At 42.9% G+C, this 72,089-nt stretch overlaps 1 protein-coding gene and 1 long non-coding RNA gene across 3 annotated transcripts in view; one reads left to right on the top strand and one right to left on the bottom strand.

The window, feature by feature from the left end:
• Positions 1–15,531, bottom strand: part of CD180 (CD180 molecule) — a 22,039-nt gene extending 6,508 nt beyond the window's left edge. Inside the window, exons 1-2 of the mRNA XM_025892866.2 lie at positions 15,304–15,531; positions 36–202 (exon numbers count right to left, since the gene is read on the bottom strand). Of these exons, the coding sequence (XP_025748651.1) occupies positions 36–202; positions 15,304–15,393 (257 nt within the window). The 5' untranslated portion in view covers positions 15,394–15,531. The remainder of the gene's footprint in view (positions 1–35; positions 203–15,303) is intronic.
• A 6,157-nt stretch (positions 15,532–21,688) lies between these two features.
• Positions 21,689–55,100, top strand: LOC112839790 (uncharacterized). 2 transcript variants are annotated; one of them, XR_012382129.1, is made up of 4 exons: positions 21,689–21,910; positions 26,604–26,656; positions 38,210–38,569; positions 54,925–55,100. It is a non-coding gene; the product is annotated as an uncharacterized lncRNA (long non-coding RNA). The 2 variants fall into 2 exon arrangements; XR_012382128.1 differs by lacking the exons at positions 21,689–21,910; positions 26,604–26,656 and adding an exon at positions 37,337–37,429.
• Positions 55,101–72,089: the final 16,989 nt, after the last annotated feature.

Here is a 72,089-nt window from a genome sequence, read left to right as displayed (position 1 = left end):
AACATCAACTACAGACAAGGAACTCAGATACATACCTGGTTAAGTCCAAGAAGATAAGACTTACGAGTCTGCTGAAAGTTGTATTTTCAAGTGTAGGCAAGAAATTAAAGCCAAATTCCAAAAATTCTGTTGTATTTGGTAACGTATTGGGAACTTCTGTGAGACCTAAATTTTCACAGTTATATGTGTTGTTGGCTTCTTTCTGATGAGAGAAACAATGTAAATTCATGTCAGAGTTGGTAATTTGATCGACTAGCAAAATTACATATATTTTATCCTTTGAGCAGCAATCCCACTTCCAGCAATCTTTACCAAATATATACCTGCAAAGGCACAAAGTGACTCATGCAGAAGATTATTTACTTTAGTAATTTTTGTAATACCAAAAGATAGGCAATAACCAGATTATCCATCCATATAGGACTTGTTGAATGAAATACAGTACATTCGCAAGATGGAACTGTCTGCAAATGAAAACAGAATGAGTAAGATCTCCACATGCTGATATGGAGTGATATCCAGGTATACTGTAAGGTGTAAAAAGCCAGGTACAGGATGTACATGTATGGTATGTAGTGCATGGTATATGGTATGTAGTATGTTGCATATTCTGTGCTACCTTTTCTGTAAAAAAAGGTTTGTGCCTTTCTTATATTTTCAAAAAGAAACCATGGAAAAAAGCCCAAAACTCATTGCCTTGAAGAGGAAGAAAGGAACCAGATGGAGGAGCAGGGAAGGAAAGAAGACTTCTCTGATCATACTTTGTTTCGTAGTTTTGATTTTGGATGCATGGAAATGTTTTATTTCAGTCTGAAAACAAACAACTCTGCATTTGCATCACTAAAACAAGACAGTCCTACATTACACACTTTCTAATGTGAGACAATATTAAGTACACAGTACTGCTTATGAGGTATTCGTCCCTCTCCCCATCCCGCTCTCCCCCCAGAGTTAAATTTGCATCCAAGACTTTACTTGTAGTCTGCAGATGGTATGACGGATTTAAGTGAAACAGCACCACAAGGTAGCAGTGAGCCAAATGCAGAAGGTGGGGCATTCTATAGAATTACCGACTCTGTTTTCTGGACTTGTGAATGGTGTTAGGGAAGTAGAGAGAGAGGGGCGTGGGACAAGAGAAGATTGCTCCTGTCAAAAGTGACCAAGAGATAAAAGTTCTTTAAGAGGTAAAACCAAATAACAATACAGTAGCCCCCTTGTTTTGATTCTAATTCAAATAAAGCATTAGGAAAAGACATTTTAGGGACTATCAAGAAACTTTGAGGACAGGATATTAGAAGATGTTAAGGAATTATGAATTTTGTTAATTATAAGAGCAACGTTCTTACTCTCTTGAGAAGCCTCTTGAAGTATTTCTGGATAAAATGACTTGATGTTGAGGATTTCCTTTAAAATAGGGCAAAAAGGAGGGGAGGAGTGGTTAGGTGAAATCAGTAGGCAAGATATTGATGATTGTTGAATATAGATACATATTCACGGAGGTTCCTTGTAACTAACTACTTCTGTATCTGCTTAGAAATTTTCTTAATATTTAAGGAGGGCATGTGATGTGATGAGCACTGGGTGTTATATGCAACTAATGAATCATTGACCACCACATCAAAAAACTTTTTTTTTCTTAATACAACGTTTAAACAAACTAGCAGTGTGGCACAGACCATAGGTCGTGAGGCCTTGCAACTTTGAAGCATGACTCAGTTTTGGATCTCTGGAACCATAGGCTGCTGATACCAGACCCTAGCACTGGGGCGCAGCCATGCATGTAAGCTCAGAGGACTGCCTCATCCTGTGCCCCACGGGAGTCAAGTATTTAGAAGTCTGCTAATCACTACTTGTTAGATGCCCTGCCTCACAAATCTTGGACAAGCTAGGTAAAAATGGGAAGGGGTTGGCCATAATTTATCTGGATGATGCCTTAGGATGAAGGGGTGTGGGGTAGGATGTAGGTCTGATGGGGTATATATCACACAAGGAGGCTCCTAGGAAAGAAAGAAATGATTTGCGGGAAGGTGCACCTGGGGGCCATCTCCCACATCATGTCAGACTGTATGTGATTTCATCCACCCTTTCAGACCTGCCTTTGCCCTCACCACACAGTGGTCCTACCAGCGGCCCCGCTGAGACTGTCTTGGTCTGGGCAAGACCTGCCCCAGCAGACTCTAGTTCACAGCTATCCTCAAACTGAGTTGCAGACAGTCCCGCTTAGCAGGAAACAGAAGACTGAGCACATTCTCCTTCACTGTGAAGCCTGGTGTTGTAGAGATGTCACCGTTTTAATTGCTTTCTGCTCGATTCTAACTTCTGCATAGTGGTGCTCATTTTTGTAGGGACATGAAGCATGCTCATCTACAGGAAATCACCAGTTTTCTTCTATATTGTGAAAATGTTATGAATGTCACTAATGAAAATGCTGTTATTTTTATTTCCTTGCAATTCATTCTTCGGACCCATTTTAGAGACCCAAACGCCTCTGGGCTCTGCCACAGATCCACCTAATGTCCTTGAAATGCACACTTTGCAATTAAACTTAGATTTAGCCGACTGGTGGGGAAAACACATGTTGCTAGGCCCAGTAGCTGCCCCAGTAGCTGCTAAGGTTTGGAGTAGCTTTGAGAAGGCATTTCTCTTTTCTGGTCTCCATTGGCATAACTGATGTCACATACACTTGGAGAAAGGGACCTTCCCTCGAGTCGTCTTGCTCTTTTCTGTTCCTTAGCAAAAGGCACCATGCTGGTGATTCCCTCCTTCTCCTGAATATATAAGTGCCCGTGACACCTAAATTAGTCCTCTTCTGTGCTTTACTAAGCACTTTACTGCATTAATGTAATTCAGAAAGTTGAGGATCCAGCAGGAGCTCTACTGAGCCAGTGGCCTGAGGGAGCTTCTAGCAAATTCAAAGACAGATAAATGAAAAAGCTCAGTTTCAACCCAGTGAAAAACTGAGAACCAGTGGATAACACTACCACAGAGTATTGAGAAATCCACCATGAGCCTGTGTCATACATTAATCTCTAGTTAGGTATAAACTGCAATGAACTCTCTGCCCTTGATTCCTGGGAGAAAGAGGCAAATGACAAGAATTGCAGTTTATAAGAGAATTTAAAAATCAAGCACATTTAGGAGAATGTCCTAAGCTACACACACACACACACACACACACACACACACACAGCCCCTCCCCTTTGACTTTCATATTTACACTCCTGTACAATCACAGCTACTATTATGGATGGTGACACAAAGCTCCCCGTGCTCTGGAATCACTCAAGCAGTATTAAATTGTTTGCATTCTATTATATTTTTTTTTAAAGACTTTATTTTTAAGTAATCTCTATACCCAGTGTGGGGCTCAAACTCACAACCCCGAGATCAAGAGTCACGTGCTCTACCAACGGAGCCAGCCAGGTGCCCCAGTTATTGTTTTTTTTTTTTAAGGCAGGAGTACGCACACACACACACAGAGGCTATTCTCATTCTCTTTTTTATTGATAGTAAATTGCAGACATCATGTCCCTTTACCCCTAAATTTCCTGAGAACAAGGATGTCTCTTCTGTAACCACAGTGCCGTTACCAAATTCAGAATATTGAACATTGATAGGGTATTATTGTCCAACATACAGTTCATATTCACATTTTGGCAATTGTCCTAATATTGTCCTTTATACTAATTTTGTTTTTCTAATCCAAGTTCACACACTGCATTTAGTTTTCATGGCTCTTTAGGCTTCTTTGGTCTGTGCCAATTCCTTAGCCTTTTGTTGACTCTCATGGCATTGAGATAGATGTATATTTTTTATTTTATTTTATTTATTTATTTTTAAAATTTTATTATGTTAATCACCATACAATACATCATTAGTTTTTGATGTGGTGTTCCACGATCCATTGTTTTCATATAACACCCAGTGCTCCATGCAGTACGTGCCCTCCTTAATACCCATCACCGGGCTAACCCGTCCCCCCACCCCCTTCCCCTCTAAAACCCTGTTTGTTTCCCGGAGTCCATAGTCTTTCATGGTTCCTCTCTCCCTCCGATTCCCCCCCTTCATTCTTCCCTTCCTTCTCCTAATGTCCTCCATGCTGTTCCTTATGTTCCACAAATAAGTGAAACCATATGATAACTGACTTTCTCTGCGTGACTTATTTCACATAGCATAATCTCCTCCAGTCCCATCCAGGTTGATGTAAAAGTTGGGTATTCATCCTTTCTGATGGCTGAGTGATATTCCGTTGTATATATGGACCACATCTTCTTTATCCATTCGTCTGTTGAAGGGCATCTCGGCTCCTTCCACAGTTTGGCTATTGTGGACATCGCTGCTAGGAACATTGGGGTGCATATGGCCCTTGTTTTCACTACATCTGTGTCTTTGGGGTAAATACCTAGGAGTGCAATTGCTGGGTCATAGAGTAGCGCTATTTTTAACTTTTTGAGGAACCTCCACACTGTTTTCTGAAGTGGCTGTACCAACTTGCATTCCCACCAACAGTGTAAGACGGTTCCCCTTTCTCCACAACCTCTCCAACATTTATTGTTTCTTTCCCTGTCCATTTTTGCCATTCTAACTGGCATAAGGTGGTATCTCAGTGTGGTTTTGATTTGAATTTCCCTGATGGCTAATGATGATGAACATTTTTCATGTGTCTGTTAGCCATTTGTATGTCTTCTTCAGAGAAGTGCCTTTTCATATCTTCTGCCCATTTTTTGACTTGACTGTTTGTTTGTTTTTTGGGTGTTGAGTTTGAGAAGTTCTTTTTTTTTTTAAAGATTTTATTTGTTTATTTGAGAGAGAGAGAATGAGAGAGAGAGAGAGCACGAGAGGGAAGAGGGTCAGAGGGAGAAGCAGAGTCCCCGCCGAGCAGGGAGCCCGATGCGGGACTCGATCCCGGGACTCCAGGATCATGACCTGAGCCGAAGGCAGTCGCTTAACCAACTGAGCCACCCAGGCGCCCGAGAAGTTCTTTATAGATCTTGGATACCAGCCCTTTATCTGTAATGTCATTTGCAAATATCTTCTCCCATTCTGTGGGTTACCTCTTTGTTTTGTTGACTGTTTCCTTTGTTGTGCAGAAGCTTTTAATCTTGATGAAGTCCCACAAGTTCATTTTTGCTTTTGTTTCACTAGCTTTTGGAGATGTATCTTGAAAGAAGTTGCTGTGGCCAATGTCAAAGAGGTTACTGCCTATGTTCTCCTCTAGGATTTTGATGGATTCCTGTCTCACATTGAGGTCTTTCATCCATTTTGAGTTTATCTTTGTGTATGGTGTTAGAGAATGGTCGAGTTTCATTCTTCTGCATGTGGCTGTCCAATTTTCCCAGCACCATTTATTGAAGAGACTGTCTTTTTTCCATTGCATGTTTTTTCCTGCTTTGTCAACGATTATTTGAGTTGAGGGTCCATATCTGGGTTCTCTATTCTGTTCCATTGGCCTATATGTCTTATAGGCATATTGTGCCAGTACCATGCTGTCTTGGTGATCACAGCTTTGTAATATTGCTTGAAATCGGGCAACGTGATGCCCCCAGCTTTGTTTTTCTTTTTCAACATTTCCTTGGCAATTCGGGGTCTTTTCTGATTCCATACAAATTTTAGGATTGTTTGTTCCAGCACTTTGAAAAATGTCATTAGAATTTTTATTGGGATGGCATTGAAGGTATAGATTGCTCTGGGTAGCATAGACATTTTAACAATGTTTATTCTTCCAATCCATGAGCATGGAATATTTTTCTTTTCTTTCTTTTTTTTTTAAGATTTTATTTATTTATTTGACAGAGAGAGACACAGTGAGAGAGGGAACATAAGCAGGGGGAGTGGGAGAGGGAGAAGCAGGCTCCCGGCTGAGCAGGAAGCCCAATGAGGGGCTTGATCCCAGGACCCTGGGACCATGACCCAAGCTGAAGGCAGACGCTTAACGACTGAGCCACCCAGGTGCCCCAGCATGGAATATTTTTCCATCTTTTTGTGTCTTCTTCAATTTCTTTCATGAGTGTTCTGTAGTTCCTAGAGTATAGATCCTTTACCTCTTTGGTTAGGTTTATTCCGAGGTATCTTATGGTTTTTGATGCTATTGTAAATGGAATCGTTTCTCTAATTTCTCTTTCTACAGTTGCATTGTTAGTGTATAAGAAAGCAACTGATTTCTGTGCATTGATTTTGTATCCTGCCACATTACTGAATTGCTGTATGAGTTCTATTAATTTGGGGGTGGAATCTTTTGGGTTTTCCACATAAAGTGTCATGTCGTCTGCGAAAAGAGAGAGTTTGACTTCTTCTTAGCCAATCTGAATACCTTTTATTTCTTTTTGTTGTCTGATTGCTGTTGCCAGGACTTCTAGTACTATGTTGAACAATAGTGGCGAGAGTGGGCATCCTTAACGTGTTCCTGATCTTAAGGGAAAGGCTCTCAGCTTTTCCCCATTGAGGATGATATTCGCTATGGGTTTTTCATAGGTGGATTTTATGAACTTGAGGAATGTTCCCTCTATCCCTATACTCTGGAGAGTTTTAATCAGGAAAGGATGTTGTATTTTGTCAAATGCTTTTTCTGCATCAATTGAGAGGACCATATAGTTCTTCTCCCTCCTCTTATAAATGTGTTCTATCACATTGATTGATTTGCGAATGTTGAACCACCCTTGCATCCTGGGGATAAATCCCACTTGGTCGTGGTGGATGATCCTTTTAATGTATTGTTGGATCCTATTAGCTAGGATTTTGTTGAGGATTTTGGAATCCTTATTCAACAGGGATATCGGTCTGAAATTCTCCTTTTTGATGGGGTCTTTGCCTGGTTTGGGGATTAAGGTAATGCTGGCCTCATAGAATGAGTTTGGAAGTTTTCCTTCTGTTTCTATTTTTTGAAACAGCGTCAGGAGAATAGGTATTATTTCTTCATTGAATGTGTGGTAGAATTCCCCAGGGAATCCATCAGGCCCTGGACTCTTGTTTTTTGGGAGGTTTTTGATCACTGCTTCAGTCTCGCTACTGGTTATTGGCCTATTCGGGTTGCCAATTTCTTCCTGTTTCAGTCTTGGCAGCTTATAAGGTTTCCAGGAAGGCATCCATTTCATCCAGATTGCTCAGTTTATTGGCGTATAGTTGTTGATAATTTCTAATAATTGTTTCTATTTCCTTGGTGTTAGTCGTGATCTCTCCCCTTTCACTCATAATTTTATTAATTTGCGTCCTTTCTCTTTTCTTTTGGGTAAGTCTGGCCAGTGGCTTATCGATCTTATTAATTCTTTCAAAGAACCAACTTCTAGTTTTGTTGATCTGATCTACTGTGTTTCTGGTTTCTAATTCATTGATCTCTGCTCTAATTTTTATTATTTCTCTACTAATGCGTGTCTTAGAGGCATCGTGTGTTGCTTTTTCTCTAGTTCTTTAAGGTGTAGAGTTAGTTGGTGAATTCGTGATTTTTCTATTTTTTTGAGTGAGGCTTGGATGGCTATGTATTTCCCCCTTAGGACCGCCTTTGCAGTATCCCATAGGTTTTGGACTGGTGTGTTTTCATTCTCATTGGTTTCCATGAATTGTTTAAGATCTTCTTTGATTTCCTGGTTGACCCAAACATTCTTGAGCAGAGTGGTCTTTAGCTTCCAAGTGTTTGAATTTCTGCCAAATTTTTTCTTGTGATTGAGTTCCAGTTTTAAAGCATTGTGGTCTGAGAATATGCAGGAAAGAATCTGTCTTTTGGTATCGGTTGAGACCTGACTTGTGACCCACTATGTGGTCTATTCTGGAGAAAGTTCCATGTGTGCTCGAGAAGAATGAGTATTCTGTTGTTTTAGGGTGGAATGTTCTGTATATTATCTATGAGGCCCATCTGGTCTAGTGCATCATTCAAAGCTCTTGTTTCCTTGTTGATTTTCTGCTCAGATGATCTGTGAGGTCTCCTACAAGTAACGTATTGTTATCAGTATGACTCTTTATTTTGGTTAACAGTTGGCTTATGTAGATGGCTGCTCCCATGTTGGGGGCATAGATATTTACAATTGTTAGATCTTCTTGTTGGATAGACCCTTTAAGAATGATATAATGTCCTTCTGTGTCTCTAACTACAGTCTTTAGTTTAAAATCTAATTTGTCTGATATAAGAATTGCTACCCCAGCTTTCTTTTGAGGTCCGCTGGCATGGAAGATGGATCTCCATCCCTTCACTTTCAATCTGGATGTGCCTTTAGGTTCAAAATGAGTCTGTTGTAGACAGCATATGGATGGTCCTGTCTTTTTATCCAATCTGCAACCCTGTGCCGTTTTATGGGAGCATTTAGGCCGTTCACGTTGAGAGTAATTATTGAAAGATATGAATTAATTGTCATCATGTTGCCTGTGAAGACGTTGTTTTTATAGACTGTCCCTATAAATTTATTTTCTATATCACTCTTGGGGTCTTTCTCCCTTTATAGAACCCTCCTTAATATTTCTTGCAGGGCTGGCTTAGTGGTCACATATTCTTTCAGTTTCTGCCGGTCTTGGAAGCTCTGCATCTCTCCATCCATTCTAAATGACAGCCTTGCCGGATAAGGTATTCTCGGCTGCATGTTCTTCTCGTTTAGTACCCTGAATATGTCTTGCCAGCCCTTTAAGGCTTGCCGGGTCTCTGCGGATAGGTCTGACGTTTTTCTGATGTTCCTCCCTCTGTACGTAAGGAATCTCTTCCCCCTAACTGCCCTTAGGATGGTTTCCTTGGTTTTAAGATTTGCAAGTTTTACTATTACATGCCAGGGTGTTGGCCTATTTTCCTTGATCTTGGGAGGGATCCTCTCTCTCTCTAGGACGCGAATGTTTGTTTCATTCCCCAGATTAGGAAAGTTCTCAGCTACGACTTGTTCAAATACATCTTCTAGTCCTCTCTCTCTCTCTCTCTCCACTCCCTCCGGGATTCCAATTATTCTGACATTGGAATGCTTCATGGATTCTGAGTTGTTTTTCCCTGGCCTCCTCTTTTCCCTTTTTATTCATTATATTGTCTTCCAGGTCACTTATTCATTCTTCTGCCTCACTTACCCTAGCTGTTAGATTATCTAGATTGGGTTGGATCTCATTGATAGCATTTTTAAGTTCTGCCAATTCAGCTTTCATTTCTGCCCTTAGAGACTCTATGTTGCCATTAATTGAATTCTCCATTCTAGCCATTGTCTTCACAGTTGCTAGCCTGAATTCCATCTCCCACATCTTGGTTATATCTGAATCCATTTGTAAATCTGCAGCCTAAGTCATAATCTCTGAGTCTTTTCTATTTTGGGGGTTCCTCCTCCTAGTCATTCTGTTGACGGGTGGTTGAGGGAATGTAGAGAGTCCAAATTATTGACCAGAACCCAAGCAAGATATACCTGTTTTCTTGGGACCTTAGGGTTGCTGGCCTCTTGTTTTCCCAGCCTGTCTTCTGGGGGAGGGGCCTGCTGCACTGTTACTCAGGCAACCCTGTTTGGGTGGAGTAGCCCTGCCCCCCTGTGGTGGGGGATGGGCTCTGTGGGAATCAGTTTTGGGGGCTTTTGTTCTCTGGTGGCTTTCCGCGTCTCCCGCGATTCAGAGTAGAAGAGACCGTTTCCAATCCTCTGCCTCAGAGCAGAAAGACCGCAGTCTGTTCTTCAGTGAGCTCTCCAGGCCACACTGTCTCCGTTTCTGTCCATGCTGCTATAAACTGCAGCGGCCTGGGTTGTGCGCCCCTCCACAGCGCCCCCAGTCCTGCCTCTAGGTTGGAGCATGTCTCTGCCCTTTGAGGTTCTAAAACCACCAGCTGCTCCCAGTTCTACCGCGTGCAACCCCGCTCCGGGTTTCTGCCCCAGAGGCTGCCCTAAAGCTACCCGTCTGCGAGTCTGTGCTGGGTCCCCAGCACGAGTCTGTCGCTCACCGGCCGTGTAGGATCCCCATGGCCAGGCTCCCTCCCGCTGCCATTTATCCTCCGATATCTGCCTGCGGAATCATTCCTACCTTGAAACCAACCGCCCACAAAATTCTGTTTGTAGAGATCCAGATCTTCTTACATCTCAGGCTGGTTTCATGGGTGCTCAGAGTGGTCTGGTAGATATCCAGCTCAATTCCGGGGACCAGTTGAAATAGGGTCCCCTACTCCTCCGCCATCTTTTCTTCTCCTATTTTATTTCATTTTTTTACTGAACACAGCCTCATATCTTACAGAATGTCCCTCACTTGGGGGTCATATCTTTCCTCATGATTTGATGCAGGTTATACATTTTTGGCAGAAATCCTGCATGAATGAAGTTGTGTCTTGCTTACTGTGAGGATCCATCTCAAAACTTTGTGGGAGTGCGATTAGCAGAGCACAGGATTCCGGGACCACAGAACAGCAATGCAAGAGAGAAGGAAGGGACAGGCTGCAGAAAGGGAACACCGTGTGGCCATTGCCCTTTTGCCCAGGGCAGGGCTGGCTGCCAGGGACACGTGCTCATCGCTTCTCCAGGCAGCCCCTGTGGTTCCTCTGAGTTCCACATGAGCACTTCCTATAAAACCAGCTCTCCTTCTCTAGCCCTCAGTGCCAGGTCACTGTCTGAAATGACCTTCTCTCTCCTAGCCTGGCTGGTTCCATGGCAGACGGGTCCCTTTTTGCTGTGAACTCATGCAGCCATACAGGGCTGAGCAAGGCTGCGGGGCATTCACAGCAGCCGTCCCAGGCCTCCCCCCCACCTTCCCAGTCAGGGAGCATTTACTCACGACCCCGTGTGCACTGGGACCGGCACCAACCACTTTGTCCCTAGCGTCCTGTTGGAGCTGTGCCTTTTCGCCACAGCAGGACTTCCAAGTGCAACCTCTGTGTTTGCAATCCCTTTCCCTCCCAGCTATACATTTGCATTTTTTCAATCAAGATCTTATTTTGCTGCCTTCCACTGTATCTCTAACTTCCTGCTATCCCACTGCATTTTCTTTTCTCGAAAGTGTTGAAATCATTTTCTAATTTTGAACCCTTTGAGTTTCACCGGGTGCCAATTCCCACCTCTCCAATGAATGTCTCGTCTGCATTTGGCACCCACAGCGGCTAGCTCCTCCCCTTGCATGAGGAGTCTGGGATGACAAACATTGACCCTCCTTCCATTTTTCATTCCTCTATCCAGAGACAGCAGTGTGATTACGTCAAATCCCAGAGTAATAATTGCTCCCCAACATAAAATATTCCCAGGAGGACCCAGTCTTAAAACTGACACCTCCAGGCAAAGGGCATCCCAGTTATATGCAGTTCGTTTCCTCTTTGTCTTGAGTCAGACTGCTCGGGGGCAAATCCCAGCTCTCAACCACTAAACTGTGTTCTCTGAGCCTTATTTTTCCTCAACTATAGATGGGGGATAACCTTGTTTGCGGGCCAGCTCTGAGGATCAATGAGATAATGTATGTTGAGCACTCACGAGACGAGAGTCATCTTTCTCCGAATCATCACAATATCATGTCATTGTTGACAACTCTGCAGAAGTCTTTGTATCTGTGAACTTGTGAACTTGGAGTTCTCTTAACAAGAAGTTCCACTAAGCACTGCCCACCCCTCCGCAGGACTAAAGGACTGCCTCCTACCACAGTTTGGAGGGGACAGGACAGCTAAGATGAGCCCATGTGAAATGAGGTGTTGTGTCTACACCCCAAAGTAATTATTCAAGAGTGCATCTAAAGGGCTACTAGAATTCAAATCACAGAACACTTATTCCAGTTAGACTTTGCACATTTGTCAGCCTCCAAATACGTGGTCATGGCTCTAATTTTGTTACTTATGATACACACACACACACACACACACACGCACAGAGAACATGTAGAAAATAACAATGGAGGATTCCACATGGAGTGTTTATGGATGTTCATTACATTTTTAGAACTTGTCTGGGTTTGAAATATTTTTCAAATAAAAAGTTTACTAAAAAATTCATCTTGACTCCCACCTCACATCATATACAAAACAAACAATTCGAGGTGGGTTGTAGATGTAAATATGAAACCTGGCAATAGAAATAAATCCAAAGTATATTTTCAGAAAACATAGGATATATCTTTATGGCCTTGGGGTAGGCAAAAATTTCTTAAACAGGACAGAGATGCACTGAAAATAAAGGAACAATAACAAATTAATCTACATGAAAATTAAGAACTTCTGTTCATCAGAAGGTATCATTAGGAGAGTGGAAAGGCAAGCCATGGAGTGGGAGAGGATATTTGCAATCTGACAGAGGACTTGTGTCCACAATACGTAAAGAACTCTTACAAATCAATTTTTAAAAGACTGATAACCCAAGGGAAAATGGGCAAAAGAAGAAGCACTTCCCTCTCTCTCTCTTTCTCCCTCTCTCCCTCGCACACACACATAAGGATAGGCAAATGGCCAGTGAAGTTGAAAATGTACTCACTTTAATCATCAGGAAAATAAAAATTAAATCCCAGTAAATACCACTACTCATCCAGCAGCATGGTTAACATTCTTAAACAATAGTGAGGCTATTAGTGAGGATACAGAGAAATCAGAACTCATATACATTGCCAATGAGTATAAATGGGTAGCAACCCTTTGGAAAACCATTTGGCAATATCTACTGAAATTAAATACATGTATACCCTATGACCAAATACATCACCACCCAATCAAGGTTTGCACATCTCTTTTCTAGAGACATAGATGTGACTGTCCAAAGCAGCAGCATCTATAATAGCCAAGAGATTGAAAACAAGGGAAATGGCCATTAACAGTAGAATGAATGAATAAATAGTGGTTCACTAATACAAGAGACTACCACAATACACAAAAAATATACAATACGTGATAAACGAATGATTGCTCTATGCAGGCTCTTTGGTAAATGTCATATATTTAATGCTGAACAAAAGAAACCAGACACAGAAGAGTACATACCATGTGGTCTCCTGTATATAAAATTCACAAAGAGACAAAAATCATTCTTTGGTCATGGGAGTTAGAATACTGGATGCCCCCGGGGGCTAGTGACTGCAAAGAGGCCTGAAGGGCCTTCGGAGAATGTGCTGTTTCTGATCTGTGTGCCGGTCACATGCGTGTGTTCCCTTTGGTGAAAACTCACTGAACTGTACACTTAGGGTTGGGGAGCCTTCTGTATGTATGTTTTACTTCAGCAAAAGGTTTATTAAACTCCAGACAAAGCGAAACAAAAGCCTTATTTTCAGGATAGGGCTTGGTGAGCTAACGGGGCCCACAGGAGCCCATAGACAGTGTGTGGTTAAATCTGCTTAACCTGGAGGGCAGAACAAAAGAGGAAAGTAAGGTGAGCAAGAGGGCTGGGCAAATTGGGGTGATCTGCGCTTGAAAAAAGGCCAAACACTTCAACCCAAAGCTTCCTCTCCTATCCTTCTCACTTTTATCGCACTTCCCAGCAGCACTTCTTACCTTGGGACCAAACTCTCACTCATCTTTGTATCCCCGAGCAACGTCCCAGGAGTCACAGAGAGTGATCGCTCAGGAAACAGTCTGCGAATCCTGTTACCAAGAACTCATACACGATAGAGGATGTAAACGAAAGTATAGATCCAATGTTAATTGCATTGGTTCCAAAGCATTGAAAATTGGTCCTTTCGGAGGGAGAGTTGCAAGGAGGTTGTCGTATTGAAAGGTTTCAGCCTCGCCTGACTTTCCCAAAAGAAAGCTCTTGCTGCAGCATAGGGCCAGGCCCAGAGATCCCGGGACCCTCAGCATCACTTCTGCCACCTGAGCGTCAGGGGGGCTGTGGAATAGGTAGCACAAGGCCTAGGATGCTCGCCCTGCTGCTTTCCCCTCTCCCCTGCCAAAGCCTGGGCCACCTGCAAAAAGGAACTGGCAACTCTGGAACCTAGTGTCCTCCATAGGAAGTGAGATGGTCTAGTATTTCCACGGGCTTTCCAGAGCCTCCCAGGACTACCTTGTGGGCCTCTGGAGGGCTGCGTGGGCTTTGTAGCAATGCAGGGGTTTAAGAGTTGGACTGGTAGGCTTAAGAGGGGGGCGTATAAAAGAGCTTGCCTCCCAGTGAGCTGGAATTTAATTGTGGTACTATCCTACCTGAGGATGTTGTCAGATAGTGAATGGCATACCTCCCTGATCACTGAGGAGGTGGTGTCCCCACTCCGAGCCTCTTATCATGTCCCCTGCATGTCTGTGTGTAATTGACCTTCCAGCCTGAATGAGGGGGAGGTAGCCTTCTGGGGGTGATAAAACCTCTTCCTTGAACCCCTTCCTTTGTTTGCTGATTTGTGTTGCCCCCAAATTCATATGTCTTAACCTGAGTACCCCAGAATGTGACTTTATTTGGAAAGAGAGTCTTGAAAGAGGTAATTCAGTTAAAATGAAATCATTAGGAGAGGCCCTAATACAGTAGGAAGACACAGAGAGAACAAACCCATGAGAGCGGTCTCAGAAGAAACTAAGCCTGCCGACGCCTTGATCTTAGACTTCTAGCCTCCAGAATCGTGAAAAGTTTCTCAGTGGGAGGAACACTGGAACATTTTAGAAGTTTGCAAGAGACTGAGGCCCTTCTCCCTTCTCTCACCATCCTCTCCAAGAACTTCCCACAAGTTGGTAAATATTGTTATGGGCCAAAACAGAAGATGCAATCTGGCCCTATTCTCCACTGTTACTCCTGTGGGTTAATAAAACAGATAGAGGGCTGTCCAGTGCGAGAAGAAAGCCAGACTCATTCAGAGTGATCTTTATATGCTCTAAAACCTGGCACACGCCATCTTCACTAATCTCCAGGAAACCAGAAAACTATTTGGGGTAGTGGCCTTATGCTAGGTTGTTGGGCAAAAAGCCCCTCCATGTTGGAAGCACATTTGGAGGGCTGTCCTTTGCCCTGAGACCCTGCTGGTATCTTATGTCCCAATTAGGATCATTCTTTTTTTTAAAGATTTTATTTATTTGACAGAGAGACACAGCGAGAGAGGGAACACAAGCAGGGGGAGTGGGAGAAGGAGAAGCAGGCCTCCTACTGAGCAGGGAGCCCGACGCGGGGCTCGATCCCAGGACCCTGGGATCATGACCTGAGCTGAAGGCAGACGCTCAACGACTGAGCCACCCAGGAGCCCCCAGTCAGGATTGTTTTTTAGGGAATTGTTTGCAGAGGAGGAAAACACTCACTTCTTCCAGTGAAGAATCTCCCAGATCATCCCCTGGCTGAGCCCATCCCCTGGGCTCCTTATTCACTCTAAAGAAAAACTTACACACTGTGTCACCCTTTTAAAGACAGTGGATATTGGGAGGCCAAGGCTCAGATAGGACTGCATGCTGAATCTCAAAATCTCCAGGCAGTTTAACCTGGTTAAAGACAAACAGTTCAGACTCACCTCAGTGCACATCCCATCCGAGGAGGTGATGGCTTTACAACTTGCAGAAAACATCACCGCCAACAGGAAGCAGCTGGTACGGAGAGCCATCACCAGAATGAGGCCACCCCAGCTTGCTGGGCTTATTCCGTGCCTGAAGTGGAGAAATGGAATCCAACTGTAATGGCCTCAGTAATTCGGCAGGCAGAGAGGTGCTCAGGAGGGTGACAGGGGAACAAGAAATGTTGATTGCTCAGTTTTTGCTAGGTCTGTGCCAAAAAAAAAAAAAAAAAGGGGGAAGTTGCTTTTGCATACCACCAATCCTTGCCAAAAATAGCTGAGAACCCAGCCCCAGAATGGCCCAGTGCATTTCCTGGCAAGCATGTAACAGTTGAGCACCCCTCTGGGGTGGGTCACCCAGACTTACTGACTTAGGCCAGCTTCATGGGTTTGGCTAACTCCAACAGCTTCTGGTCCCTTTCCCCCAGAGAGGCTGTAGAGGCAGGAAGCTGTCCTCACAAAGGAAGCCGCTTCGCTAGTTGTCGTAGGTGAGCCATGGGGAGAGGTGCCGCGGCATGCCGTGGGGGCAGACGGAAGGCCCATCAGGTTCTGTGGCGGGGCCTGCTGGAGGTGCGAACTGGAGTAGGAGGGAACAGGCCCCTCCACGGCTGCCCAGGCTGCCTGGCTCCTCCTGCCTCTGCTCTTAGTACGGGAGGACAACACATCCATCCTTTGACCCAGTGATGCAGGCCAAATAAAGCAGTTGAGGTGGAATGGAATCCCCCCTTTATTCTCTTCCAACCCAGGGAAGTAGGGGGCACTGCTGTATATGGGGCAGTCCGGCAAGGAGAGCAGGGTGAAGGATGTCAGCCTTGGCTCTGTTTCTTCTCAGAAATAGCTTCAAGCAGGATGGCAATTACCCTCATCATGGTGCAAGATGGGGTAGTGATTAAAGAAAGGCAGAGTTCAGGCATTCCTCCCTGGGCTGAATTTAGCTACCTCAGCCATTGTTTTCCAGCCTCCTGGCATAGAGGGGCTGCTGGGCATTCTGGTTCTCCCATTCCATTTCCCAGAGCCTGGTTCTTCGCAGCAGAGTTCAGAATGACTCGACATGCTGCTCCCACTACTGTATTATGACTGCTAATCAAGGATTATAGGAGCTACTATTTATTGAGCACCTGTTATATGTCAGACACCAGGCAGGGCGTTTTTTGTTTGTGTTTATATCCTTATCGCATGTCCTACCATAGAGGTGCTGTTAGTTCCTCCTCTTTATAGATGTAAAAACTGATGCTTAGAGAAATTAAATGACCTCTCTAAGGCCACACAACTAGGAAATGGTGGACAACAGCTTCAGATCCATGGTCTCATGGTGGAGACTGTGTTATTACCCTCCGTAATTTAAGAAAGAGTTTTGCTTCCTGAAAGAGTGAAGAATAGGTGGGGTGAAGACAGTTCGTCACCTGGAGATGTCAGAGCACGCTGCAAGGCAGAGGGGGCTGAAGAAACTATGGCCTAGGCATTGTGCTAGGGCTGCTACAAATATTTAGGCTTTTCTAGTCTCACCGCTCCAATGCCATCCTCATGACAGAAGCAGCTCCAAAGATGCGTTTGGTAAAACACAGTGCAAGCAAACTCGATGACAGCCCACCTTGCTTTAAAGGCATGTCTTTAAAGCAAGAGCTCTGGTCTTGAAGGAGTGTAGTTCTTGGCCTCAAGTCCACTGATTACCAACCAAATGAACTTGGGCAAGTCATGTCACTTGTCTGGGTCTATTTCCCATGTGAAAAATAGAACAGGAATTCCAATTCCTGTTCTGCTGACCTCACAGGGTAATTATGAGGATCAAACAGGAGCATACATGTGAAAATGCTTTTTTAACCTTTAAGTCCTATGTAAATATAAAGAACGTGTTACTCCTCTGATTAACCAATTCCGATGTCATATAAATATCACTATCAGGAAATTGTCTCCTGCCCCAGAGATGTTGAAAAGGTGTTATTACTTTTCTTATTAAAGAAAGGTTTGATGGCTCAGTTAAGGCCATAGGATTTTGTCATTTTCAGAGGCCACACTATTTGCATATGTTTTGCATGCATTTGCATAATGGCTTCAAAAGACTCACTGCAAGTGTATAAGAGTAAAAGAAAATAAATGAGTATGAGTGACCTTCTGCCACAGCATTCAAATCAAATATTCAGGGCATAATACCCTGAAATATGAAATAGATTAAAATTTAAACTATTGCAAACAGATGGGAAGATAGGTTTTAGAGTTCAAAGGCAAGAATGAAACCCTTATTTGGTACCAGGTTGTAAAGAATCACATGCTCTTAAAGGTCACCCCATCCAAATGATTTTCATGCCTGAATTCTTTCCTCCACACCCTTTGCCCCACCCCTTTCCATAGACAAAACATATACACTACATTACCTCCCAGTCTATTCTGAAATGCTTCAGGTGACAGAAAATTTACCGTCCCCCAACAAATTGTTTTGGCAAATTTTGACTGTTTAAAACCTAAACCACCAAAACACTAACATTTTCCCTCCAATGATCTTCCTTTCCTCCGGCCAACAGAACAAGTTCAAGCCCTTATCTATTGCTGGTCCTTTAGCTATTTGACAGTAGTTAAGATGTCTCTGAATGATCCCCTTCCCAGGTTAAAAATCTCTAATTCCTCCAACTGTTACATACCTGCATGCCTCCGAATCCCTTACAGTCTATCTGCATATTTTCCAGGTCTCCCAAGGAAAGCAGTGACTTGGATTCTAGTTCTAGCTTTGCCATTAACTTGTGAGTCACTGGGAAGGTCCTTCTGTGTCTTAATGTCCTCATCTGTCAAATGATGGAGTTAGACTAGCTTATCTGTAAGGCACTTTTCCAGAACAGCGATTTCCATTTTACTAATGTAACTGATTGGCTTGAGCCAATAAAATGGATTTATACTTGCTATTTGTTGACAACGACTCTTTCTTACTCCAGGTGGGTTTGCCCCTTCTTGGCAAATAGAAAACAAAGAGAGGTTTGGCTGGAGCGGTGGACATCACGATTGCTGTGATCCCGACCAATTCACAGAGCCGTTAAGGGATGGAACTGCCGTCCCCTATTTTAAGAGCCAGTTCTTGCAGAGATAAGGAAGGAGAAAGGAGAAGGTGAGAAAGGCACTAGAAACTCATTTATCTCTTTGGACCAGTAACCAGGGCAGTTATTGCCCCATGTTCCCATGCCTTCATCCATTGGGTGAGCTGCCACCTCATGGGTGACTTCCCAGAACTGCCCGCTTTCATGTCTGGGAGGCCCATGCCCTCAATTTCTCGTGTTTCCATTTGATTATAGTCTGGAGGAGTGACTTGGGATCTTAGGATACCTTGGATACCCTGTTTGCCTCTTCAAGCCCTTTCTTTGCTACAACCCAAGGGCTAATATGCTTACTTTCAGGGGTTTACAAACCAAAATAGGCTTCTGTCTTCCAACTTTAGTGAAGAACTAGATGCTTAATTTCCATGTACAGCTTATGGGCACCAGGTGGTGTACAACTGTCCTATCTTTTTTTTTTTTATTTTTCCTCTTGTACATTTAGTTTTTGTTCTGCTTTTGGGTCATGCCTGCCCTTCCTCCTGGTTGCTCCCCCACCCCCAGATGGCGAAATCTACTTGCATCTAAAATTCTACTTAAACTTGAATATTCTAATGCATCTTGTGATCAATTTTATGCCTTTTTGTTGTATTTCTCCATATTTGTTTATTTTACTAGACCGTGAAGGTTCAGAGCAATGACGTCCAGAAGTAAAGCCCTCTTTAGGTCCTCCCCCACTCTCTCCCAGGGTTTCCTGGTGTGCTGCCTGTGGGCCCCTTAGAACAGAGACCTCAAGGCTTCTCGTCATGCTCTACGCCTTTGCCTTTCAGTTGGCGGCTCTTGTGACGTCCCCAGGCTAGACAGAGCCCCTTCCCCACCTGTAGAGGAGACATGGCTCTTCTTACCTCGTGCTCGAGTTCAAGCTCATTGTGTTGATGGCTTCGCCATGCCACCTTTGATCGTCTTGCTCCAGAACTGCCTGTGTCTCTATGCTGTGGTTGATGGCTGTGTTGTCACCGCCACCGCCACCACCACCACCACCACCACCATTAACCAAGCAGGCATCGTATCTTCACATGGTCCGTGAACCTGAGTTCCCGGGACTTCACTTCCCCTCCACAAAAATGCCCCAGGCCTTTTCACATCTCAGAGCCCAGGCCTCCTTGGCCTTTGTTCTCAGAGAAAGGGGGAGTTCTTCTTGTCCAATCCAGGGACAGTTTGCATTTCCTGCCCCAGGATTCACGCCTTTCCAAGATGACTGGTATCAGAAATAGCCAGTCCCTGGAATTATAACCACTTCAACTGGATTTAAAAGTTATAGCATTTTAAGTTTATAACCATTCAAAAATGGATGTTTTAAACTCAACATTTCCCCAAATCTAGGTTTCATTATTATCTGTGGTCATCTGGTTACACATATGGTTCTGGAAATATGTGTAATATATAAGAATATTTATCAAGTTTTAACTTCCAATTAACCATAATGTCAGGGCCATTTAGTAACTTTTCTTTCATCTGGTATATTTTATAAAGGCATAAATGTTAAAGGCATCCTTAGGGTTTTTCTCTCAAGCTTTAAATGAATATATTAACAGGCACTGGGTTACAGGGACTACAGAATAGGACTGGGGATGGGGATTCCGAGATAAACCCTTAACTCTGAAATAAAGTCGTCCTGATAGTTGTACATTAATATTAGAAATTTTAAAACTAAAAATAAGCTTTAAAATAAGCTAATCCAAGCCTGTCATTTTTTTTTTTTTAATTTAAGCATGTAAAAGAACAACATGAGCCTGACGTTTCCAAGAGCTGAGATTATTCATATTCACATTATTAGTAAACCATTTACTTTTAGCCCTTCTGGAACATTTTTCACATCCTGTCTCTTGTCAGGCTTTTTATTGTGAGCATCATATTAAGATTAAATTCCCTTGCCCAGTGAAGCATAGGAGGAAAGAACTTGCTGAACCAGCAGAGAGGGAAGAGACAATTTCGGTAAATGGCAGGATGGCATCCTTTCTTCATTCTAGTGAACCCCAGAAAAGTCCCATTGGTGTGAGGGGAGGCATTAGTTGGGGGTGTGATGGTGGTGGTTGGAGGGGAGCTTTTGTTCAACTCCTCTGCACCACACACAACACTGACTTCCTCTTGGGGGTAGGATTAGTAGCAGGTAGGAGTTCAGCAGCCTTTATGGGTTTCCATCTTCAGACTCAGCTACCTGAGTGTGACCTTGGACAAGTCATTAGCCTCTCAGAGTCTCCCCCTCTTCTATAAAAGGGAAATAGCATCTGTCCTGCTTACCTCTCAAGGGTGCTTGTGATAGAAGGGTAACCCGTAAAGGACTATGGAGAAAAAATTATTATTTTTTTTAAGATTTTATTTATTTGAGAGAGAGAGAGAACAAGAAGGGGGAGGGACAAAGGGAGAGGGAGAAGCAGGCTCCCCGCGGAGCCAGGAGCCCGACGTGGGGCTCCATCCCGGGACCCTGGGATCCTGACCCGAGCCGAAGGTAGACCCTTAACAGACTGAGCCACCCAGGCGCCCATAATTTATTACTTCTAACATAAGGAATGTGTGGATGCCCAGGCTGGCTTGTCACCCCCATTTCAGGTCTCTGTTTCTAAGAAGCAGGTCCTCCTTCGGAAGCTAGGAGCAAAACTAAAGAAGACTCCTTAGAAAATACATGCAAGGAACCCTTACTAGGAAGGAGCCAGGTACTCCTAGAAGCACTTGACATGCATATTCTCAAAAAAATCTTCACAACAACCTATCAAGGAAGTTCCTGTTGTTATCATAAATTTATAGGTGAGTAAACTGAGGCCAGAGTGGTTTAGGGATATGCTCAAGGTCACAGGTCAGAATGTGGAGAATCCATGACTCCTCATGGGCTCCATCTGATCCCAGAGTCATGCTCTTGCACCTCACCACACTGCCTTTCCAGAAATTCCCTTGCTTGTAACAGAAAGAATTCCAGAACCACAACCACGTGGCAGGAAATTTGCACAGTGTGTATGTCCCAGACACTCAGGTTCCAATCTGAGCCCTCCCAGTTAGCTGTTGTGTGCAGGGATTCTTCTGGCACTTATTTGACAACCACATTTTCAGAGGATGGAGAGTGTATTTGGAAGGGATGTCAGCCCTAGAAATTTAATCAGCTGGGCTGAAAGCAATCAAGAAGCCATCTGGACAGACTCTGACTTCCTGCCCAGAAGATAAAGACATCTGGACCTAGTAAATGCCAAGGACATGCTGACTCGGTCCCCAGGCCTGTGGGCTGTTCCTTGCTTCACACAGATGCATTTTCTTAATTGTGCATAATCTACAGCTCTGAGCCACTGCTGGGGCTGCTGAAGGCCCAGTGCTATTGACCACCAAGTGCTTCCTCGCTCACAACCAGTGACTACTGTGAGCTGCAGTTGACTTTCCACTGAGAAGGAGATGGATTGACTGCAAAGGCCACTGTAAATAGTCCTCTTTAAAGATGGAGCAAGAGGTGGCTGCCCCAGGCCCCATTTATTGTTGTGATTGGGAAACATCATGGCTGCCGATTGGTAAGTAGGGCCAAGGGGAAATATTTACACAAACAAAGAAGCTTATTAAGGGGGCCCACCAGGTTTGCCTGCCCAATCTATGCCTACTGCTGCCGCCTCCTGTGAAGGAGGCTGTCTCCAATCACACGAGTTCTTGAGCAGTCAGCCTGCATGGGGGTGCCCAGGGTGGAGGATGAAGGGCTTTGGGGAAGAGCTGAGGAACTAGAAATAGAAGGTTAAGATGCTGCACAGAGAGCTTTTCTTGTGGCGACATCTAAACACTTGCACGTGTCTTGTAAACACGTTTCTAGAGCTGGCTTGAACCTCACACACCAGCTCAGCTTCTGTCTACGTTAAAGCATAGCTCACATCTCCAAAGGTGCCCGAAGCTACTGAACATGGCCTGGCTGGAACCAACCTCTCTCCCCTTTTACTTCCCCAGAGGGTCACTGTTTGTCCCGAGTAGACACCCTGATTACACTCCAAATAGGTCTCTCTTAGGTCCTGCATGGTTGGAACATATTGAAGGTTTTTGGTTTGGGGGGAAGATTTGCTAGTCTGGGACAATTTGCCTTTTGGAGTGCTTTACTTCAAAATAATGAAAAATATCGTGTTTGTAAGTGTGTACTGAGTTACTCTGGGCTGTGACCTACAAAACAAGACAAAGCCAACCCCAATCACAGGAACTCATCAGTTCAGAGAGAGTGGGTCAGAGCCCTGCAGTCGCCCGGCCTCTGTGCTCAGGGAAATGCCTCTCCGTTCTTCTCCTTTGTGTCCTTTACACGAGCCCTTACTTCCATGCCAACCAGGGGCTGCCGCTCCTCCCGTACTTCGTTTCTGAAAACCTTTTTCTTGCAAAGTTCAGTTCTTGCTTCAAATACCTTTATCTCTAACTTTTCTTCCTCTTGGATTTTTATATTCCTTTCTATTTTTGAGCCTCATCTTTAGTTACAGCTTTTCATCCTCCTAGCACCCCGTTTAGCCCTTACTCTGCCGCACGTTTTTTCTGTAGGATCATCATGTGTCTTGGTCTCTGGAAGGCCCAGGCAGCACCCATGTGTTTTCTCTCCATAGGTCCCCATTCTTCCAAGACCCTGTGGGGTTGTCCAGATGCCTGATCAGGTCAGCAGCCAGGACAGTTGCAAAGGAAAAGCCTCGAGCTTCCTCCACTTCTGGGGCTGGGACCCCGTGGTCAGCTGAGCCTGGCCAGTGGGTTGTGCCTGGCTGGAGGGAAGTCAGGGAGCAGAGGGCCCTGAACACCTGAGATGCACCACGCCCCCAACCCTGACATTGACCGACATGGTAGGCAGTTCACCTCCAAGATGGTACACATTTAGCTTTTGGCTTTTTCTTTCAAATGAGATGCAAGCGTGTGGAACCTGTGGGGAAGAAAATAGGAAGCCAAGAACTGGCCTTGGGATTTTCAACAAGAGAGAGAAAATCCATTTTGTATTCCTGCATAAACATAGACTGTGAAGATCAGCCATAAATAAACATCAAGGTTAGAGAAAAAATGTCTTTACATGGAGATGCGATCAAACTGGCAACCCCAAGGCCAAGAATGGGAAGATTACGGTTATAGCTTCAGTTCTAGCATAGTCTTCCTCTTTGAACCCAGTTCCTTCCCACTGCAGGTCTAGTAAGAAACAAACCAAAAAAAAAAAAAAAAAAGGGATGAAGTAGAAGGAGGAAATTCTAAACTTTCCTTTTCACTTTCTAAATATAGTTTAATTCATTTTAAACAAATCTACCATAAAAATTGGAATTTGTTACACTGAGGAAATGGAAAGATTTATTTTAACAAAGGACTCAGTTTATCCGTGACTGCACCTCACCCTCCTTTAAACTGTAACCACATCTAGTGCATTTTTAGATGACCTGATTTTTCAGAATTTAACTACTCTTGTATCTGCTGTGTAAAGTGAGGCTGACTCGTAGCTTTGAAACATATGCACGGTAAGTATTCAAGAGCCAAAAATAAACCAAGCACATGACAAACAATGTTTGCTTCGTATGAGCCAATAATGTCGGAGCCACTGCAGGAATTGTCTTAGAGCTAGCCCAAGCTGTGGTTTTCTGAGAAAGATGTGAAGCCTGAGCAGGGCAGTGCATCCAGAGAAGTCAGCTGTCATGTCAAAATGTGCTGTTAGGAATGACTGAGCTACCACCGCCATTAAGACCTATGACAGTTTGCTCTGCACATGCCAACCAAGCATCAGGCAGTTTTTTCTGCATGGGATGGAGCGGAAATCTGGATACCTGAGGGTTTGGGTGCTCCAGGCAGGAGGTGGCCCATTCCCAACCCAGAAATCTACCAGGAAAACAGCCTGACCATGGTTCCCAGTTGCAGAAGAGATGTACCTTTTGTTGGCTTGTCACTTTTTCTTTATACTTTCAACTGCAAAATTGGGTTGGGAAGTATTTTTACTTTTTAGTTTTTTAAAAATATTATGACTTAGAATGCCAACTCTTTATCGCCTTCATAAGGAAGTTGAAAAAAAGGTATGAGAAAATAATAATAATATCTAACACATAGTGCTTATTATGGCCAGGTACTGTTTTACGTACTTCACAGATATTTTTTTCATTTAGTCTTTATGACTACACTCTGAGTAGTCTTTTCTGGGTGAAGAAACACAAGGAAGCTAAATAAATTGTTCAGGGTCATTCAGGGATGTGTAGGGCTTGAACCTAAGGAGTCTGGCACCAGAGATAAAACAGGAGAAAGAAGGTGACGGGGAAATCTGAAGAAGAGAAGAAACAGTCAGAACAACCAGCTTTTCCCAATGCTTTGAAGAAATCTTTGAACTCTGTTCTCTGCTCCCCCTACTCTCTTTGAGGGTAGGATCTGTAGAAGTGGGGGATTGTATACAGAAAAGGCTCTGGGTGAAATTTGAAAGACCCTGCCCCAGCCACCCTGTCTCCCCAGGACTTGAATCTACTGTCCCTTTGGGCTAGAAATGAAAAATGCCCATTTGGTCAGGGTGTCATGCATAAGAGTGGAGCAAGGTAGGGGAATGCCAGCCCACTGCTCTGTGACAACTGCTCCCTTCGCCCAGGTCAGCCTCATTCCCTAGCCACTTTTTTGTCCTGTGTTTTCTCAGTCCCCCATGTCATCTCATTAAACAAAAACCCCATTGCATAGGCGAACTTGACACATCCTTCTGAACAACAGTGCTCAAGAGAAACAATGGGAACCACCTAAGTAATTTTAGATTTTCTTGTAGCCCACTGTTATGGACTGCACGGTTTATGTCTCTTCAAAATTTATATGGTTTGACTGACTGAATTCCCAATTTGATAGTATTTGTAGGTGGGGCTTTTGAAAAGTCATTAGGTCATGGGAGGGGAGCCCTTGTGATGTGATTTGTGCCCTTTTAAAAGACATAAGAGAGATGATCTCTCTCTGCACCAAGTGAAAATAGAGTAAGAACGTAGCTGTCTCCAAACCAAGAAGAGGACCCTCACCAGATCCTGAATCTGTCGCACCTTGATTTTAGGCTTCCCAGCCTCCAGAGCTGTGAGAAGTAAATGTTTGTTGTTTAAACAAACCAGTTAGTTGATGGTATTCTGTTACAGCAGGCTAAGATACCTACGTTAAAAAGATTTAAAAACTAGGTGAAGTTAATGCTAGTAATGTATTTTAGTCTAATACATCAAAACATTATATAAAATTCCATGCAATGTAAAAATCACTGTAGTTGGTGTAAAATATTGACGAAATACTTACCTTTTATTTTTCATATTGTGGATTTTACACTTACACCACATCTCAATATCACAGTACATTTTCATTGGAAATTCTTGGTCTGTATTTGTTTATTTTTTTCAAAATTTTATTTATTTATTTGACAGAGAGAGACACAGCGAGAGATGGAACACAAGCGGGGGAGTGGGAGAGGGAGAAGCAGGCTCCTATGGAGCAGGGAGCTACATGTGGGGCTCGATCCCGGGTCATGACCTGAGCCGAAGGCAGACGCTTAACTGACTGAGCCACCCAGGCACCCCCTTAGTCTGTATTTAGATTTCAGAAAATTTATAGTTGAAAAGGGTTCAACTTGGGATTGACATACCCGAGTGATTTTAAGCATAATTGAAAGTTTTTCAATAATTGAAATAGAATATCAGCTTTTATATTTACATGAATTAAAGAAAATAAAATTAGATATTAGTTTCTCATTTGCACTAGCCACACTTCAAGTGTTCAAGAGGTCCATGTGACTAGTGTCTACTTTATTGGACAACATAGTTTTAGAGGCTAGAGATACGTGAAACTAAATAACCATGGGTCAATCAGTTCACAGTGATCTAAACAGTGACCTAAAACCATCATTATTTATTGTTCTTCTTGCTGGTCACATCGGCACGGGAAACTCCCTGGGCAGGCCAGGAAGTTTGGTTTTGGGCACCAGCTGGTGTCTGATTAGTTCCTACATCCTATCCAACAACTGGCAGTCATTTTGCAAATGTAAATCCTGCCACCTAGTGACCACTTTCTGAATGTCACATGGAGATTACCACGTAGAAAATGCCACGTTGACCTCTGCATTGGCGCCCCTTCTGAGAGCTCTTGAGACTTCCTCCTGCCTGGAGCCGCCATGTGACACCGTGCTGCTGATAGGTCATTATGTTTTGCAGCTGCTTTAGTCATGCCTGACAAATAAAAGCAGAATTGTCATTTCACGTCAATTTCATGTCCTCCCTTTCCCCGCAGCGGGCAAGTTCTTGGAGTACAATGACCACAGCTTCGGGCACCCTGTGCACCAGGTATTGTGATGCAAGGAGATGCCTCCGGTCCCCATAAGGGTTAGGGCCCCCGCTATCCCTCTGATTGGGTTAAGTTCCTGAATCTTCTCTTTATTATATATGTCTCCTTTCTCATTGAATTGTGAAATCTGTGAGGACAGTGTCCTGCTTATGTTTTATCCTTACTGCCTAGTGTGGTGCCTTTCCGACAAATGACAGTTGACTGGTTGGGTGGATGGTATAGCTGTAAGTTCACAGCCCTTTCCAGCGCTCTTGCCACATTCCGCCAGGTGGGCCATCTTCTCTTTTCCACTCTCAGTATGACCTAAGTCATCTCTTTTTTCCCTTTTCTTCAGCTCTCATTCTTTCCCTTATTCCGTGATATGCTCAGGACATACTTAGCACATGACCTTGTCTTGAATTTGAAAATACCAAGGTGAAGTTGGCGACTCCCTAACTTAAACCCACCAAACCTCCAGCCCTACCCGCACCTGCGCCTGACCCTCCTTGGACTCAAGGCCATGACTTCTGGGTGTGGTCTGAAGCCCCTGGCCCACTTCTTTGGAATCACCTGGGAAGCATTCACAGTGACTGATGTCTGGGTCCTAACTCAGGAAATCTGATGTCGTTTGTCTTGGGTGCAGGCTGGGCATCAGGATTTTAAAATTATCCCCAGGAAATCCTAAATGACGGCGCAGATTGAGACCTGCTCTCCGCATGCTCCCTCCTTTCAGTCCTTCTCAGGCTCCGGCCGGCAACCTCACCCTCACTTGCATTTTCGATTGTTTCTAGTCTCTCGGGACATTTTCAAGGCACACCCGATGCCCTGATGCCCTAGACCCTCCTATTTAAAGTAAGAACAACAACAACAACAACAACAACAAATCCTCCCTGGGGCCAATATTCCCGGCAACTATCTGCTCTCTTTATTTACTTTCCAAGCCAGATATCCTTCAAGAATAAGTTGCCCACACAGGCTCTGTTTCTACCTCATCAGCCATTCACTCTTAAATCTCCTCCACGCTGGGTTCTGCTCCAGAGTTGATGACCCTGTAATTCAAAAACACTCACCTCCATTGGCCTCCCCCCCATGCTCTCCTGTTTCTTTCTCAGGGTATCCTTCTTCCTGACCTCTCACTGTTGAGACTGCCTTAGAGGATGTGGTGCTCATCCGTCTTTCCTTTTTGCTCCGCTTCTTATGCATTCCAGTCCCTGGGCCTCAGGGTTTATAAACCTGCTCAGACCATTCCAGCAGTTCCATACCTGCATGTCCAAATCCTGATGCCTAGGTGTGTGATAGGCATCCCAGATTCCATGTTCCAAACCAAATCTTGAGACCTCCCCTATCTCCTCTTATAGTGATTCCTATTGTGTCCGTGTCCTATGGCTTTTGTAACAAATTACTGCAGTCAGATTGACTTAAAGCGGTGCCTTATAGTCTCACAGTCCTAGAGGCCAGAAATCTAAAATCAGTTTCACTGGGCTGAAATCAAGGTGTCAGCGGGACTGCAGCTCCTTGGGAGGCTTTCGGGGTGAATCTGTTTTTTGACCCTTCCAGTTTCTGATGGTTTCCAGCATTCCTTGGTGTATTAGCGAGGGTTTTTCAGAGAAATGGAATCAATAGTGTGTGTGTGTGTGTGTGTGTGTGTGTGTGTGTGTGTGTACGTGTGGTTTTATTATAAGGAACTGGCGTAGGCAACTATGGAGGGTGAGAAGTTACAAGATCTGCAAGCTAGAGACTCAGGAGGACCAGTGGTGTAAGCTCCAGTCTGAGGGCAGGAGAAGACAAATGTCTTACTTAGTTCTATCAGTCAGGCTGGAGGAATTCCCTCTTACTAAGCCTTTTTGTTCTACTCAGGTCTTCAGTTGATTGCCTGAGGCTCACTCACATTAGGGAAGCAATCTATTTTACTCAGTCTTGCAATAAATGTTAATCTTATCCAGAAACAGCCTCATAGACACACCCACAATGATGTGTGACCAAACATCTGGGCACCCTGTGGTCCAGTTACATTGACACATAGAATTAACCATCACAGTTGGCTTATGATCCCATCACTCCAATCTTCAAAGCCAGCATCTTCAAATCTCTCTTGCTTCCATCTTCATACTGCCTTCTGTGCCTGTGTGTTTGTGTATTTTTGATCTCCCCCTTTAAGGATACATGTGTTATACGGATACATGTGATTATATGGGATTGCACTTATGGCCCACCCAAATAATCCAGAACAGTCTCCTGTTCTTTTTTTTTTTTTAAAGATTTTATCTATTTGAGAGATAGAATGAGATAGAGAGAGAGCATGGGGGGGGAGGGTCAGAGTGGGAAGCAGACTCCCCGCTGAGCAGGGAGCCCGACGCGAGACTCGATCCCGGGACTCCAGGATCATGATCTGAGCCGAAGGCAGTCGCCTAACCAACTGAGCCACCCAGGCGCCCACAATCTCCTGTTCTTAAGATCTTTAAATTAATCATACCTGCAAATGTCCTTTTTCCAGATAAGATAGCATTTACAAATTCTAGGAATTGGAACATGGATATATTTGGTGGACCGTTATTCAGCCTACTACACTACTCTAGCAAAGGGCACTTTCATCCACTCAGTTACTTAAACCAGAGCTTTGGGACTTAACCTTTGTCATATATTCTCCCCAAACCCATCTAAGACATTGACATCTCCCATTATGTTCTCTTTATTAAATAATCTTTAATCTGCTTAGATTTTTCCATCTCCCCTACCACCAACCCAATAGAAAACATAAAGTTTTTCCTGGACAATTTTAATGGTATACTATGTCAGCTGTAATGATCTCATTTGTGCAGTCACTTGTTGAGTATCTGTTTCTAGTCACTAATTTGTAAGTTCCATGAAGGCAGGAACTTGTACATGGTTTGTTCACCATTGTATTTTCGACTCCAGCATAGTGCTTGGTATAGATTAGGTGCTCAGTAAATACTTACCACATATGTGAATGGATGGATGCCACATTTCCTTTCATGGAGGAGCTCCTGCTCTGGCAAAGGAACCATTCAATAGCTTTTGACATAAATGACCATATTTGTTTATTTAGACTACTTGTGTTGAGAGTCCTCTAAATGCCTGACAATCTAGTAGGCTCAAAGAATTCACGAGTAAACAAATTATGTAAAACTCCTTGTGCTCATGGAACTTTGCATGTTTGTGTGGGGAAAGACAGGAAGGGTAATAAATGTATAATAAATGCATTCAATATATGTAAATGTGCTTAAATATAACATTAGAAAGTGATAAATGATATGAAAAGAAATAGAGAAGTTTAAGGAAGATTTGTATGTGCTTGTAATTTTAAATGGGGTAGAGCTTTATGAGAAGTCAATATTTGAAAAGAAGCCTGAAGGAGCTGAGGTGGTGAATCATGAATATATCTGGGGAAGAGATTCCCAGGCAGAGGGAACTGCATTTGAGGAGGTCCCTGAGGCAGGAGTGGTCCTGGTCAGTTCCTGGCGGATGAGGAGGCCAGTGTGCACTGAGTGAGGCTGAGAGGAGTAGGAGGTGAGGGCCTCGCCGCCATGGGGGCCACACTCTAGAGGACCTTGTAAAGCAGTGGAAGGACTTCAGCTTTTCCTCTGAGTGAGAAGGGGAGCTCTCACAGGTCCTCCAGTTGACTTACATTTTATTTACTTATTTATTTTTGCTGTGCAAATAAATATTTATTTTTCTTCAAGTTTTTATTTATTTATTTATTCATTCATTCATTTATTTATTTATTTTGTTTAAATTCAATTAGCCAACATGTAGTACATCATTTGTTTTTGGTGTAGCGTTCAATGATTCATTAGTTGCCTATAACACCCAGGGCTCATCACATCACATGCCCTCCTTAATTCCAAGTTTTTATTTAAATTCCAGTTAGTCAGCACACTGTGTAATATTAGTTGCAGGTGGAGAATGTAGTGATTCATCACTTACCAAACTATCGTTCTGGCTGCTGTGTGGACTGTAGGTGAGCAAGGATGGAAACAAAAACCCTGGGGAAGTTATGTCAGTAATCAAGGTGAGAGCTAATGATGACTCGGACCAGGGTGATAGATAGCAGCATTTCCCACGTGGTGGGAAATGGGCAGAAATGGATATATCGAGAAAATAAGGCTGACAGAATTTCCTGATAGACTGGACGTTGGCGGGAGGGTGGGGGGTGGAGGAGATGTGTGTCAAGAATGACACCAAGGTTTTTGGTCTGAGCAGCTGGAAACTAGACTAAATTCAGAGTTTTGTCTGGGACTCCTACCCCAAACATCTTAATTCCCTAAAGTCACTGGAACAGCTCAACAGCCCTGAACTTTCCAGGCAGCTGCTCGGAGTCATCATCCATCCTTCCCTGGAGAGTGTCTGATCCCGCCCCTACACTTACGTCCCACTCCTCTCTCACGTCCGTGCAGGGGGCACTAGGTCAGTTTGCCTTCAGCACAATCAATGCTCAGCCCACATTCCAGCCGTGACGCACTGTCACGGTGTGTTCCCTTCGTCTTGAGCTTGGTGGAACACTGCCCTGTCCTTCTGCCCCTCAGCTTTGTGTTCACACCTAAGGCTCTAGGAGGTTGCCCTGATTATTATTTTGCTCAGAAAAGCTTCTACTTGTTCTGGTCCAGAACAGTTGAGGTAATTCAGTAGCCCCTGAACCTCTGTTGGCCCAGGTGGCCTGGCCAAGTGCCACTTTAGGTAAGCTATGCCCTGTTGACTCCACTTCTTCCTGGATTTTTAATATTCTCTTTGACATGGGCTGTGGGCTAGTTTATATGACAGGCTCAGTGGAAAGTCCATTCCGTTAAGAAGCTGCAGCTGTTAAGAAGGAAGGCTCATTTTCTCTGTGTATGTGCAGTTATGTGGGTACGTGTATCCGGTGCTCTAGGCCTTTGGGAAACGTTTGGGAGAGTCGGTGGCAAGAACAGGTGTCTAAGACAGACCCTGTTTTGACCCAGTCCCTCACCCCACATAAGCCTCTCAGCAAGCAACATGAAGGGGTCAAGCCTCTCATATTTCTTCCCCTGTGAGACGCAGGAGTGCCACTGTTTTTCCTTCTCTTTCTCCTCTTTTCAGTTGCTGAGTGGATCCGGTGTGTGTGTGTGTGCACATGGGTCCAGGCGTCCACAGGGGTACATGTCCTTGCAAAGAAGTCTCTGGGGGGCTTATATTTAACTGATCCTCAACTAATTGTTCAGGAGCAGTGTTTAAGTCGCCAGCTTCCCCTTAATTGTAGTCACAGGCTCTCCCAATTCCACCCTGGCCCCTAGGGTCAGAACGCTTGGCGCCCCGCTCCCCTGGCCCCCGCCCCCCCTCCCCCACCCCCGCCCCCCACCCCCGCCCCCGCCCCCGCCCCCCCCTCCCCCTGGTGTCCAGGCTGACGAGGTGCATTCTGGTAGGCTGCAGAAAGATCCTGGAAAGGGTGGGGGCGGGGGCGAGAAAGGCCCATCAGGTATGCAAATGAGCCGGAAGTACTGCGGGCCTGCGGGCGTGGGAGCGAAAATGGCGGAAACAGGGTTGTGTTCTTCGGAGCTTTCCAAAGTTCTCTGAGCTGAAAACTGCTCTGGAGGGGTGACAGGGACTCTATGGTCATCTCCCAAAGCCGCTGGAACGCGTGGCCTTGCGCTCGCCTGAGTCAACATCTGAATTCACACCTCCTGTGAGTTCTGCTCTTATTAGAGGACTCAGGAAGGGTTGGGACCTGAGACAAATGCAAGGGACTCCACCTGACTTTCTAGAAACACCCCGTGACCTAGTGCAGAGCTGAGCCAGCTCGGGCAGAATTTTCGGGGTGCTGATTCCACACAGCTAATCATACCTGGCTGAATATATCCTTCCTTACCGTGTAATCAAGTTTAAGTGCAAGAAAGTGTTTTTCTCTGTGTTTTGAAAGTGGTTGCAGCAAAAACCCTTTAGGAAGCCTTTACTCCTCTGTGTATTGTTTAGACTTGGTGGGATCAGTGGGAGGTAGGTGTGATTTTATTTAGGAAGTGTGAGCTCTGGGGCCACCATTTCCTCCAAATGCCACACCAGGGGGAGAGGTAATAGCCAAGTCTGCAGGGAGCCTGTCTCTCGGAATGTGCGTGGGGAGAAGCACCTCTGAGCTCTTGTCCAGCGGAATCCCAGCGTTTATTTGTGTGCTTCTAGGGTCTAATTGGTATAAACTCTTGAGTGCTGGGATGTCCTCTGATACACTCCACCTGAAAATTACTTAGCACTTACTGTGGGCCAGGAACCATTCTAAGGGCTTTGCATGTATTAACTTAGATTTACAAGTTACTGAGTATGGTAAGAACAAAAATCACGTTGCACAAGAGTATGCATTGTGTTCTCATGTTCCTGTGAAAAAGTTAGTTTATTTTCTATATATTTTCAGGGGAGGGAAAACTTCTGGAAGGGTATCCCAAAAATGGTATAGTGGCTGCCCTTTAGGAGACTGAGAGATTCCTCAGCTGAGGAAGTATGGTTTTGGGAAGGAGACTTTTCATTCAGTACTTCATTCAGAACTTTTGTTTGCTTGAATTATTTTTTAACCATGTGTGATGTATTCCTGTTTCCATTAAAAACATACCACATTTATTTTGAAGGAGAATGAAATGAAACTTTGTAGTCCAGACAGCATGGTGGATCAGATGTGGATGGAGTATCAGGGGCGGGATGGCAGGGGGGATTTTTGAGGAGGGTGGTTTTGATGCAAAGGAGCGTGCTGTCCTGGTGACTAAGCAGTAGCTGTAATATCAGATTGGAAGAAGAATTAGAAATAGCAGTGAAAGTTCACTTGACATGAATCATTGTCAAGTTTAAATGTGCAGTGTTGCACCTGTAACTCCCTTGCAATGTATGCATCACTCTAATTCCAAGATTGTCTCAGCCTGCAAGAGAAGTCCGCCTCACTTTCTCCTACGACTAGACTCAACCCCAGGTGGTGAAAACCTATGATGTGATTGTTATCACCAGTACAGACAGAAGATTGGCTCGGTCACCTGGTCCTCACATACATCGGCGGACATTACTGTGCTAGTGTGGTGAGGGGTCCAGGGCAAATGAGACCCAAGCCTGCCACACCGAGGAGCCCACTGTCTTGGAGACAACACATAAGCAACCGTGAACTCTAATGGAGGCTCTAGTGTGCTAAGTCCTGCCAGAGGAATAGATACAGGATTATAAAGTTTCAGAGAAGAGGAGGGTTGCATTAGTCAGGAGGCATTTGGGACCTTTAAAAAAGTGCTTTGCTTGCCGTTTAGGATTTTGATAGAGGAAAGGGCGGACAATGAGTGGCTTAAGCAAAGAGAGTGACGTGTGTTTGGGAAACAGATGAGGCAGTTTGGTTGAAATGCTTGGCATTTGAAATGGATGGGAGGCAGATAGGCTGACAAGAGTGGGGGGGGGTCAGCTGGCAGAGGGTCTTGAGTTCCAGTTTGGTCAGTAGCGGGGAGCCATTTAGTTGTGAGCCGAGGAGTGGCAGGACTTGACGCCTTCCGGAGCCTGAATCTGGCACCACAGTGGAAGTAAGCAGTGAAGGAGCTGGGCCTGGGAGACGGGGTTTCAGGCTCTGGGATTAGTCATCCAGCTGAGAGCTAATGAGAGTCCAGGAGAAAGAAAGGAGAAGAAGAAATATTCATGATACATTTTGCAAAGGGCACAGAGGAGAAGAGATGGCTGGTTGGCTGTCAGCAGAGAGGAAGCAGTTGGTGAAGCTGTGAGGCTGGTCGGCTGGTGGATTTGGTGGCAGTGGCGCTGAGGAAGAGGTGGAGTCAGCACAGGGTGTTTTGGGGGGTTCTTGAATCCAATACATAGGAGTTTGAGAATGGGGTTAATGAGAGAAACTGAAGATTTTTAGTGGGGGGAGCTCTGTAGTGGGAATAGTTGAAGCCCAGAGGCTAGATGATCGCTGCAATTAGAGGTTTTTGAAAAAGCAAAAAAGAAAATGATCAAGCAAGATGAACCTCAGAGGAGACAAGACAAGAACCCTGAGGAGAGGGTGGAGGCACAGAGTCTTAGCTACGGCAGTTTACCACGGGGGTTTGTGATAGAACGTGCCCACCCTCCCAGAGAGAGAGTTCAGGAAAGGGAGTGAGAAAGGCCTTCTTTTATGGCAGCTGAGGGGTCGCTGATGACTTCTAAGAAAACTGGTTTTGGAAAGTTGGGTGAAGGAAGCCAAAGGTTTCAGAGAATAGTTTGCAAATTTCAGGGCCGTAGGCGGGATGCAACCCAAAGAGGTATTTTACTTGTTCCTCATGATTTAAAAAGTCAAATAAATTGCTACTATTTCACCATTATTAGCGTTCACATGAAAATTCAAAATTCCAAACCTAAGCGATGTGGCGACCCAGGGCCCTCCTTCCTCTCAGGCTGGATATTTGCTGGAGCCCCTGTATCAGGGCTATGGTGGGAAGTGGGGGGCTGCCCGTATCAGGTTGCTTCAGATGCACTCAGCCTCATGCTCCCATACTTGCTGCTTGGTTGCATTTTTGCTTAAAGCATGTGGAAGTGGTAAGGAAATCTAGACTGTTCCTTTGAAAGTTTGTCGATGCCGTGCAGAACAGAAAGAGGCTGCTAAGGCACAGTGCTCTGGAGGAAAAAATGGGTGTGTTAGGGTTATGGAGACTCAAGCCCTGGTGGGTGATGCTCAGAAGGGAGTACTTAAGTACAGAATGGTAGACCAAAGAGGCAAGGGATTGATAAAACCAAAATTATGTGTGGGAGCTGAGGAAGAAACAGTTTGGAAAGGAAAGAGACTTTTCTGCTTTCGAAATAGGAGAAGCAAGACACAGAAATAGCAAGCAATGAGCGGGGCAATTTGCAAGGAGAGGAGGGAGAAGCAGAATTGATGTTTGGTGTGGTTGTGCTCATAAAATGGGGCTGAGTTCAGGGCAGGACCCAGGACACGTGGGGAGGATTCTGGGAGCAGGGCCATAATTTGACAACCTTCAAGTGGCTATTTTTTTTAAAGATTTTTTTTTTTAATTTTTGGTGGCGCCCGGGTGGCTCAGTTTGTTAAGCATCTGCCTTTGGCTCAGGTCATGATCTCGGGGTCCTGGGATTGAGACCCACATTGGGCTCTCTGCTCGGCGGGGAGCCTGCTTCTCCCTCTCCCTCTGCCCCTTCTCCCCCCGCTCATGCTCTCTCAAATAAATGAAATCTTTAAAAAAAAAGTTTTTTATTTTTAATTTTTAGGTAATTTCTACATCCAGCCTGGGGCTTGCACTCACAACCCTGAGATCAAGAGTCCCATGCTGTACCAACTGAGCCAGCCAGGTGCCCCTCAAGTGGATATTTTTCAAGTATTTGTTTAATAGTCATTTTGTCATAGCAGGGAGAAGCTGGTTTTCTCTTTTAAAAAATTGCAGAACTATGTTTATATTTAAAAATTAGTTTATTGCATACCCTGATATAGTATAACATTTAGACTTAGTTGAAATTGCCTTTCACTTCACATATATTTTTGTAGTGGTAGTAGTAGTCTAGGTACTCTCATTTACTAAGTGTAGGAAAAACTACCTCAAATTACTACATGAATAGTAGTAAATTTTTTTCAAAATGTATTTAAAAGTTTTTTCCTGACTTCCATGATAACAAAACATTTCTCATTTTCCTATAGTTCCTACTCTCTCTCACTTTTTTTTTGAGATTTTTTTTTTTCCCTGAACCAGACAACTTCGTAGAATTCTCAGGTGAGCCTTCAAATTGAGATAATAATGTGACTCACTTGTTACTGATAATACTATACCCTGAATCCTATAGTTTCTGCATTTCGTTGGCCCCTTATTGCCCACCGTTGCTATTCTGTCAGCCCATCTCAAGATCGTCCAACTCACTGAGGTGCATTGTATGGAAAAAGTGGTACTATGTGGGATGATCTTAAATATACACGTTGGTGGGAGCCGGGAGTGGGCTTACATTTGGCCAGTGTGTGAAGAATTTTATATGGAAAACCAGCACACTGGCCTATTTATTCCTATGTTGCATTTATGCGTCCATTTAATAAATTGATGCTTGTAGGTGCTTGGATGGCCCACTCACTCCTTTGTACACATTTGAGTAGGGTTTAGGTTGCAACATGGAATCCATTTGCTGTTGGCATATAGAGGATGAAGAAGTAGGTCTTTTCAAGGCAAACAAAAGGACCAGTAAGCTTCAGAGAGGGACTTGCTGGTTTGTGGCAGAAGGACATAAGGACAAACCAGAATGATTTGTCCAGAGGCCAACAGGGTGAGCATCACAATGGTGGATTTTGCAGGGTCATGCTGGAGCCAGAGTGGAGTGTGGACTGATGGTGGTGGCTTGGGGTGGGAGGGGGAGGAGAAGAAATAGAGGAAGCTCTACTTAGATTTCAGACTTCTAGACATTTTGTGAAATAATCATTTTGGTGAAATATTTTTAAAGCTATTTTAAAAATACAGCCCTATAAAAATGATAATTTAAAAATGCTTCTCTATGAATTACTTGGAGGGCTATCACTATAAGCTTCATGTAACTGGGCACACTTCCTGTTTCTAAATTTTCCCTGGTCTGATATGAACGTTCACATTGTTTGTGGCAGCCTTCCACAGAATAGATTTGTCACGTGAGAGGGCATGACACATCACTTAACTTTCATTTCACTTTTTCTATCATAACTGAGTAGCATTGGTCACTCATACGTGCTGGGAGGAGTGATCTATGTGGATATTGTTAAGTCTCAAAATCATTTGGTCTGCATTCACAGAAGGAAGGATCAACATTAGCATCATTATGATCTTGGACATCCCTCAGCCTCCCTGAGTCTTGGTTCCCTTATTTTAAGTGGTCACAGGGTGAGAGTGGGGTGGGGTGGGCCAGATGATCTCTAAAATATTTCCCTTTTTAAATGTCAGAGGACATGACCTTAAGCTAGAATGGTATTCAGGACTGAGTTTGAATGTGTTAAAAGATAAACTGAGGCATATTAAAATGTTTACTTGAGTAAATAGAGGTTCTAATTGGGCAGAGACACGCTAGAGAAGTTGGGAGCCAGAGGAGAGACGTTCAAAGAGAAGACGGGGGAAGCAAGCAAAGGAATGATTCAGTTTGGCTGAAGCATAAGTGGTTGTCTTGCTTGGGAAGCCCAGTTGGCTGTTTGTGATTGCTTGTCCTTAGGTTTCAGTTTCTTAACCTTGAGGCATTTACAGGCTTAGGTTTTGGTTTTTTCACTAGGCTACCAAGGCATTAAAGCCACCTCAGTCTAATGGCTTCCTTGTTTAATTTAACATATGTGACCAGAATCAGAAGGCAGCTGTATAAAGTTCTTGGGTCAGAGTTCGTGTTTGTTTGGTTTGTGTTAGGAGAGCTAGGCCATTTGTAGCACTGCCTCAAAAAACTCCCCTGAATTCTAAGAAGATAATTATTGTCAGTTACGTGTTTAAAACTCCTTATAGCTAGAATATATATTTGTAGGCTGAATACAGTAGAACTGTTCAGAGAACACAGGGAGGCCTTGTATTATCAGGCATACGATATATTTATTCTTATTTTGCAGGATTTAGGACATGGTGTTAGTACTTTAAATGATTCCGGAGCTGATGGTTTACACTCTGCTGTTTTCCTGTGTGTTGTAGGATGCTGCTGCTGTCCAGGATCTGGCATCCAGGACCCAGGAATGGGGTATCTTTCCTGAAATGATCCTGTTCTTCAGCCCCTGCAGGAAGTGAAACTTTTGCAGAGAAATTCTTAAGGAATGTTGTGGGTCCCAGCTGTTGCAGTTTTACCTCTTTTCCTGGTCTTTAAGTCAGTCTCTGAGCACCGTCTTTCTGCTGTTGACCATGTTGTGCCATGGGCCATCATGGAGGTGCTCTGGGAGAAGGAGAACCTCGCTGGCTCCACCTGGATGCCCCTTTCCAGTGGCCGGAATCCCACCTCTCAAGACAGCATGTTAATCTCCTCCACAGAAAGGGTGTCATCTGTTGCTATTATATCAGGTACATAAATTATGAATTTCTTCATTGGATGTCTATAATTTTAACTTGGTAGCCCAGCTTTCTTTCTCTCTGGTTCCTCTGGGGACTTCTGCTTTGGGACATGGCTGCACTTACCAAGGGTCATAAGATGAAGCTAGTGAACTCTGGTTTCCTGATACTTAGCTACCAAGTCCCCCAAAACTTATTCCTTGTGGGTATATCAAAACGTTTTCCCATAATATTCCAATATTATCCTTTTTTTTCTTGGTTGATCTTGCTATGGCTACAAAAAGATTTTTTTTTTCTTCTCGAATGGTCTGTTTTCTAGCTCAGTGTCTGCTCCTGTATTGGCTGGACAGTTGGCTAGTTTTAGTTTCTTAGGGATCTGCTTCACACTGGTGCCAGGGGATTCCAATAGCAAATGATAACTAAGAGGTAATAATAGGGCATTTATTACACATCCCTGTGGACAAGGTATTGTGTCATGCACTTTACACAGATCATAATCTTTCATGCTAGATAGGTATTTTTCAGGGATTTTGCTGTGAAGACGTAGAAGTTCAGAAAGGTTACGTGCCTTGCCTAGGGCCACACAAGTACCAGTGGCTGACCAGGAATTTGGAGGCAGCTGATTACCAAGCCTGTGAGCTTTCCACACTACCATGCGGTCTCTTCACAGGGACTCGAGGGTTTCTGTTTGAGTTGATTGATTTGATTTCCCTTGTCTCCAGCTTTTTTCTGTCCTTCCAGTCTCACTCATTTGCTCCTCATGTCCTCTTCATTTTCTGTCAGAACATAATCCTCCTAATTTAAACCTCCATCAAACACAAATTCCTCTTCAAAGCTAATACTCAGTAAACCATACCCAACTTTGATGAACCTGTTTCATTGCAGGTGTTCTGGTTATCACAAGTCTCTGGGGGAGGCCTGAGAGCACAATTTCATCCTTAAAGATAGTACAGTTATTAATAAACACTTTTAAAAAATGTTAATTCCAATACAGTTAACATACAGTGTTATATTAGTTTCAGATGTACAACCTAGTGGTTCAGCAATTCTGTATGTTACTCAGTGCTCACCAGGGTAAGTGTAGTCTTAATCTTCTTCCCCTGTTTCCCCCATGCCCCTGCCGGTTTTTCTCTATAGTTAAGAGTCTGGTTTTTGGTTTGTCTCTCTCTTTTTTTATTTTGTTCCTCAAATTCCACATTTGAGTGAAATCATACGGTATTTGTCTTTTCTGACTGACTTATTTCACTTAGTGTTATACCCTCTAGATCTATTCATGTTGTTGCCAATCATAAGATTTCATTTTTTTTTTATGGCTGAGTACTATTCCATTGTGTATATATACCACTTCTTCTTTATCCATTCATCTCTCAATGAATTAGTGTTTTTTAATTCTTTGGATGAATATCTAGTAGTGGAATTACTGGGTCATATGATAATTCAATTTTTCACTTTTTGGGGAATCTCCATACTGTTTTCCGTAGTGGCTGCACCATTTTGCATTTCCACCAACGGTGCAATAGGTTTTGTTTTTTTCTCTTCATCTTCACCAACACTTGTTTCTTGTGTTTTTGAAAACACTAACTTTTAAAAACAGGAGTTAAATGGGTTTTTAATGATTTCTATCTAATTCTCAAAATGTACAAGGCAGCTTAAAATAACATATGTAACACTGTGCTAGATCTTTTATGTACATTAATATTTTTCCTATTAAAAAACTTATGAGATAAAATCCTTCAACTAATAAGGATTATTATTCTTTTCCAAGTTCACCTAATGAGAAAGGGGCACGTTCAAATTAAAGCCTCCTTTCTCTGATACCCAGGCTCTTTCTACCACACCTACCTGCCTCTTTACTGCGTTGTTTATAATATTAATTACCACATGCCCCTGTTATATTAGTGTTTGGAGATTAGCCTTAGAATTTGCTCTGCATTTCCTGGTAGAAGAAGAAACACAGGTAAATAGATAGATGGGCAGACTTAGGGAGGTTGGCACAGATTGAGAGGAGAAAAGCTTTTGTTAATAAAATATACATATTCTTAAACATTTAAACAAAATTTTTAAATGGTAAATTTGACGAGGGGTTTTTCACTAAAAGTCAAATTGTAATTCAATGAAAAATATTTGACGTCACTATAATTGAATTCCAAAATGTTAAATGTTAAATGTTTTGAAAGTGGATTATTTCAAGCGCTGAATCCAATCCCCCCTGCCTCTGCCCCCTTGATGGATAGGTCTTACATGCCATTCTGAGGGTGATCTCACTCACTGCAGTAAAACCTAGTGAGCAAAAGGCCCCTTCTTTGTGTACGCAATACAATAATCCCAGATCTCTTTTCCATTTTTCATGTCGGTGTATTTTTTGTCTCCACCTCTGTATTATAAACTCCTTGGGAGTGAAGACTCCCCTCTTCTTGTGCTCTCCTGTCTTTTCAGCACACTGATCAGGGGTAGGCCCACTGTAGGCTCACTCGGTAGTGGCAGACAATCAGACGTGCTTTGAGGCCACGAAAGGAGACATTCATGAGTAAACAGGGGAAGGAGAAGACAGCATGGGTGCCTGGCGGCAGAGACTGGTTGTGTAAGAGCGTAACGGGCTCTGTAGCCTCACTGTCTGCTCGCAGGACCTCTTGTTTGTACTTTGGTAACCTCAGCTGTGGAGATCCCAGCACTTAATGTCCTTACCCCTCCCACCACCACAAATGGGGACACAGGTGCGGTCACAAGGCATCAGTGATCTGCCATATCAGGTTGGGGTGGATGTGCAAGTAGATATTTGTTTTTAAACAACCAGACAGGCTGTCTCCCGAGATCTGACCAAAACTGGAACTTGGAGGAGATTCAGCTGGCTTTGGTTCAAACCAGACAAAGTAAAACAATGCTAGCAGCCAGGGGAAGGAGTCTCAAGACCCTGCCGGAAATGCTTACTCACCATTAGCCTGAAGTCTGTAAAGTCTAAGTATGAGTATGCGAGCAGCCTTTGAGTCCTTGTGTACTCCCACTGCATGGAACCATGGATACCCATTCTTCTATGGGGTAGGCTAATGGTTGCAAATTTATAAATGATAACATCAAGTGATACTGTAGCCATGTGAGTATGTTGTAGATAGAAATGACAGAAAGTGTATTTGCCATATAGAAGATTCTTAGGTTGTGGAAAATTAGTCTCAACTCCTTAGAGAAATCCTAACACTGCCATTCATTGAGTATTAACCATGACCAGAATGTTAGGCACATATAATTGTGTGGACTCAGGCGGGTGAAGAAGGTAATGACTCTAAGAGGGAAATAAAATGGAGTGGAGAACTGGTGAGGATGTGGTCCATATTTGTTAATACTTTGGAAGTAGGTGGTCTGCTAAGTCTAGTGACTGCCCACCATGGGACTTTTGGACTTGATGCCTCATCCCATGTGCTTTATACCGTCCTTTTGGGTCAGGGCATAAGAGCTTGAAGCCTAGCTGCCATGCTGATTTCACAGCTCTGTCTCCGTCTCTCGCTCTCTTTCACACACACACACACACACACACACACACACACACACTCACACTTTTATGAGGGAGGGCAAGATGGAACATAGAATGTGGTTTAACTTTCAGAACTTTAAATGAGAGCCTCTTTGTTAGTGAAAAGCAAACAAAACAAACTGGCCACAGGGTCAGCATGCTCTGGAATGCAGAATTGTTTGTCGCCAGTCAAACAGCCGCCTGATGCTGGGTTTACATGATGTTTCAGTAAACCGAAACAATGAGGACATTTACCATTAACTCTAGGCCTGAGCCATAAAATCAGAATAGGGAAGATCAGGGTCACTGACTCTGATCCTTAAGACCCTAAACACAGCTCTGCCCAGGGCAAAATAGCTCCTTAGACCAAGTCGTACAAATTTATTAAGTGCCTGGTATTTTGCCAGAGACTCTCTGGATAGGAGGATGCAAAGGCCCAAGCCCCTTCATAGGGCATGTGTTGCAGGCCTGCAGTGAGACCTGGCTGGCAGGCAGAGACACTAGAAATGGGAGGGTGCCACTGTTAAAGTGATTTTCTTTTTAGGCAGAATGCCCCGTGTGAGTATAAATAGAAGAGAGTGTTCAAGTTCACCTACAGAGTCAGAAAAGGTTCTCAAAGGAGGTAGCATTTGAGTTGCGACTTCAAGGAAGAGTAGTTTGCCAGGACAAAGACGGGAGGTGATGGGTGGGCATGCTGGGCACAAAGATAAGTAAGTACATGGTGGGAGGAGCATGGATGTTCCAGAAACTACTAAAAAGTAACTTAATGGTGTCAAATGTGAGGTGGGGCGTGGCAGGAGATGGGGGTGGGGGAGGTGGTAGTGGGAAGGACTAAGAAGGGTCTTGTGTGCATATCAGGCTAGGTGCTTACATTTAATCCTGGACAAGGAAGAATGCCAGTGAAGTATTTTGAGCTGAATAATGATTTGGCCATGTGTGTGTCTTAGATCATTGCAGTGGCCTCAAGGAAAACAAGTGGGACGGTGGGTGACTGGAACCGGTGAAGTGGTCCTTTGGGGGTGGGTACGGGCAAGTTTGCTATGGGTGCTCTGACTGGAACACGTTGAGGAGTTGTTAGGCCCAGGTACATTTTCAGAGACCTGCAGAGGCAGCCATGGGATTCATGTGGGGAACAGTGGGACAACAGGGGTGAGATGTAGGGTCAGTCCTACCTCCAAGCAAATGCTGGGGCTCAAGAATTGATGTGCGCTGCCCCAGGGCCTCACCTGACTTCTGAGAGCCATTCTGAATGCTGGGCAGTGGGTTCGCCACTGCGCTGGGGCATCGGGGGCTGGAGAGCCAGCCTGGGCCAGCTTTGAGCAGGTCCTCCTGCTCTGCCAGTGCCTGGAGCACAGCAGGGGGTCTTAATAAATACTTGTTGACTGAGTAGAGTCCAGTCCTCATATAGGAGCAGGGATGCAGCAATGATCATATCACACAAAGACCCTGTCTTGGAGGAGGGTATGTTCCAGGCGCTGGGATAAACGATCAGCAAAAGAAACACAATGCCTAGAAAGTTAGATGGTGAAATACGCTGCGAAGAAACAATAAGGTGGGGAAGGCCGTTTATAGTTGTAATTAAGATGTTCAGGATAGGTTTTATTGAGCAGAGACCTGCAGGAGGTTGGAAGGCACCCGTCGGGATATGGGGGAGAAAAGCATTCCAAGAAGGGAAGAATCAGGAGCAGGTGTTGAGCTGGGCGTGTTGTTAGCGTGTTGGGAGCAGCACAGAGGCCAGCGCCGCCAAGTGACTAAGGGTGGTGAAGTGCGGTGGGGGGATGGAGCTGGGACTTTTGTCCTCCAGTCTAAGTGTGATGGCAAGTTCAGTTTGCTGTCCCTGCTAGACAGAGGCTAGACACATGCAAAAGCCATTGTCATTGAAATAAGAGGGAGGATTGCTCTGTATTAAAAGAGCCTAAAGAGCTATAGCAATCAAACACAGTGCTTTAATTCTTAGGATGAGAATGGAGATTGGAATGTGGGCTAATATTAAATATTATGGAATTACTCTTAATTTGCCTAGGTGTTATTATTCTGTCAATAATAGGAGAATATATAGGAGAACGTCAATCTGAGAAGAGGCATGCTGAAATATTTAGGGGTGAATTATCATGATATCAGGAACTCACTTTCAAATGATTCAAAACACACACAAATGCACACAGCCACACACACAGATCGAGTGGATACATACATACATAGAAATGCCAAAATAGAAACAGGTGTTGTATCTGTGTGGTGGATATATAGATACTGGTTGTACTAGTCTGTCAACTTTCATTTTAGAGAATTTTCATATTGAAAAGTTGGGGAAAACCTTTTCTGCTGTTGTCCATTTTTCTTGGCTCTGCTTTTGGTTGCAGTTACTTATTCTCATGAGATTCTGCCTAGCCCCAAAGGCAATTTATTTACTTTGGATCAGAAATGTTTACCTCTGGAGACTTACGGGAGACACAGAGCATAGGGGTTTGGATGGGACGTCATGTGGGTGGTGTTCCAAACCTTATTTGGCTGGCGAGCCCAAAAAGAACAGGACTGTGAGTGGAAGGATGGTGCGTGCCTCACAATTTTAAAAGATGCTTCTAGGCAAGGGGAGGGCAAAGAAGAAATGCAGCCTTGGAGAGGCTAATTCCTCTCTGGAGTGCATGCTTTTCTCTGATGTCTGAGGTTCTGAATTATTCCACCGTTTACCAGCTCTTTGGCTTGACGAAAGGGTGAAGTGATTTAGAAACTCAGCGGTCATCTAGAAAGTCCGTTTCCAGGCAGGCACTTACCAGGCTCTGTCAGGGGATTGGTCTCTGGCATATTAAATCCCAAATTTAATCCAGGGGCCAATATGTCTGTGAATATTAGAGAAGCTCAACTGCCCTTTGCACGGGTCACATGAATTCCATATGGTATTTTCCACGTGAAAGCAAGAAGTAGTGCATCCAGAAAACTGGGAATAGCACCTTGGATCTTCTGATAAAATTTCAACATATGCTTAGGAGTGTGAACATTTATACACACACCCCCTCTGTCAGCCACACAAGACAAAAATAAAAAATAGCTCTGGAAAAATAACTTAGATCTCAGAGAAAAGAAGAACGTAGGTGGTAATATATAAAGGACTTCCTAAAAATGAAGTTGTTCGCAGCCTTGTATTTGGTTTAAACAAGTCTTTTGTTTGCTGGAGGAATAACAATAAAAGATAAAAGTCATTTCAAGCTGGGGGGGGAGTAGAAAAATGGTTGCAAATTGTAGTTTTGTCTGTTCTCAGTACTGTAGTAATAATAATAATAATACTGGCAACTGTAATGACAGCTGAGGTTTATTGTTACTGTTTATGTAACATTTATATTTACTGTTTACTGTTTACGTTTAACTCAAGACAACGCTATGAGATAACTACACTGTTATCCTAATTTTTAGAAAGCTGAGGTCCAGAGAAATTAAATAACTTGTGTGAGGTCACATGATTAGTTATTACTCAAGTGATCTTTCGAAGTAAGCTAAATAAAACTCTATCCTGTTTTTCTAGAGTCCCATTTTTATGTTCTCTTCTTGGCAAGGCTTGTCTGATCCCTCTGAAGACCAACCAATTGTTGGTCTCACACATTCCTAGCAAGCCAGGTCTTAAAGCAGCCTCTTGAGAGGAGTGGCTCCCAATTTGTGACTGGACCTCGGGCACGAGTGATTTACTGTTATTGCTAGCAGTAGTTTGCTGAGTGCCATGCCTTCCACTATATGCTTTATGTGTTATATTTCAATATTTAAAAAAATAATTTTACGATTCATTGTTAAAAAAAAGTGATGTACAGCAGGACTAGGTTAGACCTATATATTTGGAATAAAAGTTTCATAAAACACTTACTTTTACCATATGTGATCTGCTTTGCTGTTTCCCATTTTATTCTACTTCATTTTTAAACATGCTGATTGTGACATGCTAATGGATTTTATCTCTTAATGATTTACAACCCACTGTGTAGAAAAAAACTTCTTTAGCTCATTTCACTTTTCACAGTAATCTTATGAAGTCATTATAACTCTTAACGCCCATCTTACAGATGAGAAAACTGAGTTCATTTGTTCACGGTTGTAGAAAGAAGCCAAAGTCTATACCTTATCCTTGAGATTATATGTTTTTTCCAAAACAGTTGTCAGTTGTGTTAAGGGGCGCCTGGGTGGCTCAGTCGGTTAAGCATCTGCCTTCAGCTCAGGTCATGATCCCAGGGTCCTGGGTTGGAGCCCTGCATTGGGCTCCCTGCTCAGTGGGGAGCCTGCTTCTCCCTAGGCTTCTGCCCCTCCCCCCTGCTTGTGCTCTCTCTCTTTCTCTTTCTCAAATAAATAAATAAAATCTTTAAAAAATATATTTTTAAAAAACAGATGTCAGTTGTGTTAAAACATAGCTCTCTAAATTCTTGTGTGCTTAATGCATTGTCTGTGGCCTGAAAACACGGTCTTGTACATACGGGTATATGGGTGCTGTTCTAGATCTAATACGTGAAGATGGGGTTGCGATTTATCAAATGCAAATATTTCTAAGTAACTAAAGTTGTGGTAGCTTTTAGTTGGTTACTATACCTGTTTTCAATCATTTGTTTAAAAAATTACAACTTCTATCATATGGAGGTCTGAGGACTTCTTTGAAATTGAAGTTGCTTTTTTCCAGGAAAAGGATTGAAACACAGAGGCCACACCTTCAGAAGTGTGGCTAGCTGACTTCACTGGGGATTCGTGAATTACATCTTCAATTTTATCAGCCTCCAATGTAGCTTTAGTGTATGCATCAATTATTACTAGGCAATTGACCAAAACAATATTAACAGCACATAAGAGTTTGTCACCGGTAGAAATTACTGATACTTCATATCGCCTCACAATGTTGCGGATATTTCAAAATGTAATTCATGCTCCTCACTACATTGAAATTATGCTAGTTATCAGGGTCACCATTAGATCTTGATATTTAATGCACTGATAGAGAAGCACATGTATTAGTCTGTCACACAATTTGTTCTTAATATTTTGGTAATTGCATTTCAATATAATTTTATGCTTTCAAATACATTAGGGAAACTAGAAATAGGAAAGGGTCTATAAGTCTTACCAGACTGCTGGCTTGGGCCATGGCTCCGAAATGAATGAAGGTCTTGACTAAAGGGGGGGGGGGGCTTCAACATAAGCTGATGGTCTCTGGGTACCTCTTTAGAATTGTCGTATTTCTAGCCACTCAGCATCAACGCCACTTATTGTGACAGTTTGGTGAAGGGAGAAACCGGGTACTTGCTCATTCTAGGCAATGTGGAAACTGAGGTACAGCAAGTTCTTTGGTCCTTTTAAGTTTTTTTCTCTTGTCTCTGAGTTTATCCCTTCATGTTCAATTTTCTATCTCTGTCTTCTTTGTTGATATGACTCTGCCTCTTGTATTTGGCACACAGATTCATAGAAGGGAACATTAGAACTACTCTGCTGTTTTGCTGAATTTAAGTTGAGGAAGTCAACTTTGCTTATCAGATGCCCCTTGTTTATGGCGACTGATTTTCTTGTCAACAGGGTGGGAAAAACATATATTTCTGGACTGAGTCCTGGCATTAGTCTTCCTGAATATTCATGTTGCTTTGCAGAAGCTAAGGGCCAGGGAAATGACCAGTGGTTTAAATTATTTCTAGGCCTGTGTTACCTTGTTGTGAGCATTAAATAATAAATAACAGACCTACACTCTCACAAATGTCTCTGCTTTGATGAAGGCTTGCAGTGGTTTTCATTCAGTCTTGTGTTAAATTTAGCCATAATGTCCTGTACATTTACAGAAAAATAAGTTGTGTGTTCTATGACTTGACATGTTTGACGGACCTGAATTATTTGAATCTTGGGATCATCAAGATACACAGAGTTCAGTTCCTTTGAGATGATATAAACTCCCTTCCATGATGTTATTGGCATTACCTTTCTCCTTAAAAACAGACTGAATAACTCCATTCCTTTTTCACAATCTTAACATGTTCCCTCTCTTGTCAGGAGAATGGAGTTCAAGGTGCCTAAGATGGGGCCCGGGGTTTCATGGTCTGGGCCCTGCTGCCTCTTTATGGCTGACCCTTTCCCCACATGTTACCTAGATGTCATCCTTTCTAAAGTCCTTGTATTTTCCTGCACTCATTCTCACTTTAACTACCATGATTCTGTGTAGATGATTCATTCTCTCATTGTGTTCTACTTCCTGAAAAACTACTACTGGTCCTTTGAAATCTCTTAGGCATTATTCTCTTTCTGAAGACTTCCGTTTTAAAAAAAATTTCATTTTAATTCCACTATAGTGTTATATTAGTTTCAGTGTACTAATATATTAGTACTAAACATATTAGTTTAGTGTACAGTATAGTGATTCAACAATTCCATACTTCACCCAGTGCTCATCATAAACACACTCCTTAATCCCCAAGAAGACTTCCCTTGTATTGACATCCATTCATTGCTCCCCATCCAGTAGAGGTTGGAAGAGCTATCTGTATTTGCATATTAACTGGTGGTATTGATCTGAATGCATTAAAATAACTTATTTTCAGAGTTGTATCCTCCTTTAAAATGGACTTCCCCTTGAACACAAGGTCACTGTCTTCATCTCTTATTTCAGGTGTCTAGCGTGAGGCAGATGCTCTTCTGATTTTGCATAAAGGAATACTGTGATCATGCTAACTTAACTGATGGTGTGTTAAGAGGATGGGGTAGTAAAATTCAAGCATTACATACTATATGGTGACTTCCTGTGCTCTTATGTCCTCTTAGCCTACCTTTTATAATTTTTATTTTTTAATTTTCATTCTCTTATTTAAATTCAGTTAGCCGATATATAGTATACTCATCATTAGCTTCAGATGTCTATAGAGTTCAGTAATTCATCAGTTGCATATAATACCCAGTGCTCATCACATCATGTGCCCTCCTTAATGCCTATCAACCAGTTACTCCATCCCCCCCCATGTCCCCTCCAGCAACCCTCAGTTTATTTCCTATAGTTTAGAGTCTCTCGTGGTTTGTCTCCCTTTCTAATTTCCTCCCATTCAGTTTTCCCTCCCTTTCCCTATGATCTTCATTGTTTTTTATATTCCACATATGAGTGAAACCATATGATAATTGTCTTTCTCTGACTGACTTATTTCGCTCAGCATAATACCCTCCAGTTCCATCCACGTCGATGTAAATGGTAAGTATTCATCCTTTCTGATGGCTGAGTAATATCCCATTTTATATATATACCACATCTTCTTTTTCCATTCATCTATTCAGAGGACATCTAGGCTCTTTCCATAGTTTGGCTATTGTGGACATTGCTGCTATACACATTGGGGTGCAGGTCCCCTTCGAATCACTACATTTGTATCTTTGGGGTAAATACCAAGTAGTGCAATTGCTGGGTCATAGGGTAGCTCTATTTTTAACTTCTTGAATTAAAAATACTGTATTCCAGAGTGGCCGCACCAGCTTGCATTCCCACCAGCAGTGTAAGAGGGTACCCCTTTCTCCACATCCTCGCCAGCATCTGTTGTTTCCTGACTTATTAATTTTATCCATTCTGACTGGTGTGAGGTGGTTTCTCATTGTGGTTTTGATTTGTATTTCCCTGATGCTGAGTGACGTTTAGCAGTTTTTCATGTGTCTGTTGGCCATTTGTGTGTCTTCTTTGGAGAGATGTCTGTTCATGTCTTCCACCCATTTCTTGACTGGATTATTTGTTGTTTGGGTGGGTGTTGAGTTTGATAGGTACTTTATAGATTTTGGTTACTAACTCTTTATCTGGTAAGACATTTGCAAATATCTTCTGTTGGTTGTCCTTTTGTTTTATTGACTGTTTCCTTTGCTGTGCAAAAGCTTTTTATCCTGATGAAGTCCCAATAGTTCATTTTTGCCTTTGTTTCCCTTCCCTTTGAAGATGTGTCTAGCAAGAAGTTGCTGCAGCCGAGGTCACAGAGGTTGCTGCCTGTGTTCTCCTCTAGGATTTTGATGGATTCCTGTCTCACGTTTAGGTCTTTCAACCATTTTGAGTCTGTTTTTGTGTGTGGCGTAAGGAAATGGTCCAGTTTCATTCTTTTGTATGTGGCTGTCCAATTTTCCCAACACCATTTGTGGAAGAGACTGTCTTTTTGCCATTGGACATTCTTTCCTGCTTTGTCGAAGATTAGTTGACCATAAAGTTGAGGGTCCATTTCTGGGCTCTCTATTCTGTTCCATTGATCTGTGTGTCTGTTTTTGTGCCAGTACCATACTGTCTTGATGTTTATAGCTTTGTAATAGAGCTTGAAGTCTGGAATTGTGATGCCACCAGCTTTGGTTTTCTTTTTCAACATTCCTTTGGCTATTCGGGGTCTTTTCTGGTTCCATACACATTTTAGGATTATTTGTTCCAGCTCTGAAAAAAGTTGATGGTATTTTGATAGGGATTGCATTGAATGTATAGATTGTTCTAGGTAGCATAGACATTTTAACAATATTTGTTCTTCCAATCCATGAGCATGGAATATTTTCTATTTGTTTGTGTCTTCCTCATTTTCTTTCATGAGCATTTTATGGTTTTCTGAGTACAGATCCTTTGCCTCTTTGATTAGATTTATTCCTAGGTATCTTATGGTTTGGGGTGCAATTGTAAATGGGTTCAACTCCTTAATTTCTCTTTCTTAGGAATGCAGCTGATTTCTGTGCATTGATTTTATATCCTGCCACTATGCTGAATTCCTGTATGAGTTCTAGCAATTTTGGGGTGGAGTCTTTTGGGTTTTCCACATAGAGTATCATGTCATCTGCAAAGAGAGAGAGTTTGACTTCTTCTTTGCCAATTTGAATGCCTTTTATTTCTTTTTGTTGTCTGATTGATAAAGCTAGGACTTCTAGTACTGTATTGAACAATTATGGTGAGAGTGGGCATCCCTATCCTGTTCCTGATCTTGGGGGAAAAGCTCTCAGTTTTTCCCCATTGAGAATGATATTCGCTTTGGGCTTTTCATATATAGCTTTTATGATATCGAGGTATGTTCCCTCTATCCCTATGCTGTGGAGAGTTTGAATCAAGAAAGGATGCTATACTTTGTCAAATGCTTTTTCTGCATCAATTGAGAGGATCATATGGTTCTTGTCCTTTCTTCTGTTAATGTGATGTACCATGTTGATTGATTTGTGGATGTTGAGTCACCCTTGCAGCCTAGGAATAAATCCCACCTGGTTGTGGTGAATAATCCTTTTAATGTACTGTTGGATCTTACTGGCTAGTATCTTGGTGAGAATTTTGGCACTCATGTTTGTCAGGGTTATTGGTCTGTAATTCTCCTTTTTGGTGGGATCTTTGTCTGGGTTGGGGATCAAGGTAATGCTGGCCTCATAGAACGAGTTTGGAGTTTTCCTTCCATTTCTGTTTTTTGGAACAGCTTCAGAAGAATAGGTATTAGCACTTCTTTAAATGTTTGGTGGAATTCCCCTGGGAAGCTATCCAGCCCTGACTCTTGTTTGTTGGGAGATTTTTGATTGTTGCTTCAATTTCCTTGGTGGTTATGGGTCTGTTCAGGTTTTCTATTTATTCCTGTTTCAATTTTGGTAGTTTATACATCTCTAGGAATGCATCCATTTCTTCCAGATTGCTTAATTTGTTGGCATATAGTTGCTCCCTCCTGGGGGAGAGAGGAGGGTCTCCATGTTTTTGTCCTTTGAAGGGCCCCCACAGGGAGAGCGGTCACCTGATTATGTCGTGGTTTAAGGTTTCTGGCAACACCAAGCTGAAAGCCCACTCCTGGACTTGCTGTTTGCAGTGGCTTCCCTGCTCGGAGGCTTGGGAACTCTCTTGGCTCAGGCATCCCCCGTTCACTCTGTGTCCCCAGGGATCCTGAGACCACAATGTCCCACCTAGGATTCTGCCCTACTTTATCTCCTGAGCCCCTTTGAGGCAGGGATGTCTTTCACTGGAGCAGACTTCTAAAAGTTCCAGGGCTCTATCACTTTCTGGTAGCTGGCTTCCAGTGGCTCCCTCCCCTGCTGTTTATCTTCTGATACACCCATCAGATTCACTTCTCCACACCTCCTACCTTGCAAAAAGTGGTTGCTTCTCTATTTGTAGAATTCCAGCAATTCTTTTCTTATGTCTCGGGTTGAATTCACAGGTGTTCAGAATGATTTGATAGATATCTAGCTGAATTCAAGGGATGAAATGAGGTCCCCTACTCTTCCACCATCTTGCCTTTCTCCCCTTAGCCTACCTTTTCTTTTTTTTTGAGAGAGAGGGAGGGAGTGAGTGAGTGCAGGGTGGGGAGGGGCAGAGGGAGAAGGAGAGAGTCTTAAGCAGACTCCATGCTGAGTGTGAAGCCCAGTGTGGGGCTTGATTTCATGACCCTGAGATCATGATCTGAGCCGAAACCAAGAGTCTGATGCTTAACCAGCTGCACCACCCAGGCATCCCAGCCTACCTTTTGATTCTGGCTGTTGCTATGACAACTATGTGCACTTGTGACTCATCAGCTCCTTGCCTCACCTGCACCACATAAGTCTTGCTTCTTGACCTGGGGCTTCTCCAGTGCTTCCGCTTGCAGAGGCCAGGCCACTCATTCTGCTCTGTGCTCACTCTGGAAGTGGGAGTGAACTAAATCCTATGTGGCAATGGTGGTAATTGCTGGATGAACACTACCAAGTCCCCGTATTCCTCAGGAAGACATTGGGGGCTCATTCCACAAGGCAAATCAAAGCATCCCAGAGGGGTTGAGCCACAATTGCCCATAGCAGTGACTATTTCAATAAGGGATCCTTGGATTGGCTTCCGCTCCCCTCCCTGTTTCATTCTGCCTAGTCCTTTACTCCTGTACCTTGGAATTACTTCCCAAATAAATGATCTTGTCTTAGGCTCTGCTTTTGAAGAAAGCCCAGACTAAGCCAGAGCCCTGATTTAAAACCAGATTACTATGTTATGTTTTTCTTAGCTTGAGAGATGTTTGGAGACTATTTGCAAGTCGCATAAAGTAGCCAGATGGTACAGAATACAAATAAATAGGATGGCATCAACTGAATTTTATATAAATGTGGTATAAAGTATGAAATGTTCTGTGAATTAGGGATTCTTATTCCTTTAGTCAGGGGACAGACTCAGACAGTTGTTCAGTTTTGTAAAAACACTTCTCCGTAATTCTACAGCTGTGCCTTAGGTGGTAACTGATAGTGATGTTTTGATCACAGCTTTACAGATGGTGAGGCCCTAGACACAGCAGCTTTCTCTGAGCAAGTGGTGAGGCCCCGAAAGACACATGCCTTTCCCATAGAAGGTCAGTTTAAGGAGCTTGGATGTGAAACCCTGTTCTTATATCCCTGGACTGGATGGCTGGCCCTGGTGTGTGTGTATATGTGTGCCTGTGTGTGTCTATTTCCCTTTTAAGCCCAAGGTATGGATTCCAACGTAATGATTTTAAATATCACAATCCTTGGATTACAAATAGAAAAATGACATTTTTGGGGAAATGTACAGTAAAATTGGCATCTGAAATCCTGTGCATTACCAAATGCATAAATTACAGAGTTGTTGTATCTTTTGCAGCTTAGCAGAGGCATTCAGGGTTACTCAGAGCTGGAGACCCCTTTGGAGTCCCCTTCTCCTGGTCTCTGTGGTACACCACACTGCCTTCTTTTGAGGATCTTTCTTTTAAAGCGGTGGTTGGCAGACTTTCCCTGTCAAGGCCTAGTAGTGTGTAGTGTAGGCTTTGCTGGCCGGTGGTTGGTGTTGCAGCTGTTCAACTCTGCCATTTTTGTGTGGAAGCAACCATAGAGAATACTAAAATGAATGAGCATGGCTGTGTTCCAATAAGGCTTTATTTATAAACAGCAGCAGACCTGATTTGGCCTGGGGGCTATGATTTGCTGACCCCTGTTTTATACCTTTGGAGTTACAGTGACTTCTACATGTTGGTCACTAAAAGGCTACTGGGTTCTGGAGAGTTAAAACCACCACCCAGCCTGGCGGTGAGCTGGGCTGTTGCATCACAACCCACACATGATTGGGCTTCCTTCCAGGTCTGTGTATGGTCAGACTCTGAGCCAGCAGCCAAGACAGTGAGCCTGGCACCCACAGTGCTCCGGTTTCCAGAAGGAATCACAAATACCCTTCCTGTGCAGATAAAGGAACAATAGTATTGTGGGAGAACTTACTGGAAAGTAATGTGGGGTCACCAGGAAGGAAAAGGAATTCATTTCTCAGTCACAGTCTTCAGTCTGGTTGGGAGTCACTGAGACCTGGAAAGGTCAGCTAGGATGCATGTCTGATTTTGGCAGGCCTCCAGGGCTCTGCACTCACGGAATAATACGTTGAGTTTGGTGATTACAGTGGCCCACTCAGAACTTCCTTTGGCTACTCTAGTCATCTCTCCCTCCTCACAGTCAGGTCCGTGACTCCTCCCAGTATTTCACCCTGGCTTGGCATCTGCCGATGCTAAGATTTCTTTCTGTTAACCAAAATCTCCGGAAGACACAATTTGTCTTCTCTCAGTTTTATCTTCCACAAATTTGACAACTTGACTTTTGAGTCCCCTACCCTATGCTTCCATCCCTGGGATCTGGTCCCAGGTCTGAGGCCCTAGAAGATAAATGTCTTTCCATAGGAGGTCAGTGCAAGGAGCTGGGGTTGAACCCTATTCTGCCACTGGACTGGATGATTGTCCCTGTGTGTGAGTGTTCATATGTGTGTATGTGTGCACATGTGTGCATATATCTGACTTTGACCTTTAAATCAGAAGGTCACCTTCCCCTTGGGCTTCTCTGCTCAGGGAAGCTCCTTCTGCAGCCTGGGTGTCCTTAGTTAGACTCATGAGTGGGTATTCTCTGGCCATCATTCTCAAGTCTTCTCTCTACTCCTTTTCCTCAGGTAGATCCACATCGCGATCTGTTTCAAAGTTGAAAGAGTCAAGGGCTTTCAGAGGCTGGATGAAGTTTGCAATGGACTTGATGATTTAATACTAAAAGTACATGGAGCCCCGCGTCGGGCTCCGTGCTCAGCGGGAGCCTGCTTCTACCTCTCCTCCCCACTCATGCTCTCTTCTCGCGAACTCTCTCTCTCTCAAATAAATAAATAAAATCTTAAAAAAAAAATACATGTATTACCTGTTTTGATGACCATCTGGCCAACTGGGCCACACCTGCTACTGGACATAAAAGCTCTTTAATGAAGGTCTAAATTTTTAGTGCTGAAGTGTTTGAGGGGGGAAAAAAATCATACATTATTATTATTTTCCCCAGGTAGCACTCTGGCCCTTGGGAAAGGGATGCTGGTAGTTATGTGAGAGGAAGCAGCAATGAGGAGGAAGGAAGGCAGGCAGGAATATTTGATTATTTCTTCATAAACAACTGATTCCTTTAGCACCTGGCTTTGGCTCCAGCTGCTGTGAGGAGAATATCAATGGCTTTAATATTCCATTGTTTGTGGCTGGGAAGCATTTGCTTGCTGTTCTAAGCTGCTTGGTTCTCAGACTGGCAACAGGCAGAAAATGTGGTGGATGTAAGAAGAAAACTAGCCAAAATGCTTTAAATCAGGTTTAAAACCCATTTGGGATTCCTCTCTCTCTCTCTCTCTCTTTCCCTCCTTCTTCATAAATCTCTGATTTGTAGCTACATTTCTTGCCCTGAAGAGTGGCATTTTCTTAAGTGTACAGGTTTTGCTGTTCGGCTCACATTATTGCTTTTTTGTTAGTATTTTTAATGGCCAACTTTGTTTTGATGAAATCCTATCTTCTTCAGTAACATCAATGCTGACTAATGATTAATGAATACAAATGAAGAAAACCACGTGCAAAACAGAATGTGGGGGAAGAGACAGTGGGTAGATGAATTTGAAACGGCTTATTGCCACAAGGTGGCGCTGTTAAAACACCTCATTTTAAAGTCCTTAAACCAGATTGCAAATAAAGAAGGAAAACACAAAATTAAAGAGGCTTTCACAAGAAAATACTTTGTATTGCAGGAGTGGAGTGCGCATGTGTGATGGTTATTTGTGTGTGAATGTGTATTAAAGATGTAATCATTCCAGGAAAAGTAAACGTTATGGGGAGCAGTGATAGAATTGTGTTGTGTTTGTTTTTTGAGGGAGGTGTTTAATGATTGATACTCTTGTAATTTAAATATTAAATATTTTTATTGGATTTTAAGTAGGTTTAGTTCCAACCAGGTCCTTACTGGAATCTTCTGAAGCATGACATTGTAGACATCAGAATGATGGGTTAAGTTTACCATTACTTAATCTACTTGTGTTCCACATAGACAGCTTGCACACTAGGGGCATTTATTTGAAAACAGTTAGTGCCCCATTAGGGGAAACTTGAGGCTAGCAGGATCTCAGATGTTCTTGACTGCTGTGGGAACTTGGTGTGTGGAAAGCTGGTAAGTTAATACTCGGAAAGTAACTCCTTACTTGAAAACATACTGTCTTTTATGTGACTCCCTTGATACCACCACCACTGTTATTAAAAGTGTTTGTGCATTCTGTGTGTGTCTAGAGTAGCATTTACTGATGGACAGAGAGATGAAAAGCTGAGTGTTTTCAAGCTTGTGCTTTGAAGGGAGGGTGTTCATGTAATGGCCCAAATGATCTTACTCCTGAAGAAAGGCAGGAGTGGAAAGTTATTAAACAAAAGTGAGTAGAGTCACCCAGAACTTAACATGGACGTTCCCTTATCTCGTCCCCATAGCAACTCTCCGAATCAGATGATGTTAATATTTCCCATTCTCAAGAGGGGTTCTGAGAAGTTAAGTAACCTGTCCACTGTCACGAAGCCACTGTGTGGCAGATCAGGGGTTGAGCTCAGAAATTATTCAAGGGAGGAAATGCAAGGAAATGAAAAGGAAAAGGTCTAGGTTGTCTTGAAATTTGTATTTAGATAAAGCCTGGTAACATAATGTGGATCTCTTTGAAAGAAAAAGAAACCTGCTTCCCCTACAACCAGATGAGGGCTATAGATACAGTAATAAATACACGTGTGTATATACATACGTACATTTTTCTACTTCTCATACAATTTTCATCAACTTCTGTCTAAGCATAACTGTAACATTTCCCACTATCCACAAAGCAGGAGGCCTGGAAAAACTGGACTTTTACCCCGGCTGGGGAAAGCAGTGCAAGTTGATAGGAAAACTGTAGCTGTGATAGCTCCCAGCTCATTAATGCCACAGAGGCATTGACTCAGCTGGAAATACAATTCATGATAGAGAAATCAACTGGTTCCTGCTTAGGGAAAAATTATGTTAATGAGAGTATGTAACTCTAAGGACAGTGATACTCAACATGCTGGCAGAATCTGAGCCTACAGCAATATAAACAATTGTTTTTATTGTTTTGAAGTATCTGAAAGAATATAAATCTATAATTGGACTTTATAATTGAGTTATATTTAGGGTAGAAGGTTTTAGCTTCTATTTTGCGGAGATACCTGTGTGTCCATCTGGGAAGTTGCGTGGAGGGAAATATTTTGCATGGGGTGGGAGTGATGGTGTGTGTGAAGGGAGAGTGTTGGGGGAGGCGGGCTGTGGTCATCTACCTGAGCTTATTCTGGAGCAGGTGGGCTAGTTCTGATACATATGGTACTTCTGTATATCGGGATATTCGATTTTGGTGTCAGGTCCCATAGCACATCGGGAATCTAAGTGGTTTATTCAGGACATTTTATCACACAGTCATACTTAAAATATTCAGGTATTTTGATGATTTTTTTGATGAGTTTTTTTAAAATGAGAAAAGATCCCCTGTATCCTATAGCTATCAGAATTGAATGTGACATAGTATTTGAGAAGAAAAAAATCATTTCAGAGAGGTACATCACAAAGGATTTGAATTCTTAATTTGATATTAAAAAAAAAAACAAAAAACAAAGGAAAGAATCTCATTCTGTGATGACAAATCTTGAACCAGCCAGAGGCTGATTAATACAGAAGTAAAAGCAACTGAGAAGCATTTTGACAGGCAGAAGACCTGGGGTTCATGCTGCAGTTTCTACTTTTGTCCTCTAGTGGTTCTGAAACAGTGACAGGAGTATCATTTGGCCGTTTCTTTGCTCATTTATGCATTCGTCTATGTTACGAAGGGGTCTCACATGCCCACTGTAGAGAAGAGAATCGGAAGACCTGGATGAACTGACAGCTTCAAGGCTTCTTTGCCTGTGAGAAAGGTGTGTTACCTATCTTCTAGCCAATGAAGTGTGTTTCCGGGATAACCTCTTTGATGTCAAAGAAGTGCCACCTGCTTGTTGTTGGAACTGTACCGTTGCCGTTTATTTCTTTTGCTGCAGCTGAAACATGGTGTGACTTAGTCTAGTTCCCAGCTCCTGGAGACCATGGGAAACCCAGACAGGCACCTGCTTGGTTCTCCAAGGCTGCAGACATTCCTTGGTGCGCGCCAGGTAGTACACACAGCACTTCCTGTGTCCTGCCCATGTCTAGCTGTCAGGCCCTCACCCGGAGGGCTTGGGGAATCCTGGGGAGAAATTTGTTGATTTGGGCTCAAGTTTAAGCAATCTGTTTTAAACCTTAGGAAACTTACTGTAAGGACTATGAAAAGGTCTCCTAAAAGAGGTTTGAAGGGTTGGCTGGAAGTTGGTTTGTTAATGAGACTTGAGTCATACTTATCTTGGTACTTAATCAGTTAATAAATTATTTCAGTATGATATTTCCTTTTTTCTTAACAAAACCTTTTTCCCTGACTGTGAAAGGTTGCCAAGAATATGCAGTCTCGGGTGCTTTCCTGTGGTGGGCACCCTTTGCATTTCTTTTTCTTATGACACCCCACCCCTCCCCGGTATGGAGAAACAGAAGAGGAAAGAGGAGACTTAGGGAAAAAAACCAAATGCAGGATCAGGAATCAAACTGGGATTTTTGGGTTCCAGGTTTGGTACACTGCTCTGGCATTGTACATAGCAAACCGAGTATTTAACAGCTAATCAACAAGAACTTGAGACTGGAGCTCCATTTTTGAGATTCATGTACACCAAAAACTATTAGGAAGCAACACCCAAAGTGTGTATTACTAATCGATGTACGCAGCACCTCATTCTGTAAAGGAAACTAGTGGTCTGCAGCAGTAACATGTCCAATAGATAAGGACAAAAGAGAAGACAGAGGAGCCGGAATGTAGAGATCAGGACAAAAAGCTGGTGCGAACTTCACCAAAGGACTTCAGCAATGTTACGTGAGGGCTGTTACAGTCCAGGCTCTTGGCTGGCCGCACGCCAACCTGAAGTCAAGTGTAAAAAGGACCCCAGGCTAGAAAGTAAGGAACACGAAAGCCTTCCCTGACAAACATATCCTCTCTGAGTGGCCAGAATTTTCATCACTCCTTATTCACTCATTGCACTGCACACTAAATCATGGAAAAGTTTAAGAGGGTTCATTTATCTGCATATCGAATCACCATTTATTGTTACAGGTTGGGGCAGGAAGCAGATACATTTTGTTGGCAAAAGGGGGTCAGGTCAGGAGCTTAGCACTCTGAGGCTGAGTCCCAGGTGGGCAACCCAAGGATCTGGTGCCTGGTGAGGGAGAGGCAGTGTGCAGGTCAGGAGCTCTGATGACAAACGTGATCTATACCTTAGTTTTATTTTTTCCTTTCATTGGTCCTAGTATAATAGGATTACAAAATAACAGGAAGCCAAGGATTTAGAATTGCTTTGTAGGGAAATATTTCTAAGGAAAGAAAGGAACCTGGGTAGGGATGCCCTCTTCTTACAAGGAAGATACAGAATGCTTATTTGGCATTAGCTATAACAGGATCATTCTAATACGGGCAAGTCAAGACACAGGGAAGCAAAAGATTCAGGCTTTGCAGACTTTATGAGTCATAGTGTGATGCAAGCAATGGGTATCTGCAAACGACCACAGATGCCTTCTCTGGGTTGCCTCGACAGTGATTCAGCTGGTCCTGTTGGCTTCCCTCTGCCGGGCGGAGATGTGCCCCAGTTCAGCTTCTCACATGATGGGTGGCTTTTGTCCCAGTAGGGAGACCTGTAATCCCACATGGGCTTCAAGATCTCTGGATGCTGGGTGGCTGGATTTTCTGGACAACTATAGTAACAGCACTAAACACAGCCCACCTAGCAACAGGAATCTGTCTGCATTTCCTATAACAAGGCCACTTTCTCCTGCATGTCCTTAACAGAGGTACAGAGGAAAGGGCCTTGGGTTCCTTTACTGGACCATAAGCCACCCTGCTTGTCTAGCAGGGTGCCCTGGCCACTCTTCAGAGGGCAAGGGGTGATCCCACCTCCTTTCCTCTCCTCTTGCTGAGCCTAGCTGTGCAAGCCTCCACTTTCCTTGATAAAGCCCTTTCCTTAACCCATATTCTGTGACATTGCAGTCCCTCTAAGATCCTTGCACGACAGATTGCAATCTGTGAGACTCACCTTTAGAGCATTTGTTGTAAAGGCAACAGGAGTGATAGTCTTTTGTAACCCGCGTTTTAAGTGACCCAGAGGTCACTAGAATAACATAGAAAGATGGCAGTTTCTTCATGATTAAAAATCCTCTTGTGTTCAAGGTTGGCTCTGAACCTGAAGCTAATTGACTCTTCTTAGGCACCATTATAGCCTCACAGGGTAGAATGCTCCCACTACTTAAATTCTAACTTCATTCCTGTTAATTGTTTTGCTCTCCGAAGGTAAGTGTTAAGCTGGCCATAAAATAAAGTGTTTATGGTCAGATATCATACAGAGTCCTGAGCGAATGATGCACAGCACTGTAGATGGCCTCTTCAGCTCGATCACTGTCACTAATGAATATTTATCCGCCTCATACTGGGTGCTCTGCTGTACCGACCGCATGCTGAAGGATCCTAGCATTGGTAACAAATACAGGTTCTAATGTCATGGAAACAGTAAAGCCTTATGCAAGTGTGAAGTCATTACTCAGTTTTTATTCTTTTTATTGTTATTACTGTTGTTGGAACATTGGTTAATTCAATTCTGTCCTCTGAATTGAACTTTAACTAGGATTAGTTTTTATGACAGCTCAGGGCATTGCTCATGAATGCAGGAAAATAAGGATTGAATTGATTTTCACAAGTCCATTTAAGCTTTGTGTCTGAATATCATAGAACCCTGCTGTTTTTATTTATTAATTCATTTTTAACATAGTTTATCGTGTAGATACAAATAGGTTATGAGTCTGTAGTGTCCCCTAAAACAGAACCTCTACTTATAATTAAAGTCTTATATGTTCAGCTCACTTAGGGATATTGAGAGCTATCTGTCTCTTTCCATATTAACAAAGGACTTCATTAAACTTTAGACAAAAATCTAAATCATTACATGAAATAGAACACTGAGTGCTATTTAAGTTGAAGTGCTATCCAAAGATAGAAAATTATAATAGGTTGAGAATTACACATTGTAGGATGTTTGCTTTCTTTATTTTTTGTTCTATTTTAGTGCAAGATTTTATTGATCTTTGATCATAATCTTTGGTTCAAGACATGTGTAGTTCAGACTTTTTAATAGAATAGTGAACACCTGTGAACCTACTGCCCAGCCCCAGCACAAGGCCATCACCAAAAATAAAACCTACTCTTACTGCTACTCTTTATGATAAATTAACCTGTATTGCCCCTTACTGATTGTTTCATTATCATCATCAATAGCATCATTATTTTTTCCTTGAACTGATACAGTGGCTACTAAATTTTACCCCCACAGGCTATGTAAAATGCATGCCATAAACAATGAAGTTAATGCGACCAATACTGGATACTTTGGTTAATGAAAAATTACCGTGTTCTCTTGGGAGTCCTATTTTTGTGATTGTAGCGTCAACTGCATACCTAACGAGAGATTGTACTCCTAGCCGGTGTCAACATCTCATGTTCCTGAGGCTTCCTGACCATTTTTTTTTTTTAAGATTTATTTATTTATTTTGAGAGAGTGAGTACATGAGAGGGGGGAGGGTTAGAGGGAGAAGCAGGCTCCTCGCTGAGCAGGGAGCCCGATGCGGGACTCGATCCCGGGACTCCAGGATCCTGACCTGAGCCGAAGGCAGTCGCTTAACCGACTGAGCCACCGAGGCGCCCCTACTTCCTGACCATTTAATTGTAATCCTTGGTTGATTAATTCATTCATCCATTCATTTATTCAGAGAACATTCCCTGAGAGCCAGGCGCGGGGCTTGGTGCGGTTTTCAAAAACCAAAGTGGGGAGGCAGAGTTGCAGAGAGGTCAATATAAGTGGAAGTGATGAGTGTGAAAAAGCTTTGTGCAAAGGGAGTTGCTTGGGCAGGAGAAGGTGAGGGCCCTTCTCTCTGTTTTGAGACAGCTAGTGAAGGCCACCAGAGGGGGTGACGTTTGTCCTGGGGATTTTCCTGATGAACAAAAGATGGAGGTTTAAGGCAACACTGAATAAAGTTACTCTAACAGAGAACAGAGGGAGTTTTGAGATTACATCTTAGCTGCCTCTTCCTCCTCTGAAAGCCCGTTGGCTTTGTCAAGTTGTTCATACCTGCCACTAGCTAGAAAATGGAAAAGTATAAAACTACCTGGAGACCCAGTTCTCGGCTGGGGTTTGTTCTGTGCAGATACTGTTAGAGCTAAACATTGTGAGCAAATGGAACAATACAGTTGCCCTGTCTCTGAATGTGCAATGGGCAAATATAACGAGCATGCAAGCACATAATTGTGAAAAGCTATGTGGTTGCAACATCTTTCCTAGCCCCAAAGATAAAAAGGTGTATTGGAATATCAGTAATGTTACAGTGATAGCCCAAAAGTAATTGCCCTCTTGTCTGTTATACAGGCACTCAGTTCTCTGTGTTTTCTACAATGGAAATACAAAATGCATTTGGAAAAAAACCCAGAACCAAACAGAATACAGCGTCCCCTGAGGTATCTCCGTCATCTCTTTGCTGGAGGTAAGAGGGAAAGACTAGTAAACAACGATTAAAAAAGCATCATTTGGATGTACAGTCTTTATAATGGTGCTTAGGCAATAATTCTTTGTTTCTTACAGTAATCAAGTCCAAGGCTTATAATAATATGATTCTGAAGCCAGAGCAGACGGCAGATTTCGGTGGACCTGAGTCTCTCAATTAGATTTCTGTGGCTTAGCTACAGGAAGCCATCAGAGGTTAAAGACTTAATTTTTCTCAGTGGTGTTTCCTGAAGAAAAATGATCAGTATGCAGTTTTCCTAACCACCTCTCCGTCTTGAAACATTTTATTTTCTCTGCTTTCTCCTTCCATTGTCATTATGGCTATTCATTATTACAGTGGTGATGAATGGGCTCCTGCTGTCTTTGTTCTCACTTTCCTGAATTATCCTCTAGTTAAGGAAAGTCTGCGCTGCTTCTTGGGGAGACCCATAGCTTATCTGGCTGCCCAGTACCTGCGAACAGCCCTCTTTGGTTAGCATCCAGATTCGGTTCTTCTTCCCCCTACAAACCTTAGTTTTAAAATCACTCCCATCTCATGGTTAAAAAAACAAAACAAACCCAAGCCAAAAACATTTCATTTAAATTTTTCTCAGAAGATGGGCTGCTCTCATGGCATGTACTGCAAGTTATTTTCAGATTTCAAAGAGATCATCTAGTACTCAGGGGGTAAAGGTGAGACAGCATGCTAGTGAGTAGTGAGGTATGGGGCACAATCAGATTGACCCTCTGAAGAGTCTGAAGGGTTCTTTTTCATGCCACAGCTTTATATTTTTGGGAGCATTAAAATGGTGTTGTCTTATTTTATTTCTTTTGACTCTGTGGGAGCCCTCTGAAGGAGGAAATTTTGATATTCTATACTTGCCCAGGCAGTGGATACTTAACTGCAGCATCTCTGCCCTGAGAATAGGCCACAGTTTGTTATGACACCTGTAGGAAGTGATAGGAAGGCCTGGAAAGCTGAGGACCAGGGTTTAATTACTGTATCCTCTTTTGATTTTTAAGATGAGTGGGATTGGATTTTTTATTCATTTCACTGCTGTCATTTTCTCACGGATAAAAGTGAGTGGACGACTCCTGTTTACCTCTTCCGCCTTGTGGGACAAAGGAGGAACAAGGTAGGGCAAGGGGAAGAGAGCCCCTGTTCCTCACTCCACTAAGGCTGCGGGAGGGCTCACTTTCTCATCTAACTGAGAACACAAAGTCACAGAACAGAAACATGAAAATTCTCCCTTGAGTTGTAACTGGGTTATAGAAAGCCTTTAACAAGCTTTACTGAGTTCCCTGCAAATCTGAACTCATTAAAACTCTATCACGTAGGCACTATTATCTTTCTCATTTTACAGACAAGAAGACTGAGGCCCAGAAGGGAAAAGTAACTTGCCCAGGTTCGCACAGCTAGTAAGTTGTAGAGCAGGGAGGGATTCAAACTCAGCAGTACGGGCGCACCTGGGTGGCTCGGTTGGTTAAGCAACTGCCTTCGGCTCAGGTCATGATCCCGGAGTCCCGGGATCGAGTCCCGCATCGGGCTCCCCAGCTCAGCAGGGAGCCTGCTTCTCCCTCTGACCCTTTCCCCTCTCATGCTGTTTCTCTCTCTCTCTCTCGCTCTCTAATAAATAAATAAATAAATAAAAATCTTTAAGAAAACAAACTCAGCAGTATGTTCTGAAATCTGCACTCTCAGTTGCCATGCTTGGCTGGTACGCCTTCTTGGTGCTGGCTGGTTCTCTTCTAGTACTTCGTGGGAAAGCATATGCTGCATGTTTGTTAAGAAAAAAATGCTTCACATAACCGCTTCAGTATAGGGTATGACCTGTAATTTGTGCCCACTGCTTTCCAGGTAGTATTTCAAATGGAGTGAGTCCTTATTTTAAGAAAGGATGCTCATGATTGGAAGGGTATCACGAACAGGGATTGTTGGCCTTCTTGATGACAAGCCTACCCTTCCTAAGATTTAGGAAACTTGTATCCATGGGCTTAAACCCCAAAAGTATAAACAAAAGAGAAAACAAAATGAACTGGCTTCTCAAGTGTAAACTCCAGAGGAAAGTGTAAAAAAAGAAAAAAAATCATTGGTGGTGTTTTGATAGTCAAGGTCAAAGAATTCATTTCCTTTTTCAGAACGAACCACTTTTACTGTCTCAGACTTTATAGCCTTATATAATTTATGTACTCTGCTGATGTTGGTGGCTCATGGAAACTCAGTGAAATTGCTTTAGGAAACCATAATCATCGATTTATTTGAATTTTGGATCCTCCTCTGGGGAGTATGTTTAATGCCCCCTTTTATAGTTCCAATGTGCTATATGACATCTGAGCAATGAGTATTTTCCCCTAATGTGGCATTAAGATTAAAGACCCTAATTGTGTTGATTTGTAGCAAAATGAAGTTTATTGTTGACTTGTTTGTCCTTGTCTTTGACTCTATGTTGCAGTTTAAGGTAGGGAATAATTTGCTGAAATGTTTTGTCTATTCCTTCTGAATTTCAGAAAGCAAACTGCAACAAAGACCTATCTCAGATGTCAGCGCTTCCTGTTTTGTACCTACTTTGAAAGTCTGATTTAACCTAATATTGAGACTGTCTGGGCACTAAATTTCTTAGTTTCCCAGGTGTAACATAGGTTAACATGCTAGTTGGTGAGTGAAAGCAGTTCAGGAATGGGCAAAGAACAAACATATCTTGAGTACCGATTATGTGCTAGGAATTATACTAGTGTTTATACTGTTTTCTTATTAAATTGTCAAATTCTGTGATGCAGTTACTAATCACCCCATTTTATGACTGAAAAAAGCAGTATTCCAAGACTTTGAGTATTTTCCCCAGAAACTCAAACAAGGACTAGGGCTGAGATGCAAACACAGATCTGCTTTGTTGTAAAATGCATGCTGCTTCCGCCAAATTGTGCTCACCATGACTCAGAAAAATATGAGTTTGTTCATTTAGTCATTCATTCCACAGATTTTTATTGAGCATCTGTTATGTGCCAGGTACTTATCTAGTCCCTGGCAATCCTGTAGTGTTCAAGACAGAAATTACAACTATTTTAAGACTTTGTCTTCAAGATGGAGATGAGGGAGACGAGAGGAGATGATACATAGTACACAAATCAAAATTTCACGATCAATGTTTTTATAAACAAAGCAGGAAGATACGATCAGAGTCATGGTGTCTATTTTAAACTGGATGATCAGGGAGGATCTTGTTGAGCAGGTGACACTTAAGGTTGAGTTTTGAATGGTCAGAAGGAGCAGCCCTTTGGAAGAAGAGCTCTGAGGCAGAGGGATGGTGGGGGGAGCTGAATGAAAGCAAGGGTGGTGGAGCACCCCGAGAAGGGAGGGCAGGTCAGAGGTGTGTTTGGAAAGGCACATGGGGTCAAGATCTTGTAGAGCCTTGTTGGCCAGAGTAGGATTTTTGGATTTAAGAGCCCCCTGGAGAGTAATAAGCAGTGGAGTGGTATGATTTGTTCATTTTTGAAATTCAAAGAATAGATTAAAGGGCAAAGCGTGAAATCAGGAGTGTCAGTTAAGAAGTTATACAAATAACAGCCTGGGCAAAGTCAGCAAAGTTACTGGTGCCGTGAGCAGGGTGGTGGTGGTGGTAGCGATGGGAAATCGGACAAATCTTTAGGAATATGTCCTGGAGACAGTGTCACTGGGGCTAACTGTGGCCTCTAATAAACCCTGTTGTGTTGCAAATGAAGAGGGTGACTCTGCACATCAGCTTTACCCTTGTCAAAATGAGGACCGCTTGGATTCCGGTTTACGTTTCTTTGTAGTTGTAAAATGTAACAAAGATAATTTTATTCATAAAATGGCACACATTATATATGAAGAAAGTGAATGCATTATTGAGAAAAATAAAAGAAAACTTGAATAAATGGACATGCCTTGCTTGTACCTAGTAGGAACAATTTACTCAAATTGTAAGGCTATCAATTCTTTCCAAATTATTCTAATGATTTAACACAGTTCTAACAATAATGTCATTTTTGTTTGGAGGGGGAACTTACAATAGTAATTATTATTAAATGCATTTGGAAGAATAAATGGTTAGTAATAATGATGGGAAAACTGCACCCTGAGACATTAATATGGCTTATAAAGCTTTAAGAACTGAAATAGATAATAGTAGCAAGGGAATCAGAAGAAAAGTCTATGAACTAGACCAATAATGCTAGAAATGAACATAAGTATATATAAAGTTCTGGTATAAAATCAGTAAGTAATTACAAATGAGTTATGAATTTTTAGATTGTTTTGTAAATGGTGTTTGGACATTTTGATTTAATAAATTGTAAGAAATAAGGTACATCTTACACCAAGAAATTCTAGATGAACTAAATATTGAAATGTTAAAAAAATACTTTGAGGTATAAGAAGAAAACTTAGATATTTTTATAACCTTAGGATAGAGATTCTTTTTATGGATGATGATGATGATGACAGAAACCAAAGAAGAAAAGAAAAATTTTAAGTAATCTGCAATTGAAAAAAATTTAAAAATTGGGAGAAATATATTTAATGCATTATTTTGGCAAATCATTACTATGTAATGAGCCTGAAAGAAAATCATGTATGGACAGGAGTAGATATTTCACAAAAGCACTAATACAAATACCAAAGACATGAAAAATGCCCTGCCCCAGTGCTAATTAAGGAAGAGCAAATAAAAGATCAATGAGATTTTATTATTTCCCCTTTAAAATTGGCAGAGATGATAAAATGCTAACACCCAGTGCTGGTGTGGGAAAGAGGACACTCTTTAATACATTGCTGATAAGAATGAAAATTCACACTTCTCAAGGCAGTTTGGCAATATGTGATAAACCTATACTTTGTTTCTAGGAATTTATCTTAAGGATGTAAAAATGTGTGTAAGAAGTCAATTATTAGGATATTTATATCATCACTCTGTATAAGAATCAAAATGTCCCAGGGGAGGATTTATTATATACATTATGGTGTAGGGATAACAATGGAAAACAGTCATTAAATACAATGTGATAGAAGTGTATTGACATGAAAGACCTCCATGCAGTAATTCAAATGAAAATACGAAGCTTATACAAGAATATGTTAGGAATGATCTCTGCTTCCTTTTTTGTTAAATTGTGGGGATATGTATGATATACGTAGAAGAGATTTTGTCACGTTGTCTCTGAGTGAATGTGATTGTAATTGGTTTTGCTATATCCTTTTTACGTATCTAATTAGAAAAATTTCTATTGTATTTTAAAGCATTGTACCTAAGTGCATGGACTCAAGGTTCAGATGGACCTGTGCACATCTACCTAGTGTCCTTTGACATTGGTTAGCTAACTAAACCTCAGGTTTCCATCTATAAAATGTACATCATAATAATACCTGTCTGATAGATGGTTGTGTTAAAATAATGCATAAAAAGTGCATAGCATATTTTTGTCACAGCTATTCCTGTTATTTATTTTAATTTATTTTTTACTATTGATATTTTATCAGTAATTTAAAAATATTCCTTTAGGGGCACCTGGGTAGCTTAGTTGGTTAAGTGCCCAGCTCTTGATTTCAGCTCAGGTCATGATCTCAGGGTTGTGAGATCAAGCCCAGCATCAGGCTCTGCTCTCAGAGGGGAGTCTGCTTGAGATTCTCTTCCTCTTCCCCTCCTCCCCCACCCTCTCTTTCTCTCTCTCTCTCTAAAAAGTCAAATAAATAAATTTAAAAAAATATTACATTTTAAAAAAATAAAAATATTCTTTTAAAATAGAATGGATTGACTCTATCATTCAGTGAGGATTGGATAAGCATCAGGTCATCTTCTTGGAGGATCAAAACCAATCAATTCGCTTATTTCTCACTTGTCCCAGATGTTATCTCTGGATTGCACAGTGCAAGTTCCACCAGTCAGGACAAGGCAGTTATCACTCCTTACCAGGGTTATAAAACCGCCTTAACATGGGAGTATTTCTGGGTGCAATCCCTGAGAACCCCACTGCTCTCCAGTTTCAGTTCATCAGCTGTGAGACTATTTGATCTTGGAGACGAAAAACGGACTAAGAATGGTACCTGAAAACACCCCTAAGTAGTCCTAATGTCTCCCTAAATGATGGATAAGCAAGATAGAACATATTAAAGCAATAGTGAGAGCCTTTAAAAGTTTGGTTTGGTGCAAAGGTTTTGTGGTATGGACACAGTACATGTGATTCCTTGTGAAATACACCCAGAAAGGGGCGGCGGACCAGTCTGTGGGTTATCACTAAACGTGTCTTTGTCACTCATACCTATGGTCATGCCATGTATGTTTCAAGAAATAATGTTTTCCACAGCATGCTTCTTAGGCTTTTGCCTAGTCACACATACAGTTATCCGGGGCTTAAGATAACGAGGGAGGATTAATTATGCCTTTTACGTGAGTGTCTAATTATTGTTGTTAAACTCTTCATTCCTCATTCTTCTTTTCTTCTCTTGTTCAGTTACTCCTTCCCCCTTATCCGTGGAACACATTCATCAACTGTTAGCACTTTTTCATTCAGTAATGGCTAGATTTAACAGTTGTAAGGAGGGCTTTATGCACACATGTTTCATATTTTCTATATATTTAAACACATTGGTCTGTCTGAAGACAGCCGAGAGTAGGTGGGTAATGAGTTATAGCACTGCTTTGCCTTGTTAGGGAACATCACCAGAATTTTTAAAAGGGGTTTCCATCTAGTCCTTTATTCTGTAAGTTAAGAAAGTGGATAAATCTCTACTACTGGCTGGTAGAATTTTTTTTTTTTTTTTTCCAATCAGGCGTTCATTTGAGTCACAAAAGAAGAACTGGATCCAATAAGATATATGCAGGTTGACAAGTGGCTTATTTAACTTAATATGGAAAAATATAAAATAATGGAAACTAGGTCAAAAATGGCAAAAAGGATTAGGGCTTAAATGGAGACAGGCTTCCAGACAATGAAAGGAAGAGGGATCTGGCAGGAAGAGTGTCTGTAAAGGCCGACCCATCACCTTCACGTCTGGCAGTAATTAGGAGGCCGAAGGAATCCTGCAATGAATCAACTGAGGACGAGAATGGAAAAGAGAAAGAGTTGATAGGCTCCATGAGGCTGGATGGCCTTACAGAGGAAGGGGAGGACTTGCAGGAGGAAGTCCCCGGTGTTAGAAGGAGACAGCAGGGGAGCCTCCTCTCTGGCCTCTTTGTGGGTGGCCATATGACTGACATGGGAGAGAGAGGAGACAGAGTAGTCAAGCGGGGAATGGTGAGAAGGGCAGCAGGTTTCCTATCACCATGACCTGTTGGGAGTTCAGGTGCTACCACCCGTGACTTCCTCGGGTTCTCTAGTTTGCCCCCTCTGGGCCTTGTGGCTCACCTGTCCCTGCTAATTTCCATCCATCTCCTTGGCACTGGACTCCAAGGAAGAGTCAGCTCTTGAGTAGGGTCTCAGTTAGGACGCCTCCATCTTTCCTGACATCCTGCTACTGAATCCTCCCCTCCCCCCACCCCCAGCCTCCTGCTTCCCAGGGAGGGCAAGCACACACAGACATGACAGCTTTTTGGACTTTAGCACTGGGTTCTCCAAGACTTACCAGTCTGTTCCATTATTTAAGCAGGACACATACCAGCTTGGTTGAAGAGTGCAGCTGGATGTCTTTCAAGGCTCATCTGAGCTTCAGCTGGTGTATTTTTTGTGTTTGTCTACATCAGGGTTGCCAGTTCACACTGGGAAGCTGAGCAGGAATCCTTTCTCTCCCATTTGCTCTGTAGAATAGCATGTGCAAGGCGGTGTCCAGTCAACACTCTGAGGCAGTTAGGATTGCTCCAGAGACAGGGGAATGAACTGTGCAAAAAGAACCATAGGCTCAAGTAGACATGCTGGTTTCTGGAATCTGAATTCAAACATGGCTCTTTTCTCGCATTGGACTCAAACACAATATCCCAGGACGATGAGAAAAGCATGGTCCACATGGTGTCTTTGTTGAGTCAATGCTCAGCGGGGCTGGGGTGAGGCTCTGAGTCCTCTTGGGGTATGAGAGGAAATACCAAAGAGCCCAGCTTAGCAAGGAGAGAAATTAACTCTCACGGGGCACCCAGCATGCCCATACTACCCTCTACCAGGAAGGACTTAGGCACTGGCCTACAGTTGTCTTATTGTGAGGACAATCAAGTTGTTCACATGGACAGTGTCTCCTAATACGCCTGCATGACAGTTGGATGCCCAGCTATAGGACAGTGGCTGTTGTGATTTGGAGATTTTTTTCATATTTGTCTTTTCAGGACACTTTTGAGCTACCAAGATATATCTATGCGACACACCCATCCCTTTGAAAAGTAAAGATAGCAATTTTTGCCCTCCAGACTTGTACGGTTTTGTGGGTAGTCAGAGAAAACACAAAATAAGGTGTTGCTTATAGAATATGATGGATGGTGGTAACTGGTATTTAGGAGAAAGATGAGGGGGGCATAGGGAGTGTCAGGGAAAGGGTTGAATCGGACTGTCTTGAGATATCCAGATGTTTGGCAGTACACAAACGTAATTTTAAATGTCTGGGCATTTATTTTCAGTTATCTGGGAGATATTCAGTTGGTATGCATAGTAATATTCTTGTGTAGTGCATTATAATTTTCAAAGTGCTTTCCTATCTGTTATTTCTACAGACTGTGCCTCTGCGAGTTTCATGTACATAAGCACTTTGCTCTGTTCAGGATTGGATTTGAACTCTATTACATTTGGGATTAACAGCACAGTTAGGTGACTTAGTGGAAAAATGCTCTTTTCCATCTTGGGAATGTCTTATGGTGAACGACATCAATCATTCCGTCAGGAAGCCAGAGAGCAAGATGTCCCCTTGGTGGCCTGGAGGACTCTTGAGAAGCTCTGGAATGTGGAGTCTTGAACACAGCAGCATGTTAGGGTTAGGTTTCTGTGTCATGTAAGTAACAGAGAGCCCTTGCAAACCATCCCGGTCACATATACAGGGTCACTCCACCGTCATTGTCACACCCTAGCACCCCATCTCCAGCTCAGCTGTGCATTTTACTGTCATGTTGAAGTCAGTTTGTCTAAATGAAGCTCATCCTCCTTGCTTGCCCTTTCCAGTCTGGCTTCTTCTCTTGAGTCTTCAGCCTTCAAGGATTCCTTAGCTCCTCCCTTTTATCCCCCCTCC

Source organism: Callorhinus ursinus, unplaced genomic scaffold (assembly GCF_003265705.2).
Source record: "Callorhinus ursinus isolate GAN/ISIS: 27379988/994484 unplaced genomic scaffold, GSC_fseal_2.0 scaffold23, whole genome shotgun sequence".
Taxonomy (NCBI): domain Eukaryota; kingdom Metazoa; phylum Chordata; class Mammalia; order Carnivora; family Otariidae; genus Callorhinus; species Callorhinus ursinus.
Note: the sequence above shows the minus strand (reverse complement) of the source record. Positions and strands in the feature narration are given on the sequence as shown.